Raw genomic sequence first — 72,089 nt, 5'->3', positions numbered from 1 at the left:
CTCGCTACCTGGTCGCCATGGCAACGGCCGATCTCCTGGTAGTTTGTACGGATGTAATATTAAGCTGCATTGTTGAAATTTATTTCCCAGTTTCATTCTTGACAATTACCCCCGTGTGCTGTCTCAATATGGTCTTGCTTTGTGCAGCCACGGCGACATCTGTCTGGTTCACAGTGGTTTTCACCTTCGATCGATTTGTGGCCATTTGTTGTCCGAAGCTGAAAACAAAATATTGCACCGAGAAAACTGCGGCTGTTGTTATCGGGGTGGTGATTGCGCTGGGTTGTTTAATAAACATTCCCTGGTACTTTGTATTTGACCATGAGTATATCATGGAGAACGTACCCCGGGGTTGTGTCTGGAAACTGACCTTTTTTACTTCACCCGCGTGGGCAGCGTTTGATGTCTTTAATCTTACTTTAATCCCTTGTGTCCCATTCGTTCTGATTTTGTTGCTCAATGTTCTCACCGCTAGACACATTTTAATGTCCAGTCGATTCCGTAGGGGACTCCGGGGCCTCAGCAATGGAGAGAATCACAAGGATCCAGAGATGGAGAACCGAAGGAAATCCATCGTTTTGCTGTTCAGTATATCGGGCAGTTTTATTTTGCTATGGACGACCATTGTTGTTTATTCTCTATCTATCCGTACAACCATCATTCAGAATGATGATGGAAATGACATTGAATCTGTGGGATTCATGCTTCAGGTTCTCAATTGCTGCACAAACACATTTATTTATGTGCTGACCCAGGGTAAATTCAGAGAGGAGCTAAAGAATGGGGTAAACTATCCACTGCATTTAATTGCAAAATTATTTAAATAATAGAAATAGCTGATGTCTATCCATACAATGTTTATCGGCCATTGCAATAAAGATCAAAACCTGTTTAATGGATCAATTGATATTGGTGCAACATTTTAAGCAAAGTTGCAAATCGAAGGTTACTGTAATATATTCTCCTTAACAAACTGTGTTATGTAACGTCACATGTATGATTATAATATTAAATGTTTTCCTGTTATTAACTGTGAAAATTAAAATAAATTCTGACTGAACATGCCCAGGTGATTATTAATGTTACACAGGATGATTGATTGGATGGATTTAGGGCCAGTTGGAAGGATGATGCAGCATCGTGTATCATTGGAGCAACTGTTCCCATCAGAAGGGAACCGTCGCACATCATCACCTGAATCATCTGTAACTAACTCAATATAAATGTAACTTTCAATCAACGGGAAATACCCAGATTGTCTCTTCTCAGCTAAATTTACCTCAACGGCTGATGTACTGCCTAAATGGACCTGAAAATCCTTCACCACCACTCAGCGTCACTCCCCCAGTAACCAGCCTGCTTCTCCTCAGAAAACCTTCATTAAATATTGAGACCGGACGTATTCGCACCCCCTCAGCAGTACTTGTCTGTGGGTGACGTCGCTGATGCTGCGACAGCTGAAAGAGCCAAGATAACCAATTCATTTCTGTAGTTAGGGCTACTGCGGGCATCGAAACATAAATTTAAATAATATTAAATTCATGGGTTGCTCGCGGCAATCTGGAAACGTATCGCCCATTTTCCATTTTCTCTCCAATGTAAGGAGGTCCAAGAATGTCATGACCCAGCTCCACAGAGGGTGACCTTGCTAGTGATTGCTATTTCCAGCAAGTTGTTCATGCGGGAATAATTTTACAGACCTTACCAGGCCAGCCAAATAAACTGGACACAAGTATGGCCCGTAAGAGTGCCGTGTAAATAGCATGATTGACAATTGGAGCCACTTTCCTCTCACTGCATCAAACAATATCTGAAATTTACTGTGATACGGCGTTCCACAATATCTTAGACATTTCATTCAGCAGCAATTCTTATTGTCCTAAGATCTGAACACTCTAAGACGCAGTTGAAGGCTCTTGTGACAGATATTCCCTTACCAATATATGATTTCACCCAATCAATGAAAGCGGTATGAAACCACAGTTGGAACATGTATGGTTTTGGATCAGTTTCACTCGAGCAACTTTATTCTAACATGGGAACTAGCCTACAAGCAAAGACAAGGAAAAATTAACCTCAACCCCCATGGGTTCTGCTGTAACTACTCACCCACCAACTAATATTCCTGTACGATAACACCTAATTCTCTCTGAAATTCAACATTTAATATTTTGTCACCAGTTAAATGTATTCTGTTTTTCTATTCTTTATACCAAAGTGAATAACCTCACATTTGCTCACATTTTAGTACATCTGACAATTTATTGTACAAACACGCAAACTGTGTATATCCCTTTGCAGGATCTGTGTATCCCCCTCACAATTGACTTTCCCACCTAGCTTTGCATCGGCATCAAATTGAATACTTTACAATAGGTTCCTTCATGTAAATCATTATTTATGATTGTATATATTTGTGGTCCAAGCACTAACCCTTGCGGCACCCCACTAATAAGAGCCTGCCAACCGCAAAATGACCCGTTTTTCCCTTCTCTCTGTTTTCTGCCCGTTATCCAATCCTCTAACCATGCCAGTGTTTTACACCAACCTAATAAGCCTTTATCTTCCATAACCATTTGTAAGTGGCACCTTGTGGAATGCTTTTTGGAAATCCAAATAATCTACGTCCAGATAAACTGCTTCCTCTTCATCTACCCTTCTAGTTGCATCTCAATATTCTCCAATAAATTTCCTTAACACGATTTCCCTTTCAAAAAACCATGTTGACTCTGCCTAAACATATTATGATTTTCTAAGTGCCCTGTTATCTCATCCTCAATAATGGTAAGCGAAAAAGTTATAAGCGTGATAGTTTTGAACAAATGCATATGGTTCGACTGGATCTGATTAAGCCTGTAAACAGAAAGCTGAATTTTGAGGCATTTGGCTCCCTCAAGTAAAACAGCAACTTTGAGTTGTAAGCATTTTTAAGTGTAATTTGAACGACTATTCAGTTGTACATTCAGGTACAGCAAACAATTAGAAAGGTAAATGGCATGTTTGCCTTTAGTGCAATGGGGTCGAGTACAAGAGTAAGGAATTCTTACTACAATTGTACTACAGGGCTTTTGTGAGACCTCACCTGGAGTACTGCGCACGGGGTTGGTCTATTTAATACAGAAAGGGTATACTTGCCTTCAAGGCAGTGCAATGGCGGTTTAATAGATTGATCCATGCGATGGGAGGAATGTACTAAGGGGAGAGTTCATGTAGATTGGGCCTGAACTCTGTGTGGCAAGATGGATGCGGCGATGCTACTGACGCGGAATTAGGTGAACTTTGTTATAGAGTGACTATTGTGTATAACGCAGAACCTATGATCAGAGAGGTGCTGAGGGTCATTGGCAGCTAACGCCCAATGTAGGGATTGATATTGGTGATTAGGATACAATATTTGTGGCTGCGACTAAAGATGATGCATTTAGCCATGCCAATGTTTGTTTAGAGAAAATTATGGCTCATCCAAAACAGGATTTTGGAAATGTAGTCCGACATCAAAGGGGGGGAGGAGTGGGTGGCGATAGAGGGGACAGAGGATTAAAACTGGTTTCGTCAACGTACATGTAAAAGCTGATCACATATTTGGGAATGAAAGTTTCAATGGGAAGCAGGAGGATGAGGAAGAAGAGAGGGCTGGCATACAGAGAGTTAGAAAATAAACAACAATGGGCGTCCATAATAATATATAACAGCCAGATATACTGAAGAGCAAAACGATGGATTTCCTCCGATTTTCCATTTCTGGGTCTTTGTTCAACTGATTGCAGCGCGTAGAGAGGCAGAGGTAACACGGTAAAGAAAGTAAACACTGCAAGAGACGAATCAATATAGGTAAAGATGCAAAGAGTAAGTGATGTAGATGCTGAAATGGATAGTGAAACAAGAGAGAAAGAAGAATAGAGAGACAGAGCGAGAGAGGGAGAAATTATTGGGCAGACATACTGAGAAGGCAGAAAGAGAAACCGGCAAAAGATAAGATGGAGGAAAATAGAAAGAAAACAATATAATGAGGGAAATTACATGGACGAAAGCCATAAACAGTAAAGGCACATGTATATAAATTAAGAAAGCAGCACACATTCAGCACAACTTAAGAGAAAGATAGGAGTTTGTGAGCAAGAGGAAGCTGCGAGAAATTGTTGTACAAATGGAGACAGAAACTGAGAGAGGTAGAGGAAAGTTAAACAGGAATAATTGTTAACACAGGGGAGTTATCAGCTTACATTCCCACTAATTTCTCCAGCTCTATTATTTTTACTATTACTAAGTTCCTTTAATTCCTCCTTATCACTATACACTTGGTTCCCTCGCATTTCTGGAAAGTTAACTGTGTCCTCTTCCATGAAGACAGAACCAAAGTATTTGTTTAATTGCACGGCCATTTCCTTGTTCTCCATTATAATGACTCCCATTTCTGAATGTAAGTGACGTACATTTGTCTTCACTAATCTATCTCTTTTTACAGACTTGCAGAAGTTTTACAATCCACCTTTATGTTCGTTGCAAGTTTACTCTCATACTATATTTTTCCCCTCTTAATCAATCTCTTGACACATTTTTGCTGAACTCTAAACTGCTTCCAATCCTCAGGCTTGCTAGATTTTCTGGCAACTTTTTATGACTTCACTTTGGATTTAATAGAATCCTTCATATCTTTTGTAAGCCATGGCTGTGCCTCTTTTCCTTTCGTGCTTTTGCACCAGAAAGGAATGTATATCAGCTGCAATGTCACTGTTTTCTGGTTGAGGGTCAGATGTCGTTGTAATGGCATTAATAGAGTAATACATAGAGTTACACAGCACAGAAAGAGGCCCTTCAGCCCATCATGTCCGTGCCGGTCATCAAGCCCTGTCTATAATAATCCCATTTTCCAGCACCTGGTCCATAGCCTTGTATGCTATGGCGTTTCACGTGCTCATCTAAACGTTTCTTGAATGTTTAGAGTTCCTGCATCTACCAGCCTTTCAGGCAGTGATTTCCAGATTTCAACCAACCAGTGGGTGAAAATATTTTTCCTCAAATCCCCTCTGAACCTCCTGCCACTTACCCTAAATCTATGCATGCTGGTTAACGACCACTCTAATAAGGGGGAACGTTGTTTTATATCTACCCTATCTATGCCCCTCATAATTTTGTACACATCAACATGTCCCCCTCAGCCTTCTCTGCTCTAACGAAAACAATGCCAGCCTGTCCAATGTCTCTTCATAGCTGAAGCTCTCCAGTCGAGGTAACATCCTGGTGAATCTCCTCTGCAACCTCTCCAATGCAGTCACATCCTTCCTATAGTGTGGTGACCAGAACTGCACATAGTATTCCAGCTGTGGCCGAACCAGCGTAAAGCTCCTTCATAACCTCCCTGCTCTTATAGTCTATGCCTTGGCTAATGAAGGCAAGTAACCCATATGCCATTTTAAAAATCTTATCTACCTGTCCTGCTGCCTTCAGGGATGCACCATGTACATGCACACCAAAGTCCATCTCATCCTCTGTTCTTCCTAGGGTCCTACCATTCATTGTGTATTCCCATGCCTTATTATTATTCTCAAAATGCATCACCTCACACGTTTCAGCGATAAATTCCATTTGCCACTGTTCTGCCCATCTAACCAACCCGCCTATATTGTCGTGTAGCCTGAGGCTTCCCTCCTCACTATTTACAACTCCACCAATTTTCGTTTCATTTGCGAACTTAATGATCATACCTCCTACCTTCATATCTTAATCATTAATGTACACAACAAATAGCAAAGTACCCAGCGCCAATCCCTGCAGTGCACCACTGGATACAGGCTTCCAGTCGCAAAAACAAACCTTAGACCATCATCGACTGTCTCCTGCCACTAATCCAATTTTGGATGCAATGTGCCAAATCACCCTGGATCCCATGGTCTCTTATCTTCTTGAGCATTCTCCCATGTGGGACATTTTCAACAGCCTTGCTGAAGTTCATGTAGACTACATCAACTACACTACCCTCATTCACACACCTAGTCACACCCTCGATAAATGCAATCAAATTGTTAGACATGATCTCCCCCTGACAAAGCAATGCTGACTATCCTTGATTAACCCTTACCTCTCCAATTGGAGAATAATTCTGTCCCTCAGAATTTTTTCCAGTAATTACCCGACCACTGATGTTGGGCTCACTGGCCTGTAATTCCCTGGTTTATCCATACTAACTTTCTTGAACAATGGTTCTACGTCAGCTGTTCTCCAGTCCTCTGGCACCTCCCCTGTGGCCAGAGAGGTTCTGACCATTTATATCAGACCCCCTGCAATCTCCTCCCTTTACTCACATAGCAGCCTGGAATACATCGCGTCAGGGCCTGGGGATTTATCCACTTTTATGTCTGCTTAAATGGCTAGCACCTCCTCCCTCTGAATACTCATTTGTTCAAGTATATCACAATCCCCCTGCCTAATTTCTATGCCTACATCACCCTTCTCCATAGTGAACACAGATGCAAAATATTCATTTAAAACCACAACTACATCTTCCGGCTCTCTACACAGATTGCCACTTTGGTACCTAATGGGCCCTACTCTTTACCTGGTTATCCTCTTCCATTTAATATACTTATAAAAACACCTTGGGATTTTCCTTTATTTTGCCCGCCAGTGTTTTTTCATGCCCCCTCTTTGCTCTCCTTATTTCTTTTTTAAGTAGGCCCCTGTCTTTTCTATACTCCTCTAGAGCTTCCACTGTTTTTAGTCCTTTCTACCCACCAAAAGCCCCCCTTAATTCCTAATCCATTCTTATATATCGCTTGACAGCCAGGATTCATTTGGCTTTTTGAACCCACCCTTGACCTTTACGGGAACACGTTGGCGTTGTACTCTCCTTATTTCCTTTCTGAAAGACTCCCATTCCTCTGATGTGGATTGTCCTACAAGTAGCTGATATCAGTCCACTTTGGCCAGATCCTGCCTTTTCATATAAAAATCGGCCTTCCCCCAATTTATAATCTTTATTTCCGGTCCATGTTTCTGCTTTTCCATGACTACCTTGAATCTCACCGAATTATGGAAACTGTCACCAAAATGCTCTCCTACTAACACTTCTACCACTTGCCCGGCTACATTCCCTAGATTTAGGTCCAGTTACCGCCCCCTCTCTTTGTGGACTTTCTACATGCTGGCTGAAAAAGCTCTCCTGGATGCACATTAAGAATTCCGCCCCTCTAAGCCTTTCACAGTCAGTCTATCCCAGTTAATATTGGGTAAGCTGAAATCCCCTACTATTATTGCCCTAATATTTCCACACTTCTCTGATATTTGCCTACATATCTGTTCCTCTATCTCCCCCTGATTGTTTGGGGGCCTATAGTACACTCCCAGCAAAGTGCTGGCACCATTCTCGTTTGTATGTTCTACCCATATGGCCACATTAGAGGAACCTGCTAAGATGTCATCCCTCCATACAGCAGTAATTGACTCCTTGATTAATATTGTGACAAGCCCTCCTCTTTTACACACCCCTCTGTCTCGCCAGAAAATTCTATACCCCGGAATATTGAGCTGCCAGTCCTGCCCCTCCCTCAACCATGTCTCTGTGATAGCAACAATTTCCTACCCCCATGGTTGCACCAACACCTTCAATTTAGCTGCCTTACTCGCAAGACTCCTCGCCTTAATACAAATGACACCCAGCCTTGGCATACACCCTTGTGCCATTACATATTTGCTCTGCCTTACAGGATGACTTGTTTTTTCCTCTATATTTGGCTGTGCAGCAACCCCTTCTATAGCTGCACTCCGTATCCCATCCTTCTGTCAAGTTATTTTAAACCACCCCCCCAACAGTACTAGCAAACTTCCCTACAAGGATTTTGGTCCCGTTCCGGTTCAGGAGCATCCCTTCCGACTTGTTCAGGTCCCACCTTCCGCAGAAGCAGACCCAGTGATCAAGGAAACTTAAGCCCTCCCTCCTGCACCAACTCTTTATCCACACATTCATCAGCTCTATCCTCCTATTCCTATACTCACTAGCACTTGGCACCGGGAGAAATCCAGAGATTACAAACTTTGAGGTCCTGCTTTTAATCTGCTACCTAGCTCCCTAAATTCTTATTACAGTACCTCATCCCTCTTTCTACCCATGTCCTTGGTACCAATGTGAACCATGACTTCCGATTTTCACCCTCCCCCGCAAGAATGCCCTACAGCCGTTCAGTGATATCATTGACCCTGGCAGCAGGGAGGCAAAATACCATCCCGGAGTCACGTCTGCAGCCACAGAAATGTTTATCTGTTCCCCATACGTTCGAATGACCTATCAGTATTGCTCACCAATCTTTTTCCTCCCCATCTGTGCAGCTGAGCCACTGCTAGTGCCACGGACTTGGCTCTTGCTGCATTCCCGAAGAACAATCTCCCCCATCAGTATCCAAAGCAGAAAATATGTTGGTGAGGGAGATGGACCCAAGGGACTCCTGCACTACCTTCCTAGTTCTTTTACTCTGTCTGGCGGTCACCCATTCCCTGTCTGCCTGTGCACTGTTTAACTGCGGTGTGACCACCTCGTTAAACATGTTATCCACGAAGATCTCAGCTTTGCGGATGCTCCACAGTGACCCCAGCCACAGCTCCAGATCCGAAAGGCGGATTTCGACTAGCTGCAGCTGGAGACACTTCCTGCACACATGTTCGCCCTGGACACAGAAAGTGTCCCTGACTTCCCACATAGCACAGGAGGAGCACTCCACACTGCCGAGCTGCCCTGCCATGCCCTACTCTTAATTTACTCCATTACTTTCTTTAAATTAAAGAATAATGGGCCAGTAATTCGGCTCCCAACACGTGAGTATGGACGGAGTACCCTCTCGTGGACCCGATGGAAGTGCCAGTTTCTTTCATGCATAGCGCATGCATGGGAAACCGGCATTTCCGGACCTCTGAACGAACGTGTGCACAAGGGAGTCTCTGCGTGCGCTTTGCACTTACGTTTTTTTTTACAGATTTTTCCGTGAGGGCAAGTCTTTAGATTTTAGAAATGTAAAAATCGGGCATAAGGACTGCATTTTAAAAGGTAAGTGGTCCAATAATTAAAGTTAGAATTTTTTTTCCGCAGATTTATTATTTTAGTAGAATTTACAGTAAGGTAAGTGTATTTTTGGACCCGATTTCGTGAAAAAAAATGTTTTCCGAAATTTGAATAATTGTTTAAAATAGTTTTTTAATGTTATTAATAGTTCATTTAATTAGTGGGATTTTTTAAAGTTTATTTTAAGTTTAAGTACTGTTTTGGGCGCCCGGAGTTTTCATGAGTTGGACAGTTCTTACTATCAAACTCATGAATGAACTTTTGCAACCTCCGATTAGTTGCCCAGTACTCACGTGATCCCAGCTGGCTCATCGAACTAACTACGTCACTGGATCACGCTAGCACAGCGCGCCGGGACCTGGACCGGGCCACAGACGCTTCCACACAGGCCGAGGTCTGAAATGTCGGCATGCTAGGTAAGTGTAGGTCGGGGGCTTGCACCCGCTGGAAGCCCCCGACCCTAATTTCTGTGCCATTAATTACACTAGGGACCTTATATTATTTAAACACTACTTATTCTAATCTATAGACCTTACTTTTACTTTAACGACTGGAATGTACATATAGTCACCAGGTCCTACTTAGCAATCAGCTCCTTCCATGGTTGTGAGGTCATTTTAGTGGTTTCGCAGTTGTTGTTTGACTGCTCCTGCTCTCGAGCTCTTTACTTGGTGTAAAGTAAGAACCAATTCCTACAGGGTGAAAAGTTAGGAAAAGCAAAGGCGAAGCAAGGGAACTCCTCCTCCCGCTCCTCACCTAACTCCCTGATTCACTCAACTCGCACGACTCTGTTTAAAACGCAGTCAGTTCAAAATCGCACTGCACAGCCTGTTTTTAGATGTGAATTAACTTAATTGTATAAACAATTTGTTCTAAATTAACCTCATACCTACACAGTCATAAGGACATTTCTGTGGCCGATTATCTCCGTTCGGGAGCATGCGGTTTGAATCCTTAAAGCAATCGTTTCAAACATAGTCATAGAATCATAACGGCACAGATGGAGGTCATTCGGCCCATTGCGTCCTTGCCGGCTGTCTATAGAGAAATCCAGTCAGTGCTATTCCCCCGCTCTTACCCCGTAGCCCTGCAACTTTAATTCCCTCAAGTGCCTATCCAGTCTCCGTTAGAAAAATTTGAGTGTCTCCACTTCCAGCCTCTTCTAACGGCAGCGACTTCCGGATCATCACCACTCGCTCAATCAAAACGTTTTTCCGCACATCCCACCTGTATCTTTTGCCCAAAAGGTTAAATCTGTGTCCCCTAGTCATTGTAACATCAGCTGTTGGGAAGAGCCTTTCCCCGTGTAGCCAAGGCAAACCTGTCATAATCACCTCTATCAAGTCACACCTCAACCTCCTTTGCTGTAATGATAAAAATCCAGCTTCTCCAACCTGTCCTTGTAACTAAGATCCCCCATCACCGTTAAATCTCCTCTGCACCCTCTCAAGTGTCTTCACATCCTTCTGAGAAACATACAAACAAAGAAACATAGAAGATAGGAGCAGGAGTAGGACATACGGCCCCTCGAGCCTGTCCCACCATTTAATGAGATCATGGCTGATCATCCAAATTCAGAATCTGGTCCCAGCTTTCTGTGATATCCCTTGATCCCTTTAGCCTTAAGAAATATATCTAGCTCCTTCTTGAATATATTTAATAATTTGGCCACATCTGCCTTCTCTGGTAGTGAATTCCACAGGTTTACCACTCTCTGGGTGAAGAAATTCCTCCTCATCTCAGTCCTAAATGGCTTACCCCTTATCCTTAGACTGTAAACCCTGGTTCTGGACTCCTGCACCAACGGGAACACCCTTCCTGCATCTCGTCTGTCTAGTCCTGTTAGAATTCTATAAGTTTCAATGGATCCCCCCTTATTATTCGAAACTCCAGCGAATATAAGCCTCATTGACCCAATCTCTATTCATACGTCATTCCTGCCATCCCAGGTATCAGTCTGGTGAATCTTTGCTGCACTCCCTCCATGGCAAGAACATCCTTCCTCAGATAAGGCGACGGAAACTGCACACATTACTCAAGGTGTGGTCTCACCAAGACCCTGTACAACTGCAGTAAGACATCCTTACTCCCTTACTCGAATCCTCTCGCTGTGAAGGCCAACATACCAGTTGCCTTCTTAACCGCCTGCTGCACCTGTATGCTTACCTTCAGCGACTGGTGCACAAGGACACCCAGGTCTCATTGTTCTTCCCCTTTTCCGAATCTGTTGCCTTTCAGATAATAATCTGTCTTCCTGTTCTTGTCACCAATGTTGATAACCTCACATTTACCCACATTGTACTGCATCTGCCATGCATCTGCCCAATCACCCAACCTGTCCATATCATACTGGAGTTTCACTGCATCCTCCTCAAAGCACACTCCCCCACCCAGCTTTGTGTCGTCTGCAAACGTGCAGATATTACAGCTAGTTCCCTCGGCTAGATCATTAATGTATATTGTGAACAGCTGTGGTCCTAGCACCGATCCCTGTGGTACCCGACTAATCACTACCTGCCACTGGGAAAAAGACACGTTTATTCCAACTCTTTGCTTCCTGTCTGTCAACCGGTTCTCTATTCAATTCAATACATTCCCCCCAATGCCATGTGCTTTAAATTAGCAAGCTGATCTCTTATGCGGGACCTTATCGAAAGCCTTCTGTTAGTCCAAATGCACCACATCCACTGGTTCTCCCTTATATATTCTACTGGATACATCCTCAAAAAATTCCAGTAGATTATTCAAGCATGATTAACCCTTTGTAAACCCATGTTGACTTTGTCCGACCCTGTCACTATTTTACAAGTCCTCTGCTATTACATCTTTTATAATGGACTCTAGCATTTTCCCCAATACCGATGTCAGGCTTACCGATCTATAATTCCCCGTTTTCTCGCTACCTCCTTTCTTATAGTGGGGTTAATTTAGCTGCCATCCAATCTATGGGGACTATTCCAGTGCCTATAGAATTTTGGAAGATGACCAGCAATGCATCTACTATTTCTAGGGCCACTTCTGAAAGTAGCCTAGGATGTAGATTATCCAGCCCTGGGGATTTATCGGCCTTCAATGCCGTCAATTTCCCTAACACAATTTCCCTAAAAATACTGATTTCATTGAATTCCACCCTCTCATTCAAACCTATGTTCCCCGACATCTCTGGAAGGTTATTTGTGTCCTCCTTTGTGAAGACAGAACCAAAGTATGTACTTAATTGTTTTGCCATTTCTTTGTTCCCCAGTAAAAAATTCCACTGATTCTGAGTGCAAGGGACCTACGCTTCACTTCACCAATCTTTTGCCCTTCACATATCTATAAAGACTTTTCCAGTACGTTTTGATGTTCCCTGGAAGCTTACTCTCATATTATATTTCCCCCCTATTAATTAATCCCTTTGTCTGCCTCATAACATCGTAGTTTCCTTTATTTAAATTCAGGACTCTAGTCTCTGATTCAACTATTTCACTCTCCACCTTAATGAAGAATTCTATCATATTATGATCGCTCCTCCCCAGGGGGCCGGACACAACACCATTGCTAATTAATCCGTTCCCATTACGTAATACCCAGTCTAAGATGGTCTGATCTCTAGTTGTTTCTGCGACAAATTGGTCCAGGAAACCATCTCGTCCACAGTATTGTTACTAATTTGGTTAGCCCAATCTAAGTGTAGATTAAAGTCACCCATGATAACTGCTGTGCCCTTATTGCACGCTTCTCTAATTTCCCGTTTAATGTCAGCCCCAAACTCAGTATTACTTTTTGGGTGTTTGTATACAACTCCCACTATCTTTTTCTGCCCCTAGGTAAGTGTCAGCTCTAACCCTACGGGTACCACATAATTAGTGCTAATATCCATCCTTGCTATTGTGTTAATTTCCTCTTTTAAATGTGGTGACCACAACTGAACGCAATACTCCCGTTATGGCATAACCAGTGCTTTATAAACGTTCATCATAACTTCAGTACTTTTGTACTCAATACCTTTATTTATGAAGCCCAATATCCCATATGCTTTGCTAACCACACTCCTAATATGTCCTGCCACCTTCAGGGACGTATGCACATTAATTCCCAGGTCCCTCTCTCCCTGCACACTCTTTAAAACTGTGCCATGAAGTGTATATTGCCCCTCCCTGTTATTTCTGCCAAAATGCATCACCTCATACTTCTCTGTATTAAATTCCATCTGCCACTTGTCTTCCCATTTTGCTAGCCTATCTATGTCCTGTTGCAGTCTATTGGTATTTACCCCACTGTTTGTCACCCACCCCTAAGTTTGGTGTCATCAGCAATTTTAGAAATTCTACTCTGTATACAAATATGCAGGTCATTTAAACATTTCAAAAAAGCAGTGGCCCCAACACAGACACTTGCGAAACACCACTGTCTACGATTCTCCAGTCTGCAAGGCAACCATTTACCACAACACGATGTTTTCTGTCCTTAAGCCAATTCCATATCTAACTTGCCTATTCCATGTGGCGCAATGTTGGTACCCAGCCTTCTATGTGGTAATTTGTCAAATGCCTTCCTAAAATCCATGTAGACAACATCCATTGCATTCCCTTCATCAATCCGCCCTGTTACTTTAGCAGAAATTTGAATTGAATTAGTCAAACACGATCTGCCTTTTACAAATTCGTGGTGGCTCTACTTCACTAATTTAAAAGCTCCCAAGTGCCCGTTAATTTTTCCCTTGATTACAGTGCGCTTGCTCGGCACCCCATCCACTAGTTTAAACATCCACTTTTCATGAGGGCAGCAAGTTGTTCCAACATCTGAGGCTCCAGCAGCATTGAATTGGCCCGGAGCTGCTCTTCATCAACCCGGATTCCTCAACATCTCAGCTCACAGCAGCCGCTGGCTGACGGGATCGTGTGTATTCACAATGCAGAGCGAGCAGTCACAGCTCTTGTTCCTGTTTGACTCCCTGTCGTTCTTCCACCTCACTTTCTGTTTCGGACATCGGATTTTGGTCTGGTCACAAAACCTTCACAATTGCTGCTTTGCTGCAGTTTCTTTTAATGTTTACAGGGGAGATGAGCAGAAACTTAACGAAAGGAAGTCGGCAGCAGCATCTGAACAGTTTGCTCCAGATCTCGGTAACACCTCGTAGGGAGCTACAGGGTTACAACGGGATTAGTCTGATTGATAGTGGACTGACTAAAGGGAACTGATGTGAGATAGAGAACGAGGATCCTCAGAAACTGATCCTAGTCAACAAGTGCAATGTACATGCTACATGTGAGGATAAGCATTCAGACTGTCAGTGAAAACTTTTGTTCTCCTTACCTAAGGGAAATTACACGTGCCGTAGGGGGAGTGCAAACACAGGTTCACCAGACTGATTGCTGGGATAGGGGGATTGTACTATTAATATATGTTGAGTAGACTAGGCCTATATTCTCTCGAAACATATACAATTCTTACAGGGCTCGACAGGCTAGATGCAGCGAGAATGTTTCATTTGGCTGCAGTGTATAGAACCAGCGGTCACAGTTTGAGAATAAGGGGACGGCCATTTAAGACTGGGAAGAGGAGAAATTTCTTCACTCAGATGGTGGTGTATCTTTGCAATTAATCACCCCAGGGGACTATGGATGCTCAATCCTTGAGTAAATTCAAGACAGAGATCGATAGAATTATGGATATTAAAGGAATTGATGGAATTGGGATAGTGCAGGAAAGTGGAGTTGGGGTAGAAGATGAACCATGATCTTATTCAATGGAGGAGCAGGCTCGAGGGCCCAAATGGCCTACTCCTGCTCCTATTTCTTATATGTTCTTAGAAGGATAGTTATGGGACAAATAGTGGGCTGTGGGATTAAATTGGATTGTTCTTTCAAAGAGACGGCACTCTCACAACGGAGCCAAATACCCCTGTTGTGATGTAAGATTCTATGATTATATGTTGTTATCTCTTCATAATGATAAAGGCCTCTCTGAGGTCTCCTCTTAGTCTCCTTTTTCCCTGAGGGAGGAGCCCAAGGAGTCCCCATGTCTTCCTGCTCAATGCCCCTTTCACACTTCTGTGCTGAGCCCTGGTTTCTTCTCTTCACCCACAGTTGTATTCGATGCACATATTCAGTACATACTTGGAGCAAAAAAGGAGCTTATTTTAAGTCCAGCAAATGAATGTTGGCATTGAGAAAGTAAGGAACTCAGTCCTTCTATCCTTGATGTCATTAGCTTGGTGCCCCGGACATGTAGCTCAGTGGTATGCGAGCCTAAGTTGCATCTCCAAGCATTTTCTTTAACTACAGTTGCTGAATGTTGCTTTATGAGGGCAGCAGGTTACAACAGCTGAGGCTCCAGAAACATTCACTGGGCCGAAGCTGCTCTTCACCCACAGTCACAGACTGGCCAGATTGTGTGACTCACAATGCTGAGCGAGCAGCCACAGCTCCAGTTCCTGTTTGACGCCCTGTGGTTCTTCCATCTCACTTGCTGATTCAAAGGTCGGATGTCAGCTTGGAAACTAAACCTTGGTCATTGCATTTATGCCACAGACCTGTTTTTGAAATATTCAAAGAGGAGCAGAAACCTTGAGAACAGAAAAGTATTTAAAAGCTGTGAGCCATCAGTATCGCTGGGCAGCTGGCTCTCTGTCAGAGAAAATAGAGATTATATTTTCATAATTACAGTCATAATGTGCTTGGAGAGACTAAAAATTATAACACGTGACCTTGATACATTCAAAGCATGCGCTCTACCACTGAGCTACATCCACACTGACAGCTAAGCACGCAAACCTTGGACAGAGAGAGGAGCGCTGCTGTCCAAGGGCTGCTGTTTGCTTCTTTGAGCGCCTCTCCCACAGACTCATCACCTCCAAACATTTAATTATATCGGAGCAGGAGTTAATCTCAGGCTCCCAGAAACAGCTCAGTTCAATGGGTAGTGCCTGAATATGTGATGGTGTCCACGGTGAGCGAGCAGCCCCTCTTGTTCCTCATTGGCTGCCGGTGATTGGTCCTCCCACTTTCTGAATCACAGTTCAGATTCCAGCCCAATCTTCAGTTCTCACATTTACAAAGCGCTGACCGCTGGTCCACACAACGTTTGTAATTTTATCTTTGGGAGCTAGTGTATCATGAGCGATATAGGTTTACCCACCCGTTAGTGGAGATGTGTGGACGTGAAAGAGGGCGGAAAGTATGTTTTGTGGGGGCTTTAGTAAGGGCAAGGTATTTCCACCCTGTTAAAGTCGAAAGAAAAAATAAAGTCTTCCATTTCACGAACCCAGGAAACACTGTAGAGCAAATGAAGTACGTTTGAGGAGCAATCACTGTTGCAATGTCAGAAATGCGGCATCCAATTTGTGCACAGCAATGTCCCACGAAGTGCAATGCGAGGAACAGTACCTCATCTTCCGATTAGGCACTTTGCAGCCTTCCGGACTCAATATCGAGTTCAACAATTTCAGATCATAACCTCGTCCCCTATTACTTTTTTACTTATAATTTTTTCCACCCGTTTGTTTTGGGTCTTCCTTCCCACCCGCATTTCCTTCTGTTTCTCCCTCTCACCTGGCAGCAGTCTCTTACCTGCTAGTTCACTTCACACCTAATCTCAGCTGTCTTTTGTCTCCACCGGCCTATAACCATCTCGTTTGCTTTCGAATACCTTTTATTGTCTCTTTTACTTCTTTTGTCGATCGCAGTCCTGCCTTCGATCGATTTTATTTTCTTTCCAATTTTGAAAAATGGTTCCGACCCGAAACGTCAACTCAAATTTCTCTCCACGGATGTTGCCTGAACTGCTGAGTTTTTCCAGCATTTTCTGTTGTTATGAGGTGGAGATGATCTGTTTTAATGATGTTGGTTGAGAGACAAACATTGTCCAGAACACAGGGGAGAACTCCCCTGCGCATTATCGAATAGTGCCATTGGATACTTTATGTCTACTTGAGAAAGTAAGTGGGGACTCGGTTTAACGTCTCAGCCATTTTTATCTCCTTATCGGAGCAAGGATATACATGCCTTAGGAGTGGTGCAACGAAGGTTCAATAGATTCATTCCTGAGATCAGGAGGAATAACTTCATTCAGAGGGTTATGAATCATTGGAATTCTCTACCCCAGAGGGCTGTGGATGCTGATTCGTTGAGCATATTCAAGGCTGAGACAGATTGATTTTTGCACTCTAGGTGAGCCAAGGAATATATATCTTCTCAGATATCTCGATCTCAATTTTTTTCTGATTACCTTCCTGTGAAACACCTTGGACCGTTTAAGGAAAGGATATAAATGCAAGTTGTTTTTATTGGACTTTCCAACCTCATGGGACCTTGTAGTAAATAAACAAACACCACTACTGTGTAATTAGACTTCTGCGAAATTGTAATGCCTTTATTCAGATATTGAACGCATGACATTGCTGTACGCTCAAATGCATATGCTATTATAAAGCTATTAAATCATCTTCCATGCCATTAACAGTTATAATTATTTCCTGCAACAAAGCATCACCCGGGCAGAGCGCAGAGAGGAAACTCTGGCAGGGCAGAGGGGAATCGCACAGTTTTAACATAATAAACCCCGTTTTTATCAGTGAAAGGAAAGTCAATCCCATTCCTCAAGGTGCGCGCGATACTCTGCGCCAGATTTAACATTCGGCGCTCTGCTATGGTGAAACTTAGCACCCAGGCAGTAAAAGCAAAAACATATTTTACACCAAATTATTTAGAGCAGAATTGACTTCCTGGAGGAAACTCCAGCAGTAGCGGAGAGGGCAAAGATGTTCATGAAGTTTCCTGATCTATTCTAATTTCCCCAAAGTGAGGTCCGTTCTGTAATGTGCAAGCTTAGTAAGAAGTTTTACTTTACTAAAACACCGCTTCTACCCTCCTGCTGCAAGGTGGTGCCGAGAGTATTGGCGAAATTGATAGCCCCCAATCCGGTGGTTAATCGATTATTCAAATTCATGACTGGGGGCCAAATTTGCATTTTGTGCCCGGCTACACAGAAACAGCGATTCAGTCACAATTATCTCAAGGAACATGGCAAAAAGGATGGAATTTAAACTTGAGTTGTACAAATCCTTGGTCAAACCCGGTCTGGAATACTGCGGTCATTTCTGGGCATCGCTCTTCAGGAAGGATCTATTGGCCTTGGAAGGGGTGCAGCGCAGATTCACCAGAATGTTACCGGGGCTTAGAGAGTTACATTCTGAGGATAGGTTGCATTGATTTGGATTGTTTTCCCTTGAGTACAGGATATTATTGTGTAAATTAATCAAGGTTCTTATAATGTTTACACTATCTGATAGGTTGGCTATAGGTAATCTATTTCTTCTGGTAATGAAATCTATAACAAGGTAATTATAAAATTAGAGGTAGGCCGCTCAGAAGCAAATTCAGCAAGCACATCTTCACGTGAAGTTTTGTAGAAATTTAGAAGTTTACCCGCAGAAAGGCTCTGTGCTGGGGGACAATAGGAGATTTCGAGAGAGGGATTGAAAAGTTTTGTTAGGTCAGCGTATCTAATGATTAGGCACAAACCGGGTAAACCGAGTTGAGGTTCAGACCAACCATGATCTCATTCCATAGAGAAGGCTCGAGGGGCTGAATGGCCGGCTCCTGGTTACCATGTTCTAAAATGTTTGTTTAAATTACGCACAAAGTAAACTAAATACCTGGAGTGGGGTCAGACATTTCTCACAGATTACATTTCTATAGATGGCTTCTTGCAAACACAAAGTCTCGCTGAATAATATTTTAATGGGTGAAATGCTGATGACCATGGCATTGTCCGGTACTGTTGAGATGGATGTGCCTGGTCTTCTAGAGTTTCACTGCTGCATAGAGGACGGAGTCCTCACCGAGGTTTTGGACGTTGTCTCGCTGACTCTGAAAGGAATGGTGCAAATGGTCAGAAATGCAATCGAACAACTACACTCTGGTAACAGTTCAGCGAAATTCTATCAGCTGATGCTTCAAGGCAGAAGCCGAAAAATGTCAAAAGCAGCGTTGTTGGAGTGAGCAGTATTAAACGGGGAATATTGCACTGCTCTAAAGGGTATTAACTGTCTGCTAACGGTTACATTTGCAGATGAAGTTTTCACCTCAGGTAATGCTGTTTGTTTGAAACAAGAAGGGACTCTCGAGCAGAAGCAGGGCAACAGGACATGATGGAAACAGAGAGCGGGAGGAATTTTCTACTTGATCAGAGGTGCTGAAGGGACGATAAGGGTTCGGCCACCGATCACTTTGACATCGATGGAAAGGGACATCAGTAAGGTGTAAAATGGGCGGCGGAATCCAGATCACTGTTTTAGGCCCACTCTAAGCCAAAAGTTCCAGCGCCTATCTCTGACAGCATCGGAAAATGAAGGGACAACTTAACTTTCCAGGTGGGATACAAGGATATTGTGTGTAAGACGTGGAAACCGCATGTTGGTTCAGTGGGTGAAATAGAAAATGGTCTTGTATATGTCAAAATGCTCTGCATATTCCAGACATTAACCAATTGTTAAACTGTAAATGCTGTACACTGCCTAGATTCGCTTGTACAGGAGTGTGTTTGCAGCTGCATTCGTGGTAATTGAACTCTGTAATTTCCCTTCAGTTCCTATAGCGGGCCCAAATCTACACCTCACCCCTCAAATATTATTGTTCTATTGCAAATACATTTGTTCAATCCGCTTAGAAAAATAGAGATCCGTTCATTATTCTGCATTGGACATCATTCTGTCGCCGTTTAAAGACATATTGAAGTGTGATCAAAAACATTTTTGTCCTCATGTATATTAATTACTGGACAAGGCAATTGTGATATTTCAAAAGAAGAAGAACTCTGTTGGAGAAGGCAACAAATATTTGGACACATCGTTCCAGGAGATGGAATGAGCGAGATAAAAGTCCACATCAATGGAAAAATAAAATCCCAGTGCATTTTTAACTTACAGCGTTTACTCTCGGCAATGTTTGCAGGTTAAGAACAGCATCTAAACAAAACAAAACACAATAACAAATGGATTGATGTTTAAATACTTAGAGCATTTCCCTCTTTTATTAAAGAGTTTTATTCCTATGGAGGTTTTGTTTATCATCATATGGATGGGACACCATCTCCACACTCAATAGTGGGAACTAGCTGGCCATTGGCAACTACCAATGGGTATTTGACTATCCACTAGGAAGTGAATGCACCTCCTATGCTGAGTTTCCCTTCTCAATTCCTCGGTTTCTCCAGGAAGTGGATGGGTTGGCTGAGGTTTCTCTCGACATGGGCAGTAGATTTTCAATGTATGACTTGATGTTTCTCGGATTATCGCTGATGCAGCGATAGCTTGCCTAATCTAGAGTTGTCCTGTGATCTCAATGAGTGCTAAACTCTCGATTGTTGAATATTAATGCATTTTTATCCATGATAATAACTTTAGCTATTTGAATAAGGAAACACTTGATTCCGAAATATTTACATCATACAGGCATGTTGCTACCTCTCTACAAAATCTTACTTGCTGTTGTAAAAATGTTGTCATCCTTTTTGTTCAATCTTTTCTCATTATAATAACCTATGTGATCCTTTATTCTGGAAACTTTATATGTAAATGTCTCACACTGTTGTTACACCATCTAACCACGGGTGGCACTACAACGCATTAAACGTTACTGGAGAAGAAGTTCGATGCTCCTCCTAACCCAATGTGTTAGCTTCACATCTTTGAAAGGGTTTTGCTATTTAACATTAAATAACAATAAAACGTGAAGTATTGTACAAAAGGGAAAGATGGCCAACATTGGAATTTAATTACATCTGTGTACCCCGGTCCAGTAATCCACTACCCTACAAGAGCAAAAAGTGGAAGGAGCGCACGTCAACCCATGCAGCCCACCATCCCACCCCTTCAACCACCGTCTGCCCCACCTTTGACAGAGCGTGTAGTCACCTGAGAACTAATTTTTAGTGTGGAAGCAAGTCATCCTCGGTTCCGACTGACACCCTAAGAAGATGACCCTGCAATGCTGCACTTGAAGGCTCTACTTAGCCCGGACTCCACATGCCTATTGCACTGCGAATTCGATGAGCAATACCATACAAATCTTTTGTGCTCTTTATAAATCGCAATTCCGATTGTAATTAGTTGCTTCACATTGCTCATGATAAATTCCTCTGCTTGATTCACTTGTGGAATCAAAATCTGCGACAGAAATTTAGCATACTGTAATTACATCTATCCACCAGTGGTGGCGTGGTGCAGCTTCTCAGCATGTTTGCAAAAACCTGTGATGCTATTACCGACTCCACTTGCTTCAGCAATTGCCATCTATTACACTACTGTACTGTAAATATATAAATTTTTAAAACAATGCATGATCAGATTTCCTATTAGAAACAAATTAGCACAGTGGGTCGGAATAAAAAAGGGGTTTGTTTTACATCTATGTGCCGGGTCCAGCGACCTCTTTCCGACTATCCTCTCTGCATCTGTTGACTACACTCCCTCATCACTCCCTGTCTGAAAAATCACTTTCATTGAATGATGAAAATATATATTCAGAGTTTATTTTGATTCTTGGTCAGATTCACTAAATGATTCAGAATGATTGACAGTATGTGTGATTCACAGTTGGTTTGCTAATACAATAAAATGTCTACAAACGGTTACTAGAAATGTAACAATAATATTGTGTTCATTCCTTTTCGTTAACTGCAAGAAAAGCTAAATGCAAAGGAGAATTTTGGATGTACGAATACAAAACCGAACTTACATGTTAGGGTCTCACTGCTTTGGTCACCAGGAGGCGCTGTGTTCCTTAAAACAACATATATCGTCAATTAATCATTTTATTTTCGATGGCACAGATCATTAAATTCTTGATACAGGTATTGATTGGATTACAGACATGGATCCCATGTTATATGTAGAAGTATCTCTCTGCCCACGTCCTGGAACATGTGTTTATCCAACTGTTCCCAAGCCAGGTTATTCCTTGTTACCCTGGAACTAATGATTAGTTTGACGTCTAGGGTGATTAATGAGGACCTATCTCCTGCTCTCACCATGTGGAGTGGCACCATTACATAGTTTGTGAATATTTTCTCCCGTTGGACAATCTTTTTGGCGAGCAGAATTTCCATTGGGCTAAAAATAAGAATTTGATGAAATCATCACAAACCGATTCGCGATATCGATTCAGTGAGCACAAAGAGGGATTTCATCTCTCATTGAGCTGTTGTTAATATGGGATCCCCAGATGAGAAAGGCTATAGTTTAATGAGATAATGAACAAAAACACATTTAAAGGGATGTAGTGCAGATGCAAACAAAATTACTGAAGTAAGTGAAAACTGCCTGGATTAGTGTTTGAATATGGTTGAGTTTGTGTGATTGTGTGTGTGTTTGAGTGTGTGTGTGTTTTATTATGATTGTGTGTTTGAGTGTGTGTATGTGTGTTTTAATATGTGTGTGTTTGAGTTTGAGTGTATGCTTTATTATGAGCGTGTATCTGTGTCTTTCACTGAACGTATGAGAAAATATATGTGTCCTTGTGTGTGAATATATGTGATTATGTATACCAGTCTGTGTATATGTATATGAATTTGTGAGTGTATGTATGTATATACGTCTAATTGCGTGTTGGAGTGTGTGCGTGACTGTGAGTGGGGGAGTTTCTTTCCAATATGAAAAGGAAGTGAAGTATACAGGGTACAATTATTCCTGAACATCTGCATCTGAGTTTTATCTTGGCCAGGTGTGGTTGTAATTGACAATTCAACAGTCAATGATCTCACCTCATTTCTCTGCTGCTTCTCCACTTCCCTGAGAAGAAAATGTAAGTGTTAGAAATCTGAGCCAAATAATGGTTTACAAAATAGGAATAAGAGTAGAGTCAATGAGCTGAAAAGGTCTTTTGGACACAGAAACCTGTGCCCCAGCACCATAACTGTCCCGACACAACCACCCAATGTTTTATGAAGGAACCCGAAGGGGGTACTTTTAAATTAACCCACCAGTGGGAAACGGTCGAATTCAGGCAGGATTTCCATTGTACACAGCGCCCATCTCCATTGCTGTGTTGCAGATTTTCCTCCTCCATACTCATGTACTACCCTAACCACCTCCACAACATCACCTCTCAGCCATCTCCTTCCAGACTAAGAATACCGAGTTTTTCGATTCATTCGTTACAATGTGACACTGTGGGTTGGAATTCCACTTGACTGGTAAAGGAAAATGGGCGGTATCGCTCACTCTGCATGTTCTACACCCCACAGGACATTCAGTTCCATACATGGGGAATACCATAGGTGGCAAATGCGATATCATCCATCTTGCACGATCAAGTAAGACACATTTGTACCCCAGTAATGCAGTTGCTCAAAATTAGCAGTAGCGTTGAGCCGCCCATTCTACGTTAAAATCTATATTCCATTGAAATCAATGATACTAAATATCGGATGGAGCAAATAACAGGCGGCTATTTAAAATACTCCCGTTATGTGCTTCCACCAAAGACGCATTTCTACCCAGGACCCTTTCTGCTTCGACCCTCGCTATTTCGCCTGTCAGTCTACGATTTCCAAATATTTACAGTCCGAGCTTATGGGTGAAGTGGGAGATGGTTGGAGGAGGTTGTCAGTACTGTGTTCATGGAGAGGCGGCAGTAAGCATGGTCTGCGTGTCTGTAATGAACGGATAATGCATGTTGATTAACCCACCTTTCTTCCAGACGCACACACCCAACAGAACAAAGATGAGAATCAGACCCACAGCAGAGCCGACACCAGCCTCCAGCGCAAAGGATTTATCTAAGTGAGGTAAAGGGACACAGCGTAACCAAGTTAAACAACAGTTTCTACAAAAAATAGATAATCTGCAGCTTAACAGAAGCCACCGATAGGCAGTGGATCCGAAGTGAATTCCAAAGCAGAAAAAATACATAAGAAATTAAAAGGTTGATATAATATCATAGAATTGCACAGAAAAGAATGAGTCCATTTGGCCCATCGTGCCTGTGAAAGAGCTATACAAATAGTATCACACCTCTGCTCATTCCCCACAGCCCTGCATTTTGTTCTCACTTTCAAGTATATGTCCGATTCCCTTTGGAATGTTACTATTTAATCTGCTTCCACCTCACTTTCAGGCAGTGCATTCCAGATTACAACAACTCGCTTGTTTATTTAATAATTTTATCTCACCTCTGTGTTTTGCCAGTGATCTTTAATCTGCGCCCTGTGGTTATCGACCCTACTGCCAGTAGAATCAGTTTCTCCTTATCTGCTCTAGCGTAAACCCTCATAATTTTGAACCATTCTATTACATCTCCCCTTAACATTCTCTGCTCTAAGGAGAACGACCTCAGATTCCATTGTCTCTTCACATAAAATGGCATAGCATTTCCAACACTCACGATACTTAATGTTAGCGGTTCCTTGGATTTTCACTGTTTCGATAACGTGCCTCAGATGTTCAAAGTCGTTCTCTCCTCCTCTGTTTTTTATAATAAATGACCCGCATTAAATCAGTGCTGCAATATCAGCGAATCAGTAATAAAGTCGGCGGGGGTTTGGCATGCAGTTGACGTCACAATGCATTGGGAGAACATGACTGTTCTTGTGACTGGAAACCTGTGGCCAGTGGGGTACCACAGGGATCGGTGCTGGGTCCCTTGCTGTTTGTGGTCTACATTAATGACTTGGATATGAATGTAAAGGGTATGATCAGTAAATTCGCGGATGATACTAAAATTGGTAGGGTGGTAAATAGCGAGGAGGGTAGCCTCAGTCTGCAGAACGATATAGATGGGTTGGTCAGATGGGCGGAACAGTGGCAAATGAAATTTAACCCGGAAAAGTGCGAGGTGATGCACTTTGGGGGGTCTAACAAGGCAAGGGAATACACAATGAATGGTAAGACCCTAGGCAAGACGGAGGGTCAGAGGGATCTGGGTGTGCAGGTACACAGATCCCTGAAGGCGGCGGAACAGGTGGATAAGGTGGTAAAAAAGGCATATGGGATACTTGCCTTCATTAGCCGAGGCATAGAATATAAGAGCAAGGAGGTTATGATGGAGCTGTATAAAACACTGGTTAGGCCACAGCTGGAATACTGTGTGCAGTTCTGGTCGCCACACTACAGGAAAGATGTGATCGTGTTAGAGAGGGTGCAGAGGAGGTTCACCAGGATGTTACCAGGGCTGGAGCGCTTCAGCTATGAAGAGAGACTGGGCAGATTGGGTTTGTTTTCCTTGGAGCAGAGGAGGCTGAGGGGGGACATGATTGAGGTGTACAAAATTGTGAGGGGCATAGATAGGATGGATGCTGAGGAGCTTTTCCCCTTAGTAGAGGGGTCAATAACTAGGGGGCATAGATTCAAGGTAAAGGGAGGGAGGTTTAGAGGGGATTTGAGAAAGAACTTTTTCACCCAGAGGGTGGTTGGAGTCTGGAACTCACTGCCTGAAAGGGTTGTGGAGGCAGAAACCCTCACAACATTTAAGAAGCATTTGGATGAGCATTTGAAATGCCATAGCATACAAGGCTACGGGCCAAATGCTGGAATATGGGATTAGATTAGACAGGGCTTGATGGCCGGCATGGACACGATGGGCCGAAGGGCCTCTATCTGTGCTGTATTACTCTATGACTCTATGACTCTATGACTCTATGACGCAGCACGAAGCTGATTCTCATTGTTCGATTGATTAGTTGCCTCGTTCATTCTTTGATTCTTTCATTGGATATTAACCGTGTTCTGGGACAAACCGACTGTTCCCAGCTGGCTGCAAAAATATAACAGATTGCACGTAAATTAGTCAGTTTCATTCTGTAAGTTTCATTCTGGTCATTGGGTCAAAACTGCGCATGCGAGGAGAGAATGAGTTGAGCTAATTTTTTAGGTGCGGACCTTTGTCACAACATCCTGCTCTCTCCACAGACGCCGACTGAACTGTTGTATATTTCAAACAGCAGATTGTTTGTTTTGCTTATTGCTTACCAGGTTAAAATGACCTTTTGTTAAAGTCGGTAACGTGAATATTTTTTTTTCTTAGCTTCCCTAGGGTTAATCTTGCACTATTATAGAATCGATGAGGAACTACAGGAGAAAGCGAGTGAATCAAACTTTTAATCGGAGTTGGAGAAGTAAAACCATCCAATGGTTAGCGCTTTAGTTCTGCCATCAGTCACGCAGTAAGTAGCAAACACTTAATGGAATAAGAGTCAAAGGGTATTCAAGCACTGGTGTAAAAGTGGGCAATGTCACATCGCCCACCTGTTCAGTCCTGTATGACGGGGTGTAAAGTGGGCAGCCTATGAGTCAACATCCAATAAGAATTTTAACATATTGATGTCATTTACATGCCAGTTTTAATCCTTAAACAGAACAACTGATGCAGACTAACTATGATGCAAGCACCCCTTGTGCTGGGGTCCGATAAATACAGTGACTCTGTGAATCTCACTCACCTCCTACAGTTATATGTACAGGGTCACTCAGAGCCGATGTTAGCCGCCTTCCGCTCACATCCGCTTTGTACAGGCAGGTGTAACTTCCTCCATCGGAATGACCTATATTCCTGATGGTGAAGGTGAAAGAATTACACCCTGCAGCAGCATGCTGGACATCCGTGTGATTCGTTTCTCCATGTCTGTATAAGTAAAATGTGATGCCAGGAAGCTCCCGTGGGCTTGTACAGTTAAAGGTGACTTCTCCACCCTTCACAAGAACATTGGAATCCATTGATATATTTGGTTTGGGTAGACCTGTAATTCGAAAGGAACAAGTAGTGACCATCGATTCAAAATGCAATGTAGACTTATTCTTGAGAACCAAAATATGAATGAGCTGGGCTTGTGTACACAGGGGATAACTGAAACGTTTGGAGAAGACAAGACAGTCGATAATATAGTGAGCAGTGAGGATGATATCAACACACATCAAGGGGACATGATTCTGCTATTCCCATTTACACTTCCTCTAGACCCAGCTTTTGTTTCTTTACTGGTCCCATACCATCTCCTTTTGCATTGTACAATCAGACCTACTGTAATTTAATCTTTCCTGCCTTCCAACCTAACACAGACCTTTCAATTTGATCTTTCCTCCCTTCCCCATTTCACTGCCTCTGCATTTGCTTAAAATGTTTTATAACTCTAAGTTTTCCAGTTCTGAGGAAAGATCATCGATGTGAAACGTTAACACTGTTTCTCTCTCTACAGAGGCTGCCTGGCCTGCTGAGTATTTACAGCATGTTCTGTTTTTATTTCAGGATTACATAGAGAGACTGGTGAAATTGAGAGAAACATGGCAGATGAAATCTAATGCAGATAAGTGTGAAGTGACACAATTTCGTAGAAAGAATTAAGAGGGAATGATTAAACGAAATTGTACAATTTCAAACGTGGTGCAGGAACAGAGGGACCTGTGGTGCACATGCACAAGTCTTTGAATGTGGCGGGATAGGCTGAGGTTACATTTAAAGAAAAGCTGTATCAAACAGAGGCTTAGACTACAAAGTCAAAGAAGATATGCTAAAGCTGTAGGAATCACTGGTTAGACGCCATGTAGGAATACTGTGTCCCAGAATAGGGCACTACACTTTAGGAAGGATGTCAATGCCTTACAGGTGGTGTAGAGGAGATTTACCAGAATGGTTCCAGGGAAGATGGATTTCAGTTATATTGAGAGACTGGAGAAGCTGTGATTGACTCGTCAGAGCAGAGAAGGTTGAGTAGAGATTTAATAGAGGTGATCAAAATCATGAAGCGTTTAGATAGATTAAATAAGAAGAACGTTTTTCCAGTGACAGCAAGGTAGGTAACCAGGGGACGCAGGTCTGATTGTACAAATCAAACTTCCTCTCCACCTTCTCTGCTCTAAGGAGAACTACCCCAGCTTCTCTACTCTATCCACGTAACTGAGGTCCGTCCTCCCTGGAATCGTCCTCGTAAATCTTCTCTGCCCTTCTCTAAGGCCTTCCAACCCTTCCTAGAGTGCGGTGCCCAGAATTAGACCCAATGCTCCAGTTGAGGCCGAACAAGTGTTTTATAAATGTTTATTATGACATCCTTGCTTTTGTACTTTATGCTGCTATTTAAGAAGTTCAGGATCCAGTATGCTTGTATAACCGTTTTGTCAACCTGCCCTGCCACCTTCAACAATGTGTGCACAAATACCTCCAGGTTTCTCTGGTTACACATACACTTTAGCGTTGTAGCATTTAGTTTTTATTGTCTCTCCTCGTTCTTCGTACCAAATATATCATGTCACACTCTTCCACGTTGATATATTTCGTATTGTTACTGCATCTGTGGTAAATGAATGTAAAGAACAACAGAAATGGATTTCTGCATGTTCTTGTGCCATGAAAGGCTGGTAACTCAATAACGATTGTGACGTGTTTAATTGAAATGTTCGTATCGGCAATTGAGATTCGACAAAAAGGGAATTGATGGTTTCAAAAAGAAAATAAATCAGTTGGGGATCTTGTTCCAAAATCTGTGCTTATCGCTGAAACTACCATCTTTGATACCAGGAGAAGATATTTTCCTTTGAAATTCACATTTCTGCTAACTTAGTCGAGCCATAACCTGAATAAAAAGAGTGAACAACTCCCATAAACTGTGTGGATTTACATTTCACATCAGGCAGTGCAGAGTTGCTGGGCTGTAGGATGTGGGCTTCGCTGGCAAGGCTGGCATTTAGTGCCCGAACCCAGTAGCCCTTGAGAAGATGATGGTCAGTCTTCTTCTTTAACCCATTTATGCTCCCACAATGCTGTTCGGTATGGACTTCCAAGATTTTGAGCGAGCGACGATGAAGGAACGCCAAATATATTTCCAAGTCAGGATGGTGTGTGACTTGGAGGTGGAACTAGGAGATTATGCTGTTCAGATGCTACGACTGCCATCGTCCTTTTTTATGATGGAAGTCGAGGGTTTTCGAGGTGCAGACGAAATCCATTGAGGGATATGAAACCTTAAATGTACTTAAGTTAAAATATTTTGCGTATCAGGATGTTTTTGTAAATCTCATTCCACTGTTTCGGTTATCTGACTGAGAATCTGTAATCTGACAAGGCCACCCACACTGGTGGTGCCTCGTGAGGTGACCATACATTCAGTGGAGTTAAAACTTTGGCAGGAAGAAGCCGTTTGACGTTAAACATTCCACTGTGGTAGTTCCAGACATTTAGTGAGTAAAATTGGAAATCAGGGTCAGATTTTGCGTGATTTTAAGAGATAGCCGGCCGCCCCCTGTCAGAATGTGATGTCTTCACATCGCTAAATATCCAGTCTCTCAGCTCCATCAAACAGCATTCCCTCAGTACTCAGTCACAGGGACAATGGTAAACTAGCACGATATTAGATTCCATTTAAGTCAATGGAGGGTATAATTGGGCGGAGAGTAAAATGGAAGGTCGATCCCTATCCGCCTCTTTTCCACCTGGAGGATGTGGTTAAAGTTGCCCTCCAAGTGTCGCCATGGACTGTGAGCTCATGTTTTTCGTCGGGATTGAATGCACAACATTCAGACGCAATGGAGTATAAATTCGTCTTGTACAGTAGCCTAAAGCAGGCGATAGCTCAACATCAGCACGTTTTACACATCGCCGGATTTCCATTTCAATTGCCTGCAATGGAATCAGAAATCTGTCGGGTGTGAATCGGGCGGCTGTTTCGCTTTCGCCTGTTTTACGCTAATTCCCGTGAGGAATGTCACAGTATCTCCAGTAATGCCCTTTGCGGTGAGCAGGTGCACAGCGAGTGATTGCAGGGCATGTTACATGAATCCTGTCAAGAGTTGAGGAATCAGATTAAAACCTAGCCCCACTATGTATGAAAGGAGGGAGAGAGGAAACGAGGAACTACAGGCCAGTTAGCCTGACATCAGTAGTAGGGAAATAGTTCGAATCTGTTATTGAGGAAATGGTAATAGGTCACTCAGAAAATACAAATAGCATTGACAGAGTCAACACGGATTTATGAAAGTGAAATCATGTATGACAAATCTGGTGGAGTTTTTTGAAGTTGTAAATGGCAGAATTGATAAGGGGGAATCAGTGGAGGTGGTGTATTTGAATTTTCAGAAGGCATTCGATAAGGTGCCAAACACGAGGTTACTAAACAGAATTAGGGCTCATGGGATTGGGGATAATATATTTGCATGTATTGAGGATTGGTTAACGGACAGAAAACAGAGAGTTGCAATAAAAGATTCATTTTCGGGTTGGCAGGCTGTAACAAGTGGGGTTATGTAAGGATCTTTGCTTGGGCCTCAGCTTTTCACAATCTACATCAATGATTTGGATTAGGGGACCAATTGTAATATATTCAAGTTTGCTGATGATACAGAGCTGGTGCAACTTAAGGTGTGAGGAGAATGCAAGAAGGCTTCCAGGTGATATAGACAGGCAAAGTGAGTGGGCAGGGACAGGGCAAATGGAACAGAATATGGAGAAGTGTGAGTCTAGATCCAAGGTCCACAGTCTCAGGTTAAGGTTTCGGCCATTTAGGAATGAGATGAGGAGAAATTTTTACACTGACTGGATGATAAATCTTTGGAATTCAGTACCCCATAGGGCTGTGAAGGCTCAGTCGTTGAGTATATTCAAGACAGAGGTAGATAGATTTTTGAATATTAAGGGAATCAAGGGATATGTGGATAGTGCAGGACAGTGGAGATGCTGTAGAAGATTGCGAATGATCCTATTGAATGGCAGAGCAAGCTTGAAGGGCCAAATGGCCTTTCCTGCTCCTGTGTCTTATATCCTTATGTTCTTAAAACCAATTCTGTTTTATTCCTCTCTCCAAATATTAAACCATTAATTCAGTTACAGTGATAGAAGCATGATTTTATAAACATACCAAGAGTGCTGGAAAAATACTAAAATCCTCTGCTCCCTGTCACTCACCTGCTACAGTGATCATCACAGACTCACTGCGCTGAGTTTCTAACGACCTTCCATTGACGAAGGTCCCATATTTGCACTGGTACCGCCCTCCTTGGTCAGTACTGTTAACCGGGATTGTTAAAATGTTGTCCTTTCTGACCATTTGATCAGATTGCAGGTATTGATTATCTTTGTATAAGTAGAACGATTTGCCTCGATAAACTCCGGTCACGTTGCAGGTAATGGTGATCGCCTCTCCTACTACATACACCCCACTCGGTTGATCAAGTGATATCATTGGTGTAGTTAGCGGATCTGTGGTAAAATAAATATAAAGTACAGTTAGAAATGGATCTGCGGATTTCCACGTGCAGTGCAAGGTTGGGAACTCATTGATGATTGTGCAGTGTTGAAGCACAGTTTCCCATCGGATACAGAGATTCCACAATAGGGGAGTTCGGGAATTGATTATAAAAAAAGATTGACTTGCATTTCTCTAGCGCCATGCATAACCATGGGACGTCCCAAAGCAGTTTACAGCCAATTTAGTAATCTTGAAGTGTATTCGCTGTTGTTATGTGGGAAATCAAATGGTGGTGCCAAAGAACCAAAATCCGCTCAAGTTCTCGGTCCAAAGTCCGGTTTCAGGCCAGAGATTTTACTCGGGGATGCGAGCGGAACAAGGAAATGGTTGCTTTGAAATGCCCAGTGCTGTTACTTTAGCAAGGTGAAGATGAGATCAGAGAGAGTGAAAGTCTTCATTATTCCCATAGCAGCGACTGGTACCACTGCAAGTATGATACCCCCGCCAACAGAATGCAGTGAGCAACCAATCTAAGCGAGGCTTTGAGTGTCACACTTTTGAAATAATTTAGCCGTTTTTGCGAGCACACAATTATTTTTATATATACCATTGTGGTTGTCGCTGGCATGTCCAGCAACTACTGTCAATCCCTAGTTTCCCCTCCAGAAGGTGTGGGTGGCCTTCTAATTGAACTTTAGTGAGGCCGGTGTGGTCAAAGTGCACAACAATGTAATGAATTGTAAGGGTTGGACGTACCAACGATGAAGGAACAGCAATATATGTCCAAGTCAGGATGGTGTGTGACTTGGAGGGGAACTTTGAGGCGGTGATGTTCCCATGTGCCTGCTGCCCTTGTCCTTCTAGGAGGAATAGAACGCTGGTTTGGGAGGAGCAGCCGCAGAAGCCTTGGTGACTTGCTGCAGTGCATATTGTAGATGGGAAACACTGCAGCGACTTTGCGCCGGTGGTGGACAGAGTGAATGTTTAATGTGCTGCATGGTTTGCCAATCAAGTGAGCTGCGTTGTCTTGGATTGTGTCACGCTTCCTGATTTGCAGCTGCTCTCACCCAGAGATGTGGAGAGTATTCAATCACACTCTGGAGTTGTGCAAGGAGATGGTGGAAAGGCTTTGTGGAGTCAGGAGGTGAGACACTCGCCGCAGAATTCCCTGCCTCAGACCTGCTCTAGTAGCCACTGTGTTTATTTGAAGGTGAATTTGGAGTGGATGATGTTCCCATGCACCTGCTGCCCTTGTTCTTCTGGCTGGTGGAGGTCCCGTGTAAGTGAAATGCTGACGAAATGCAATGAAGAGAGAGATATGGAAACCCACAAAGTAATTCGATTAAAATATCACACATAATAGGATCATTTTGAAAGTCTTGGCACGCAGATACTGTTCTCTGACAGAGAAACCTGTAATCTGTTATGGCCAGCCCATCTGGAAAGCTTCTTGAGCTGACACTACACTCAGTGGAGTTAAATCCCACACGCTGTGCTTTCATTGTGGCAATAAAATTTAAAGTTTAAACATGAAGTGGGACATTTTTTTGGAGGCGGATCCTTGAACATAGTGTTTATGATTCGATTTTATACACATAATTAAATGGAAAGCTTTATCAGACAGGGCTGAAAACGGGCGGCCGAATCGCTAGCGCCCGTTTTGAGCTACCGCCCGTGACGAATTTCATCGCCTTATCTCCAGTAATGCCCTTTGTCGGTAATGGATTCACATCAATTGAACACAGGTCCAGAATTACATGAATCCTTTCGAGAATTGATCAATAGGTTCAAAACCCATTCGGGTTCTTCCTCTATCCTAATATTAAAACATTCATGTTGTTCCAATGATTAAAGCATGAATTTATAAAAATTCCAAGAGCTTGATAAAATCATACAAAATCCATTGATCCCTGTCACTCACCTGCTACAGTGACCGTCACAGACTCGCTACGATGAGATTCTAACCGTCTTCCCTTGACAGAGGTTTTATAGTGGCACTGGTACCGCCCTCCCTGGCCTTTATTGGTAACTGGGATTTTTCCAATGTTGTCCTTTCTGATATTTTGATAGGACTGCAGATATTGATTATCTTTGTAAAAGTAGAACAATTTATCTCGATAATCTTCAGTCAAGGTGCATGAAACGGTGACCGTCTCTCCTACTACATACACCCCACTCGGTTGATCAAGAGTTATCACTGGTGTTGTTAGCAGAGCTGTGGTGAAATAAACAGAAAGTACAATTAGAAATGCATCTGGGGATTTTCATGTAAAGCGCAAGGTTGGGATCCCAATGCTGATATATATCCAAGTCAGGCTGATTTGTGACTTGGAGGTGAACTTGGAGGTGGTGGTGTTCCCATGCGCCTCCTGCACTTATCCTTCTAGGTGGGAGAGGTTGCAGGTTTGGGAGGTGCTGCCGAAGAAGTCTTGGTGACTTGCTGCAGTGCAACTTGTAGATGGTAAACACTGCAGCCACTTTGTGCCGGTGGTGGATAGAGTGACTGTTTAAAGTGCTGCATAATTTGCCAATCAAGTGACCTGCTTTGTCTTGGATTGTGTCACGCTTCCTGAGTTGCAGCTGCTCTCATCCAGAGATGTGGAGAGTATTCAATCCCACTCTTGACTTGTGCAAAGAGATGATGGAAAGGCTTTGTGGAGTCAGGAGGTGAGACACTCGCCACAGAACTCCCTGCCTCCGACCAGCTCTAGTAGTCACAGTGTTTATGTGGAGGTGAATTTGGAGTGGATGTTGCTCCCATGAGTCTGCTGCCCTTGTCGTTCTGGCTGGTGAAGGTCCCGTGGAATTGAAATACTATCGAAATGCAATGCAGGGAGAGAGATGGAAACCCACGAGATAATTAAATTAAAATATCGTGCATATCAAGATCTTATTGAAAATCTCAGCACGCAGATTCTCCTGTAAGCTTGCAGAGCTTCTTGAGATGACAGTACACTCAGTGGGGTTAAATCCCTGGCGCCGTGCTGTCATTGTGGCACTAATCGTTGATTGTTCGAACCTCTAGTGATAAACATTTTCTTAGGCGGATCCTTGAATCAGGCGGCCGCAAGTTGATTTTGTACACATAATTAAATGGAAAACATAATCAGGCGGGTCATAAAATGAGCGGCAAATCGCTATCGCCCATGTAATGCTATCGCAGGCCATATGTTTCATTCTCCTATATTGTCATTATGTGAGAGACAAGCAGTGATATCCGATTGTATTACAGTGAAAAAATTGATTCTTACCCATTACCGTTACCTCCACGGTATCACTTCGGTCTGAGGTTATCTGCCGCTCTGACATTGTTCCCTTATACACACAGGAGTAATCTTCTGACCCAGTCCCCATGCTGTCCGTGATGTCAAAGATGATCGCGGATTCCCATGAATTGGCTTTGACCATTTTGATTGGATTATTTTGCCCTCCTCTGTACAAATAGAACATGCTCCCTGAATATGGAGATCGGGCTCTACAGGTAACTCTGACCATCTCCCCTCTCACAAATATTTGATCCAGAAGGTTAAGTGATATTAATGGTTTGTGAGGATGAGCTGTGAGGATAACAAGAAATCAATATCCCGCCGGGCGTGAACGGTTCTGCAATCCGCTTTTCACCCCAGACTATTATACTCTCCTTGAAGTCAAATGAAAGTAATTTCCGAAAGGTTGTGACCCAATCAGCCGACCCGATTTTACGTTGTACTGAAGTAAATTAATGGTAAAATCGGGCGGAGAGTAAATCGTGAAACCGGCCCGAAACAAGCTCTTTCCCGCTTGGTGGATTTGCTCACAATTGCCCACCATGAGCTGTAAGCTGTGAGCTGGATATAGCCAGGACAATGTAAATGACCACCGGCCAGTTTTCTGCTGAGCGAGTAGGTTTAATATCACACAAAATGGAATCGGATAGCGTAAAAACGTGCAGCCGATTCACTTTCGTCTTTTTTGCTCCTCCACCCGAGACAAATTTCAGGTGCAATATCTCAGTATTGCTGTTAATAACCGTAGTTGCACAGCGGTGTATTCAGGGCCATTGTTACATGGATCCTGTCAAGCTTTGAGCAATGAGATCAAAGGCCATTCGCTTTTATTCCTTTCTCCTAACGTTAAACATTTCATTTTGGTATTGTGAATAAAACATGGATTTTTGAAAATACCAAGCATGTTGCATAGACATATTAATAAACTCTGCCCCCTGTTACTCACCTACTATTGTCAGCGTAATAGCCTCACTCAGCGGGGAAAATAATTGCCTTCCATTGAAGGAGATTCCATATTGGCATTGGTACCGCCCTCTTTGGTTACGCTGTGTAATCAGGAATGTTGCAATTTTGCCCTTTGTTATGATTGGGCTAGAGGGCAGCATTGGGCCATCTCTGTCAAAGTAGAAGGCTTTATTGCGATAATCTCCGGTCACAGTGCAGGTAATGGTGACCCTCTCTCCTACTACATACACCCCACTCGGTTGTTCAAGAGACATCACTGGCTTTGTTAGCGGATCTGAGGTAAAATTAACGGAAAGCACAATTAGAAATAGATCTGCGGTTGTTCATGTCATTTGTTCACTCAAAAGTGATTGTGCTACGTTGGAGGGAAGTCCATTCATTGGGGACTGAGATTCCACAAAAGTGGAGTTCGGGACCTGATTAAAAGCAAGAGAAGATTACTCCTGTGTGTATAAGGAAACAATGTCAGAGCGGCAGATAACCTCAGACCGAAGTGATACCGTGGAGGTAACGGTAATGGGTAAGAATCAATTTTTTCACTGTAATACAATCGGATATCACTGCTTGTCTCTCACATAATGACAATATAGGAGAATGAAACATATGGCCTGCGGTAGCATTACATGGGCGATAGCGATTTGCCGCTCATTTTATGACCCGCCTGATTATGTTTTCCATTTAATTATGTGTACAAAATCAAATTGCGGCCGCCTGATTCAAGGATCCGCCTAAGAAAATGTTTATCACTAGAGGTTCGAACAATCAACGATTAGTGCCACAATGACAGCACGGCGCCAGGGATTTAACCCCACTGAGTGTACTGTCATCTCAAGAAGCTCTGCAAGCTGACAGGAGAATCTGCGTGCTGAGATTTTCAATAATATCTTGATATGCACGATATTTTAATCTAATTATCTCGTGGGTTTCCATCTCTCTCCCTGCATTGCATTTCGATAGTATTTCAATTCCACGGGACCTTCACCAGCCAGAACGACAAGGGCAGCAGACTCATGGGAGCAACATCCACTCCAAATTCACCTCCACATAAACACTGTGACTACTAGAGCTGGTCGGAGGCAGGGAATTCTGTGGCGAGTGTCTCACCTCCTGACTCCACAAAGCCTTTCCACCATCTCTTTGCACAAGTCAAGAGTGGGATTGAATACTCTCCACATCTCTGGATGAGAGCAGCTGCAACTCAGGAAGCGTGACACAATCCAAGACAAAGCAGGTCACTTGATTGGCAAATTATGCAGCACTTTAAACAGTCACTCTATCCACCACCGGCACAAAGTGGCTGCAGTGTTTACCATCTACAAGTTGCACTGCAGCAAGTCACCAAGACTTCTTCGGCAGCACCTCCCAAACCTGCAACCTCTCCCACCTAGAAGGATAAGTGCAGGAGGCGCATGGGAACACCACCACCTCCAAGTTCACCTCCAAGTCACAAATCAGCCTAACTTGGATATATATCGCTGTTCTTTCATCGTCGGTAGGTAAAAAATTTGAACTCATGACATTGTTTTGCACTTTGACCACACCGGCCTCGCTAAGGTTCAATTAGAAAACCACCCACACCTTCTGAAGGGGAAACTAGGATTGACAGTAGTTGTTGGCCACGCCAGTGACAACCACAACGGTAAAGATAACAATAATTGCGTGCTCACAAAAACGGCTTAATTATTTGAAATGAGTGACTATCAAAGCCTCGCTGATTTTGGTTGCTCTCTGCCTTCCGTTGGCGGAGGTATCTTACTTCTACTGCTGCCGGTCGCTGTTAAGGGAATAATGGAGACTTTTACTCTCTCTGATCTCATCTTCACTTGGGCTAAATTAGCAGCAGTGGGCTTTTCAAAGGAACCTTTTTGTTTTTTCGCTTGTACCCCAGAGTAAAATCTCCGGCCTAAAACCGAACTTTGGAGAGTGAACTGAAGCTGATGTAGGTTCTTTCGCACCGCCATTTGATTTCCTACATTACAACAGCGAAAATACTTTAAAATTACTAAATTGGCTGTAAATTGCTTTGGGACGTTCCAAGATCATGAAAGGCGCTAGAAAAATGCAAGTCTTTTTTTCTTCATAATCGAATCCCCAACTCTCCTTTTGTGGAATCTCTGTATCCGATGTGAAACTGTGCTTCAGCACCGCACAATCATCATTGAGATCCCAACCTTGCACTTTACATGAAAATCCCCAGATGCATTTCCAATTGTACTTTCTGTTTATTTCACCACAGCTCCGCTAACAACACCAGTGATAACTCTTGATCAACCGAGTGGGGTGTATGTAGTAGGAGAGACGGTCACCGTTTCATGCACCTTGACTGAAGATTATCGAGATAAATTTTTCTACTTTTACAAAGATAATCAATATCTGCAATCCTATCAAAATATCAGAAAGGACAACATTGGAAAAATCCCAGTTACCAGTAAAGGCCAGGGAGGGCGGTACCAGTGCCACTATAAAACCTCTGTCAAGGGAAGACGGTTAGAATCTCATCGTAGCGAGTCTGTGACGGTCACTGTAGCAGGTGAGTGACAGGGATCAATGGATTTTGTATGATTTTATCAAGCTCTTGGAATTTTTATAAAATCATGCTTTAATCATTGGAACAACATGAATGTTTTAATATTAGGATAGAGGAAGAAACCGAAAGGGTTTTGAACCTATTGATCAATTCTCGAAAGGATTCATGTAATTCTGGACCTCTGTTCAATTGATGTGAATCCATTACCGACAAAGGGCATTACTGGAGATAAGGCGATGAAATTCGTCACGGGCGGTAGCTCAAAACGGGCGCTAGCGATTCGGCCGCCCGTTTTCAGCCCTGCCTGATAAAGCTTTCCATTTAATTATGTGTATAAAATCGAATCATAAATACTATGTTCAAGGATCCACCTCCAAAAAAATGTCCCACTTCATGTTTAAACTTTAAATTTTATTGCCACAATGAAAGCACAGCGTGTGGGATTTAACTCCACTGAGTGTAGTGTCAGCTCAAGAAGCTTTCCAGATGGGCTGGCCATAACAGATTACAGGTTTCTCTGTCCGAGAACAGAATCTGCGTGCCAAGACTTTCAAAATGATCCTATTATGTGTGATATTTTAATCGAATTACTTTGTTGGTTTCCATATCTCTCTCTTCATTGCATTTCGTCAGCATTTCACTTACACGGGAACTCCACCAGCCAGAAGGACAAGGGCAGCAGGTGCATGGGAACAACATCCACTCCAAATTCACCTTCAAATAAACACAGTGGCTACTAGAGCAGGTCTGAGGCAGGGAATTCTGCGGCGAGTGTCTCACCTCCTGACTCCACAAAGCCTTTCCACCATCTCCATGCACAACTCCAGAGTGTGATTGAATACTCTCCACATCTCTGGGTGAGAGCAGCTGCAAATCAGGAAGCGTGACACAATCCAAGACAACGCAGCTCACTTGATTGGCAAATCATGCAGCACATTAAACATTCACTCTGTCCACCACCGGCGCAAAGTCGCTGCAGTGTTTCCCATCTACAATATGCACTGCAGCAAGTCACCAAGGCTTCTGCGGCTGCTCCTCCCAAACCAGCGTTCTATTCCTCCTAGAAGGACAAGGGCAGCAGGTACATGGGAACATCACCGCCTCAAAGTTCCCCTCCAAGTCACACACCATCCTGACTTGGACATATATTGCTGTTCCTTCATCGTTGGTACGTCCAACCCTTACAATTCATTACATTGTTGTGCACTTTGACCACACTGGCCTCACTAAGGTTCAATTAGAAGGCCACCCACACCTTCTGGAGGGGAAACTAGGGATTGACAGTAGTTGCTGGACATGCCAGCGACAACCACAATGGTATATATAAAAATAATTGTGTGCTTGCAAAAACGGCTAAATTATTTCAAAAGTGTGACACTCAAAGCCTCGCTTAGATTGGTTGCTCACTGCCTTCTGTTGGCGGGGGTATCATACTTGCAGTGGTACCAGTCGCTGCTATGGGAATAATGAAGACTTTCACTCTCTCTGATCTCATCTTCACCTTGCTAAAGTAACAGCACTGGGCATTTCAAAGCAACCATTTCCTTGTTCCGCTCGCATCCCCGAGTAAAATCTCTGGCCTGAAACCGGACTTTGGACCGAGAACTTGAGCGGATTTTGGTTCTTTGGCACCACCATTTGATTTCCCACATAACAACAGCGAATACACTTCAAGATTACTAAATTGGCTGTAAACTGCTTTGGGACGTCCAATGGTTATGCATGGCGCTAGAGAAATGCAAGTCAATCTTTTTTTTATAATCAATTCCCGAACTCCCCTATTGCGGAATCTCTGTATCCGATGGGAAACTGTGCTTCAACACCGCACAATCATCAATGAGTTCCCAACCTTGCACTGCACGTGGAAATCCGCAGATCCATTTCTAACTGTACTTTATATTTATTTTACCACAGATCCGCTAACTACACCAATGATATCACTTGATCAACCGAGTGGGGTGTATGTAGTAGGAGAGGCGATCACCATTACCTGCAATGTGACCGGAGATTATCGAGGCAAACATTCTACTTATACAAAGATAATCAATACCTGCAATCTGATCAAATGATCAGAAAGGACAACATTTTAACAATCCCGGTTAACAGTACTGACCAAGGAGGGCGATTCCAGTGCAAATATGGGACCTTCGTCAATAGAAGGTGGTTAGAAACTCAGCGCAGTGAGTCTGTGATGGTCACTGTAGCAGGTGAGTGACAGGGAGCAGAGGATTTTAGTATTTTTCCAGCACTCTTGGTATGTTTATAAAATCATGCTTCTATCACTGTAACTGAATTAATGGTTTAATATTTGGAGAGAGGAATAAAACAGAATTGGTTTTAAGAACATAAGGATATAAGACACAGGAGCAGGAAAGGCCATTTGGCCCTTCAAGCTTGCTCTGCCATTCAGTAGGATCATTCGCAATCTTCTACGGCATCTCCACTGTCCTGCACTATCCACATATCCCTTGATTCCCTTAATATTCAAAAATCTATCTACCTCTGTCTTGAATATACTCAACGACTGAGCCTTCACAGCCCTATGGGGTGCTGAATTCCAAAGATTTATCATCCAGTCAGTGTAAAAATTTCTCCTCATCTCATTCCTAAATGGCCGAAACCTTAACCTGAGACTGTGGACCTTGGATCTAGACTCACACTTCTCCACATTCTGTTCCATTTGCCCTGTCCCTGCCCACTCACTTTGCCTGTCTATATCACCTGGAAGCCTTCTTGCATTCTCCTCACACCTTAAGTTGCACCAGCTCTGTATCATCAGCAAACTTGAATATATTACAATTGGTCCCCTAATCCAAACCATTGATGTAGATTGTGAAAAGCTGAGGCCCAAGCAAAGATCCTTACATAACCCCACTTGTTACAGCCTGCCAACCCGAAAATGAATCTTTTATTGCAACTCTCTGTTTTCTGTCCGTTAACCAATCCTCAATACATGCAAATATATTATCCCCAATCCCATGAGCCCTAATTCTGTTTAGTAACCTCGTGTTTGGCACCTTATCGAATGCCTTCTGAAAATTCAAATACACCACCTCCACTGATTCCCCCTTATCAATTCTGCCATTTACAACTTCAAAAAACTCCACCAGATTTGTCATACATGATTTCACTTTCATAAATCCGTGTTGACTCTGTCAATGCTATTTGTATTTTCTGAGTGACCTATTACCATTTCCTCAATAACAGATTCGAACTATTTCCCTACTACTGATGTCAGGCTAACTGGCCTGTAGTTCCTCGTTTCCTCTCTCCCTCCTTTCATACATAGTGGGGCTAGGTTTTAATCTGATTCCTCAACTCTTGACAGGATTCATGTAACATGCCCTGCAATCACTCGCTGTGCACCTGCTCACCGCAAAGGGCATTACTGGAGATACTGTGACATTCCTCACGGGAATTAGCGTAAAACAGGCGAAAGCGAAACAGCCGCCCGATTCACACCCGACAGATTTCTGATTCCATTGCAGGCAATTGAAATGGAAATCCGGCGATGTGTAAAACGTGCTGATGTTGAGCTATCGCCTGCTTTAGGATACTGTACAAGACGAATTTATACTCCATTGCGTCTGAATGTTGTGCATTCAATCCCGACGAAAAACATGAGCTCACAGTCCATGGCGACACTTGGAGGGTAACTTTAACCACACCCTCCAGGTGGAAAAGAGGCGGATAGGGATCGACCTTCCATTTTACTCTCCGCCCAATTATACCCTCCATTGCCTTAAATGGAATCTAATATCGTGCTAGTTTACCATTGTCCCTGTGACTGAGTACTGAGGGAATGCTGTTTGATGGAGCTGAGAGATTGGATATTTAGCGATGTGAAGACAACACATTCTGACAGGGGGCGGCCGGCTATCTCTTAAAATCACGCAAAATCTGACCCTGATTTCCAATTTTACTCACTAAATGTCTGGAACTACCACAGTGGAATGTTTAACGTCAAATGGCTTCTTCCTGCCAAAGTTTTAACTCCACTGAATGTATGGTCACCTCAGGAGGCACCGCCAGTGTGGGTGGCCTTGTCAGATTACAGATTCTCAGTCAGATAACCGAAACAGCGGAATGAGATTTACAAAAACATCCTGATACGCAAAATATTTTAACTTAAGTACATTTAAGGTTTCATATCACTCAATGGATTTCGTCTGCACCTCGAAATCCCTCGACTTCCATCATAAAAAAGGACGATGGCAGTCGTAGCATCTGAACAGCAAAGTCTCCTAGTTCCACCTCCAAGTCACACACCATCCTGACTTGGAAATATATTTGGCGTTCCTTCATCGTCGCTCGCTCAAAATCTTGGAAGTCCATACCGAACAGCATTGTGGGAGCATAAATGGGTTAAAGAAGAAGACTGACCATCATCTTCTCAAGGGCTACTGGGTTCGGGCACTAAATGCCAGCCTTGCCAGCGAAGCCCACATCCTACAGCCGAGCAACTCTGCACTGCCTGATGTGAAATGTAAATCCACACAGTTTATGGGAGTTGTTCACTCTTTTTATTCAGGTTATGGCTCGACTAAGTTAGCAGAAATGTGAATTTCAAAGGAAAATATCTTCTCCTGGTATCAAAGATGGTAATTTCAGCGATAAGCCCAGATTTTGGAACAAGATCCCCAACTGATTTATTTTCTTTTTGAAACCATCAGTTCCCTTTTTGTCGAATCTCAATTGCCGATACGAACATTTCAATTAAACACGTCACAATCGTTATTGAGTTACCAGCCTTTCATGGCACAAGAACATGCAGAAATCCATTTCTGTTGTTCTTTACATTCATTTACCACAGATGCAGTAACAATACGAAATATATCAACGTGGAAGAGTGTGACATGATATATTTGGTACGAAGAACGAGGAGAGACAATAAAAACTAAAAGCTACAACGCTAAAGTGTATGTGTAACCAGAGAAACCTGGAGGTATTTGTGCACACATTGTTGAAGGTGGCAGGGCAGGTTGACAAAACGGTTATACAAGCATACGGGATCCTGAACTTCTTAAATAGCAGCATAAAGTACAAAAGCAAGGATGTCATAATAAACATTTATAAAACACTTGTTCGGCCTCAACTGGAGCATTGGGTCTAATTCTGGGCACCGCACTCTAGGAAGGGTTGGAAGGCCTTAGAGAAGGGCAGAGAAGATTTACGAGGACGATTCCAGGGAGGACGGACCTCAGTTACGTGGATAGAGTAGAGAAGCTGGGGTAGTTCTCCTTAGAGCAGAGAAGGTGGAGAGGAAGTTTGATTTGTACAATCAGACCTGCGTCGCCTGGTTACCTACCTTGCTGTCACTGGAAAAACGTTCTCCTTATTTAATCTATCTAAACGCTTCATGATTTTGATCACCTCTATTAAATCTCTACTCAACCTTCTCTGCTCTGACGAGTCAATCACAGCTTCTCCAGTCTCTCAATATAACTGAAATCCCTCTTCCCTGGAACCATTCTGGTAAATCTCCTCCACACCATCTGTAAGGCATTGACATCCTTCCTAAAGTGTAGTGCCCTATTCTGGGACACAGTATTCCTACATGGCGTCTAACCAGTGATTCCTACAGCTTTAGCATATCTTCTTTGACTTTGTAGTCTGAGCCTCTGTTTGATACAGCTTTTCTTTAAATGTAACCTCAGCCTATCCCGCCACATTCAAAGACTTGTGCATGTGCACCCCAGGTCCCTCTGTTCCTGCACCACGTTTGAAATTGTACAATTTCGTTTAAACATTCCCTCTTAATTCTTTCTACGAAATTGTGTCACTTCACACTTATCTGCATTAGATTTCATCTGCCATGTTTCTCTCAATTTCACCAGTCTCTCTATGTAATCCTGAAATAAAAACAGAACATGCTGTAAATACTCAGCAGGCCAGGCAGCCTCTGTAGAGAGAGAAACAGTGTTAACGTTTCACATCGATGATCTTTCCTCAGAACTGGAAAACTTAGAGTTATAAAACATTTTAAGCAAATGCAGAGGCAGTGAAATGGGGAAGGGAGGAAAGATCAAATGGGAAGGTCTGTGTTAGGTTGGAAGGCAGGAAAGATTAAATTACAGTAGGTCTGATTGTACAATGCAAAAGGAGATGGTATGGGACCAGTAAAGAAACAAAAGCTGGGTCTAGAGGAAGTGTAAATGGGAATAGCAGAATCATGTCCCCTTGATGTGTGTTGATATCATCCTCACTGCTCACTATATTTTCGACTGTCTTGTCTTCTCCAAACGTTTCAGTTATCCCCTGTGTACACAAGCCCAGCTCATTCATATTTTGGTTCTCAAGAATAAGGCTATATTGCATTTTGAATCGATGGTCACTACTTGTTCCTTTCGAATTACAGGTCTACCCAAACCAAATATATCAATGGATTCCAATGTTCTTGTGAAGGGTGGAGAAGTCACCTTTAACTGTACAAGCCCATGGGAGCTTGCTGGCATCACATTTTACTTCTACAGATATGGAGAAACGAATCACTCGGATGTCCAGCATGCTGCTGCAGGGTGTAATTCTCTCACCTTCACCATCAGGATTATAGGTCATTCCGATGGAGGAAGTTACACCTGCCTGTACAAAGCGGATGTGAGCGGAAGGCGGCTAACATCGGCTCTGAGTGACCCTGTACATATAACTGTAGGAGGTGAGTGAGATTCACAGAGTCACTGTATTTATCGGACCCCAGCACAAGGGGTGCTTGCATCATAGTTAGTCTGCATCAGTTGTTCTGTTTAAGGATTAATACTGGCATGTAAATGACATCAATATGTTAAAATTCTTATTGGATGTTGACTCATAGGCTGCCCACTTTACACCCCGTCATACAGGACTGAACAGGTGGGCGATGTGACATTGCCCACTTTTACACCAGTGCTTGAATACCCTTTGACTCTTATTCCATTAAGTGTTTGCTACTTACTGCGTGACTGATGGCAGAACTAAAGCACTAACCATTGGATGGTTTTACTTCTCCAACTCCGATTAAAAGTTTGATTCACTCGCTTTCTCCTGTAGTTCCTCATCGATTCTATAATAGTGCAAGATTAACCCTAGGGAAGCTGAGAAAAAAAAATATTCACGTTACCGACTTTAACAAAAGGTCATTTTAACCTGGTAAGCAATAAGCAAAACAAACAATCTGCTGTTTGAAATATACAACAGTTCAGTCGGCGTCTGTGGAGAGAGCAGGATGTTGTGACAAAGGTCCGCGCCTAAAAAATTAGCTCAACTCATTCTCTCCTCGCATGCGCAGTTTTGACCCAATGACCAGAATGAAACTTACAGAATGAAACTGACTAATTTACGTGCAATCTGTTATATTTTTGCCGCCAGCTGGGAACAGTCACTTTGTCCCAGAAAACGGTTAATATCCAATGAAAGAATCAAAGAATGAACGAGGCAACTAATCAATCGAACAATGAGAATCAGCTTCGTGCTGCGTCATGTTCTCCCAATGCATTGTGACGTCAACTGCATGCCAAACCCCCGCCGACTTTATTACTGATTCGCTGATATTGCAGCACTGATTTAATGCGGGTCATTTATTATAAAAAACAGAGGAGGAGAGAACGACTTTGAACATCTGAGGCACGTTTTCGAAACAGTGATAATCCAAGGAACCGCTAACATTAAGTATCGCGAGTGTTGGAAATGCTATGCCATTTTATGTGAAGAGACAAGGGAATCTGAGGTCCTTCTCCTTAGAGCAGAGAATGTTAAGGGGAGATGTAATTGAATGGTTCAAAATTATGAGGGTTTACGATAGAGCAGATAAGGAGAAACTGATTCTACTGGCAGTAGGGTCGATAACCACAGGGCACAGATTAAAGATCACTGGCAAAACACAGAGGTGAGATAAAATTATTAAATAAACAAGTGAGTTGTTGTAATCTGGAATGCACTGCCTGAAAGTGAGGTGGAAGCAGATTAAATAGTAACATTCCTAAGGGAATCGGATATATACTTGAAAGTGAGAACAAAATGCAGGGCTGTGGGGAATGAGCAGAGGTGTGATACTATTTGTATAGCTCTTTCACAGGCACGATGGGCCAAATGGACTCATTCTTTTCTGTGCAATTCTATGATATTATATCAACCTTTTAATTTCTTATGTATTTTTTCTGTTTTGGAATTCACTCTGGATCCACTGCCTATCGGTGGCTTCTGTTAAGCTGCAGATTATCTATTTTTTGTAGAAACTGTTGTTTAACTTGGTTACGCTGTGTCCCTTTACCTCACTTAGATAAATCCTTTGCGCTGGAGGCTGGTGTTGGCTCTGCTGTGGGTCTGATTCTCATCTTTGTTCTGTTGGCTGTGTGCTTCTGGAAGAAAGGTGGGTTAATCAACATGCATTATCCGTTCATTACAGACACGCAGACCATGCTTACTGCCGCCTCTCCATGAGCACAGTACTGACAACCTCCTCCAACCATCTCCCACTTCACCCATAAGCTCGGACTGTAAATATTTGGAAATCGTAGACTGACAGGCGAAATAGCGAGGGTCGAAGCAGAAAGGGTCCTGGGTAGAAATGCGTCTTTGGTGGAAGCACATAACGGGAGTATTTTAAATAGCCGCCTGTTATTTGCTCCATCCGATATTTAGTATCATTGATTTCAATAGAATATAGATTTTAACGTAGAATGGGCGGCTCAACGCTACTGCTAATTTTGAGCAACTGCATTACTGGGGTACAAATGTGTCTTACTTGATCGTGCAAGATGGATGATATTGCATTTGCCACCTATGGTATTCCCCATGTATGGAACTGAATGTCCTGTGGGGTGTAGAACATGCAGAGTGAGCGATACCGCCCATTTTCCTTTACCAGTCAAGTGGAATTCCAACCCACAGTGTCACATTGTAACGAATGAATCGAAAAACTCGGTATTCTTAGTCTGGAAGGAGACGGCTGAGAGGTGATGTTGTGGAGGTGGTTAGGGTAGTACATGAGTATGGAGGAGGAAAATCTGCAACACAGCATGGAATGAAATTATAGTTTAGCGGAGCAGGAAATGGGCGCTGTGTACAATGGAAATCCTGCCTGAATTCGACCGTTTCCCACCGGTGGGTTAATTTAAAAGTACCCCCTTCGGGTTCCTTCATAAAACATTGGTTGGTTGTGTCGGGACAGCTATGGTGCTGGGGCACAGGTTTCTGTGTCCAAAAGACCTTTTCAGCTCATTGACTCTACTCTTATTCCTATTTTGTAAACCATTATTTGGCTCAGATTTCTAACACTTACATTTTCTTCTCAGGGAAGTGGCGAAGCAGCAGAGAAATGAGGTGAGATCATTGACTGTTGAATTGTCAATTACAACCACACCTGGCCAAGATAAAACTCAGATGCAGATGTTCAGGAATAATTGTACCCTGTATACTTCACTTCCTTTTCATATTAGAAAGAAACTCCCCCACTCACACTCACGCACACACTCCAACACGTGTGTATATACATACATACACTCACAAATTCATATACATATACACAGACTGGTATACATAATCACATATATTCACACACAAGGACACATATATTTTCTCATACGTTCAGTGAAAGACACAGATACATGCTCATAATAAAGCATACACTCAAACTTAAACACACACATATTAAAACACACATACACACACTCAAACACACAATCATAATAAAACACACACACACTCAAACACACACACAATCACACACACTCAAACACACACACAATCACACAAACTCAACCATATTCAAACACTAATCCAGGCAGTTTTCACTTACTTCAGTAATTTTGTTTGCATCTGCACGACATCCCTTTAAATGTGTTTTTGTTCATTATCTCATTAAACTATAGCCTTTCTCATCTGGGGATCCCATATTAACGACAGCTCAATGAGAGATGAAATCCCTCTTTGTGCTCACTGAATCGATATCGCGAATCGGTTTGTGATGATTTCATCAAATTCTTATTTTTAGCCCAATGGAAATTCTGCTCGCCAAAGAGATTGTCCAACGGGAGGAAATATTCACAAACTATGTAATGGTGCCGCTCCACATGGTGAGAGCAGGAGATAGGTCCTCATTAATCACCCTAGACGTCAAACTAATCATTAGTTCCAGGGTAACAAGGAATAACCTGGCCTGGGAACAGTTGGATAAACACATGTTCCAGGACGTGGGCAGAGAGATACTTCTACATATAACATGGGATCCATGTCTGAAATCCAATCAATACCTGTATCAAGAATTTAATGATCTGTGCCATCGAAAATAAAATGATTAATTGACGATATATGTTGTTTTAAGGAACACAGCGCCTCCTGGTGACCAAAGCAGTGAGACCCTAACATGTAAGTTCAGTTTTGTATTCCTACATCCAAAATTCTCCTTTGCATTTAGCTTTTCTTGCAGTTAACGAAAAGGAATGAACACAATATTATTGTTACATTTCTAGTAACCGTTTGTAGACATTTTATTGTATTAGCAAACCAACTGTGAATCACATAAACTGTCAATCATTCTGAATCATTCAGTGAATCTGACCAAGAATCAAAATAAACTCTGAATATATATTTTCATCATTCAATGAAAGTGATTTTTCAGACAGGGAATGATGAGGGAGTGTAGTCAACAGATGCAGAGAGGATAGTCGGAAAGAGGTCGCTGGACCCGGCACATAGATGTAAAACAAACCCCTTTTTTATTCCGACCCACTGTGCTAATTTGTTTCTAATAGGAAATCTGATAATGCATTGTTTTAAACATTTATATATTTACAGTACAGTAGTGTAATAGGTGGCAATTGCTGAAGCAAGTGGAGTCGGTAAAAGCATCACAGGTTTTTGCAAACATGCTGAGAAGCTGCACCACGCCACCACTGGTGGATAGATGTAATTACAGTACGCCAAATTTCTGTCGCAGATTTTGATTCTACAAGTGAATCAAGCAGAGGAGTTTATCATGAGCAATGTGAAGCAACTAATTACAATCGGAAGTGCGATTTATAAAGAGCACAAAAGATTTGTATGGTATTGCTCATCGAATTCGCAGTGCAATAGGCATGTGGAGTCCGGGCTAAGTAGAGTCTTCAAGTGCAGCATTGCAGGGTCATCTTCTTAGGGTGTCAGTCGGAACCGAGGATGACTTGCTTCCACACTAAAAATTAGTTCTCAGGTGACTACACGCTCTGCCAAAGGTGGGGCAGACGGTAGTTGAAGGGGTGGGTTGGTGGGCTGCATGGGTTGACGTGCGCTCCTTCCACTTTTTGCTCTTGTAGGGTAGTGGATTACTGGACCGGGGTAGACAGATGTAATTACATTCCAATGTTGGCCGTCTTTCCCTTTCGTACAATACTTCACGTTTTATTGTTATTTAATGTTAAATAGCAAAACCCTTTCAAAGATGTGAAGCTAACACATTGGGTTAGGAGGAGCATCGAACTTCTTCTCCAGTAACGTTTAATGCGTTGTAGTGCCACCCGTGGTTAGATGGTGTAACAACAGTGTGAGACATTTACATATAAAGTTTCCAGAATAAAGGATCACATAGGTTATTATAATGAGCAAAGATTGAACAAAAAGGTTGACAACATTTTTACAACAGCAAGTAAGATTTTGTAGAGAGGTAGCAACATGCCTGTATGATGTAAATATTTCGGAATCAAGTGTTTCCTTATTCAAATAGCTAAAGTTATTATCATGGATAAAAATGCATTAATATTCAACAATCGAGAGTTTAGCACTCATTGAGATCACAGGACAACTCTAGATTAGGCAAGCTATCGCTGCATCAGCGATAATCCGAGAAACATCAAGTCATACAGTGAAAATCTACTGCCCATGTCGAGAGAAACCTCAGCCAACCCATCCACTTCCTGGAGAAACCGAGGAATTGAGAAGGGAAGCTCAGCATAGGAGGTGCATTCACTTCCTAGTGGATAGTCAAATACCCATTGGTAGTTGTCAATGGCCAGCTAGTTCCCACTATTGAGTGTGGAGATGGTGTCCCATCCATATGATGATAAACAAAACCTCCATAGGAATAAAACTCTTTAATAAAAGAGGGAAATGCTCTAAGTATTTAAACATCAATCCATTTGCTATTGTGTTTTGTTTTGTTTAGATGCTGTTCTTAACCTGCAAACATTGCCGAGAGTAAACGCTGTAAGTTAAAAATGCACTGGGATTTTATTTTTCCATTGATGTGGACTTTTATCTCGCTCATTCCATCTCCTGGAACGATGTGTCCAAATATTTGTTGCCTTCTCCAACAGAGTTCTTCTTCTTTTGAAATATCACAATTGCCTTGTCCAGTAATTAATATACATGAGGACAAAAATGTTTTTGATCACACTTCAATATGTCTTTAAACGGCGACAGAATGATGTCCAATGCAGAATAATGAACGGATCTCTATTTTTCTAAGCAGATTGAACAAATGTATTTGCAATAGAACAATAATATTTGAGGGGTGAGGTGTAGATTTGGGCCCGCTATAGGAACTGAAGGGAAATTACAGAGTTCAATTACCACGAATGCAGCTGCAAACACACTCCTGTACAAGCGAATCTAGGCAGTGTACAGCATTTACAGTTTAACAATTGGTTAATGTCTGGAATATGCAGAGCATTTTGACATAAACAAGACCATATTCTATTTCACCCACTGAACCAACATGCGGTTTCCACCTCTTACACACAACATCCTAGTATCCCACCTGGAAAGTTAAGTTGTCCCTTCATTTTCCGATGCTGTCAGAGATAGGCGCTGGAACTTTTGGCTTAGAGTGGGCCTAAAACAGTGATCTGGATTCAGCCGCCCATTTTACACCTTACTGATGTCCCTTTCCATCGATGTCAAAGTGATCGGTGGCCGAACCCTTATCGTCCCTTCAGCACCTCTGATCAAGTAGAAAATTCCTCCCGCTCTCTGTTTCCATCATGTCCTGTTGCCCTGCTGCTGCTCGAGAGTCCCTTCTTGTTTTAAACAAACAGCATTACCTGAGGTGAAAACTTCATCTGCAAATGTAACCGTTAGCAGACAGTTAATACCCTTTAGAGCAGTGCAATATTCCCCGTTTAATACTGCTCACTCCAACAACGCTGCTTTTGACATTTTTCGGCTTCTGCCTTGGAGCATCAGCTGATAGAATTTCGCTGAACTGTTACCAGAGTGTAGTTGTTCGATTGCATTTCTGACCATTTGCACCATTCCTTTCAGAGTCAGCGAGACACCGTCCAAAACCTCGGTGAGGACTCCGTCCTCTATGCAGCAGTGAAGCTCTAGAAGACCAGGCACATCCATCTCAACAGTACCGGACAATGCCATGGTCATCAGCATTTCACCCATTAAAATATTATTCAGCGAGACTTTGTGTTTGCAAGAAGCCATCTATAGAAATGTAATCTGTGAGAAATGTCTGACCCCACTCCAGGTATTTAGTTTACTTTGTGCGTAATTTAAACAAACATTTTAGAACATGGTAACCAGGAGCCGGCCATTCAGCCCCTCGAGCCTTCTCTATGGAATGAGATCATGGTTGGTCTGAACGTCAACTCGGTTTACCCGGTTTGTGCCAATCATTTGATACGCTGACCTAACAAAACTTTTCAATCCCTCTCTCGAAATCTCCTATTGTCCCCCAGCACAGAGCCTTTCTGCGGTTAAACTTCTAAATTTCCACAAAACTTCGCGTGAAGATGTGCTTCCTGAATTTGCTTCTGAGCGGCCTACCTCTAATTTTATAATTACCTTGTTATAGATTTCATTACCAGAAGAAATAGATTACCTATAGCCAACCTATCAGATAGTGTAAACATTTTAAGAACCTTGATTAATTTACACAATAATCTCCTGTACTCAAGGGAAAACAATCCAAGTCAATGCAACCTATCCTCAGAATGCAACTCTCTAAGCCCCGGTAACATTCTGGTGAATCTGCGCTGCACCCCTTCCAAGGCCAATAGATCCTTCCTGAAGAGCGATGCCCAGAAATGACCGCAGTATTCCAGACCGGGTCTGACCAAGGATTTGTACAACTCAAGTTTAAATTCCATCCTTTTTGCCATGTTCCTTGAGATAATTGTGACTGAATCGCTGTTTCTGTGTAGCCGGGCACAAAATGCAAACTTGGCCCCCAGTCCATGAATTTGAATAATCGATTAACCACCGGATTGGGGGCTATCAATTTCGCCAATACTCTCGGCACCACCTTGCAGCAGGAGGGTGGAAGCGGTGTTTTAGTAAAGTAAAACTTCTTACTAAGCTTGCACATTACAGAACGGACCTCACTTTGGGGAAATTAGAATAGATCAGGAAACTTCATGAACATCTTTGCCCTCTCCGCTACTGCTGGAGTTTCCTCCAGGAAGTCAATTCTGCTCTAAATAATTTGGTGTAAAATATGTTTTTGCTTTTACTGCCTGGGTGCTAAGTTTCACCATAGCAGAGCGCCGAATGTTAAATCTGGCGCAGAGTATCGCGCGCACCTTGAGGAATGGGATTGACTTTCCTTTCACTGATAAAAACGGGGTTTATTATGTTAAAACTGTGCGATTCCCCTCTGCCCTGCCAGAGTTTCCTCTCTGCGCTCTGCCCGGGTGATGCTTTGTTGCAGGAAATAATTATAACTGTTAATGGCATGGAAGATGATTTAATAGCTTTATAATAGCATATGCATTTGAGCGTACAGCAATGTCATGCGTTCAATATCTGAATAAAGGCATTACAATTTCGCAGAAGTCTAATTACACAGTAGTGGTGTTTGTTTATTTACTACAAGGTCCCATGAGGTTTGAAAGTCCAATAAAAACAATTTGCATTTATATCCTTTCCTTAAACGGTCCAAGGTGTTTCACAGGAAGGTAATCAGAAAAAAATTGAGATCGAGGTATCTGAGAAGATATATATTCCTTGGCTCACCTAGAGTGCAAAAATCAATCTGTCTCAGCCTTGAATATGCTCAACGAATCAGCATCCACAGCCCTCTGGGGTAGAGAAGTCCAATGATTCATAACCCTCTGAATGAAGTTATTCCTCCTGATCTCAGGAATGAATCTATTGAACCTTCGTTGCACCACTCCTAAGGCATGTATATCCTTGCTCCGATAAGGAGATAAAAATGGCTGAGACGTTAAACCGAGTCCCCGCTTACTTTCTCAAGTAGACATAAAGTATCCAATGGCACTATTCGATAATGCGCAGGGGCGTTCTCCCCTGTGTTCTGGACAATGTTTGTCTCTCAATCAACATCACCAAAACAAATCATCTCCACCTCATAACAATAGAAAATGCTGGAAAAACTCAGCAGTTCAGGCAGCATCCGTGGAGAGAAATTTGAGTTGACGTTTCGGGTCGGAACCATTTTTCAAAATTGGAAAGAAAATAAAATCGATCGAAGGCAGCACTGCGATCGACAAAAGAAGTAAAAGAGACAATAAAAGGTATTCGAAAGCAAACGAGATGGTTATAGGCCGGTGGAGACAAAAGACAGCTGAGATTAGGTGTGAAGTGAGCTAGCAGGCAAGAGACAGCTGCCAGGTGAGAGGGAGAAACAGAAGGAAATGCGGGTGGGAAGGAAGACCCAAAACAAACGGGTGAAAAAAATTTTAAGTAAAAAAGTAATAGGGGACGAGGTTATGATCTGAAATTGTTGAACTCGATATTGAGTCCGGAAGGCTGCAAAGTGCCTAATCGGAAGATGATGTACTGTTCCTCGCATTGCACTTCGTGGGACATTGCTGTGCACAAATTGGATGCCGCATTTCTGACATTGCAACAATGATTGCTCCTCAAACGTACTTCATTTGCTCTACAGTGTTTCCTGAGTTCGTGAAATGGAAGACTTTATTTTTTCTTTCGACTTTAACAGGGTGGAAATACCTTGCCCTTACTAAAGCCCCCACAAAACATACTTTCCGCCCTCTTTCACGTCCACACATCTCCACTAACGGGCGGGTAAACCTATATCACTCATGATACACTAGCTCCCAAAGATAAAATTACAAACGTTGTGTGGACCAGCGGTCAGCGCTTTGTAAAAGTGAGAACTGAAGATTGGGCTGAAATCTGAACTGTGATTCAGAAAGTGGGAGGACCAATCATCGGCAGCCAATGAGGAACAAGAGGGGCTGCTCGCTCACCGTGGACACCATCACATATTCAGGCACTACCCATTGAACTGAGCTGTTTCTGGGAGCCTGAGATTAACTCCTGCTCCGATATAATTAAATGTTTGGAGGTGATGAGTCTGTGGGAGAGGCGCTCAAAGAAGCAAACAGCAGCCCTTGGACAGCAGCGCTCCTCTCTCTGTCCAAGGTTTGCGTGCTTAGCTGTCAGTGTGGATGTAGCTCAGTGGTAGAGCGCATGCTTTGAATGTATCAAGGTCACGTGTTATAATTTTTAGTCTCTCCAAGCACATTATGACTGTAATTATGAAAATATAATCTCTATTTTCTCTGACAGAGAGCCAGCTGCCCAGCGATACTGATGGCTCACAGCTTTTAAATACTTTTCTGTTCTCAAGGTTTCTGCTCCTCTTTGAATATTTCAAAAACAGGTCTGTGGCAAAGATGCAATGACCAAGGTTTAGTTTCCAAGCTGACATCCGATCTTTGAATCAGCAAGTGAGATGGAAGAACCACAGGGCGTCAAACAGGAACTGGAGCTGTGGCTGCTCGCTCAGCATTGTGACGTCACACAATCTGGCCAGTCTGTGACTGTGGGTGAAGAGCAGCTTCGGCCCACTGAATGTTTCTGGAGCCTCAGCTGTTGTAACCTGCTGCCCTGATAAAGCAACATTCAGCAACTGTGGTTAAAGAAAATGCTTGGAGATGCAACTTAGGCTCGCATACCACTGAGCTACATGTCCGGGGCACCAAGCTAATGACATCAAGGATAGAAGGACTGAGTTCCTTACTTTCTCAATGCCAACATTCATTTGCTGGACTTAAAATAAGCTCCTTTTTTGCTCCAAGTATGTACTGAATATGTGCATCTAATACAACTGTGGGTGAAGAGAAGAAACCAGGGCTCAGCACAGAAGTGTGAAAGGGGCATTGAGCAGGAAGACATGGGGACTCCTTGGGCTCCTCCCTCAGGGAAAAAGGAGACTAAGAGGAGACCTCAGAGAGGCCTTTATCATTATGAAGAGATAACAACATATAATCATAGAATCTTACATCACAACAGGGGCATTTGGCTCCGTTGTGAGAGTGCCGTCTCTTTGAAAGAACAATCCAATTTAATCCCACAGCCCACTATTTGTCCCATAACTATCCTTCTAAGAACATATAAGAAATAGGAGCAGGAGTAGGACATTTGGACCCTCGAGCCTGCTCCTCCATTGAATAAGGTCATGGTTCATCTTCTACCCCAAATCCACTTTCCTGCACTATCCCAATTCCATCAATTCCTTTAATATCCAAAATTCTATCGATCTCTGTCTTGAATTTACTCAAGGATTGAGCATCCACAGTCCCCTGGGGTGATTAATTGCAAAGATACACCACCGTCTGAGTGAAGAAATTTCTCCTCTTCCCAGTCTTAAATGGCCATCCCCTTATTCTCAAACTGTGACCGCTGGTTCTATACACTATTGCCAAATGAAACATTCTCGCTGCATCTAGCCTGTCGAGCCCTGTAAGAATTGTATATGTTTCGAGAGAATATAGGCCTAATCTACTCAAGATATATTAATAGTACAATCCCCCTATCCCAGCAATCAGTCTGGTGAACCTGTGTTTGCACTCCCTCTAAGGCACGTGTATTTTCCCTTAGTTAAGGAGAACAAAAGTTTTCAGTGACAGTCTGAATGCTTATCCTCACATATAGCATGTACATTGCACTTGTTGACTAGGATCAGTTTCTGAGGATCCTCGTTCTCTATCTCACATCAGTTCCCTTTAGTCAGTCCACTATCAATCAGACTAATCCCGTTGTAACCCTATAGCTCCCTACGAGGTGTTACCGAGATCTGGAGCAAACTGTTCAGATGCTGCTGCCGACTTCCTTTCGTTAAGTTTCTGCTCATCTCCCCTGTAAACATTAAAAGAAACTGCAGCAAAGCAGCAATTGTGAAGGTTTTGTGACCAGACCAAAATCCGATGTCCGAAACAGAAAGTGAGGTGGAAGAACGACAGGGAGTCAAACAGGAACAAGAGCTGTGACTGCTCGCTCTGCATTGTGAATACACACGATCCCGTCAGCCAGCGGCTGCTGTGAGCTGAGATGTTGAGGAGTCCGGGTTGATGAAGAGCAGCTCCGGACCAATTCAATGCTGCTGGAGCCTCAGATGTTGGAACAACTTGCTGCCCTCATGAAAAGTGGATGTTTAAACTAGTGGATGGGGTGCCGAGCAAGTGCACTGTAATCAAGGGAAAAATTAACGGGCACTTGGGAGTTTAAATTAGTGAAGTAGAGCCACCACGAATTTGTAAAAGGCAGATCGTGTTTGACTAATTCAATTCAAATTTCTGCTAAAATAACAGGGCGGATTGATGAAGGGAATGCAATGGATGTTGTCTACATGGATTTTAGGAAGGCATTTGACAAATTACCACATAGAAGGCTGGGTACCAACATTGCGCCTCATGGAATAGGCAAGTTAGATATGGAATTGGCTTAAGGACAGAAAACATCATGTTGTGGTAAATGGTTGCCTTGCAGACTGGAGAATCGTAGACAGTGGTGTTTCGCAAGTGTCTGTGTTGGGGCCACTGCTTTTTTGAAATGTTTAAATGACCTGCATATTTGTATACAGAGTAGAATTTCTAAAATTGCTGATGACACCAAACTTGGGGGTGGGTGACAAACAGTGGGGATGATACCAATAGACTGCAACAGGACATAGATAGGCTAGCAAAATGGGAAGACAAGTGGCAGATGGAATTTAATACAGAGAAGTATGAGGTGATGCATTTTGGCAGAAATAACAGGGAGGTGCAATATACACTTCATAGCACAGTTTTAAAGAGTGTGCTGGGAGAGAGGGACCTGGGAATTAATGTGCATACGTCCCTGAAGGTGGCAGGACATATTAGGAGTGTGGTTAGCAAAGCATATGGGATATTGGGCTTCATAAATAAAGGTATTGAGTGCAAAAGTACTGAAGTTATGATGAACGTTTATAAAGCACTGGTTATGCCATAACGGGAGTATTGCGTTCAGTTGTGGTCACCACATTTAAAAGAGGAGATTAACACAATAGCAAGGATGGATATTAGCACTAATTATGTGGTACCTGTAGGGTTAGAGCTGACACTTACCAAGGGGCAGAAAAAGATAGTGGGAGTTGTATACAAACACCCAAAAAGTAATACTGAGTTTGGGGCTGACATTAAACGGGAAATTAGAGAAGCGTGCAATAAGGGCACAACATTTATCATGGGTGACTTTAATCTACACTTAGATTGGGCTAACCAAATTAGTAACAATACTGTGGACGAGGAAATAGTAGACTGTATACGGGATGGTTTCCTGGACCAATTTGTCGAGGAAACAACTAGAGATCAGACCATCTTAGACTGGGTATTACGTAATGAGAACGGATTAATTAGCAATGGTGTTGTGTCCGGCCCCCTGGGGAGGAGCGATCATAATATGATAGAATTCTTCATTAAGGTGGAGAGTGAAATAATTGAATCAGAGACTAGAGTCCTGAATTTAAATAAAGGAAACTACGATGTTATGAGGCAGACAAAGGGATTAATTAATAGGGGGAAAATATAATATGAGAGTAAGCTTGCAGGGAACATCAAAACATACTGGAAAAGTCTTTATAGATATGCGAAGGGGAAAAGATTGGTGAAGTCAAGCGTAGGTCCCTTGCACTCAGAATCAGTGGAATTTATACTGGGGAACAAAGAAATGCAAAACAATTAAATACATACTTTGGTTCTGTCTTCACAAAGGAGGACACAAATAACCTTCCAGAGATGTCGGGGAACATAGGTTTGAATGAGAGGGTGGAATTCAATGAAATCAGTATTTTTAGGGAAATTGTGTTCGGGAAATTGACGGCATTTAAGGCCGATAAATCCCCAGGGCTGGATAATCTACATCCTAGGCTACTTACAGAAGTGGCCCTAGAAATAGTAGATGCATTGCTGGTCATCTTCCAAAATTCTATAGACACTGGAATAGTTCCCATAGATTGGATGGCAGCTAAATCAAACCCACTATAAGAAAGGTGGTAGCGAGAAAACGGGGAATTATAGATCAGTAAGCCTGACATCGGTATTGGGGAAAATGCTAGAGTCCATTATAAAAGATGTAATAGCAGAGCACTTGTAAAATAGTGACAGGATCGGACAAAGTCAACATGGGTTTACAAAAGGTTAATCATGCTTGAATAATCTACTGGAATTTTTTGAGGATGTATCTAGTAGAATATATAAGGGAGAACCAGTGGATGTGGTGCATTTGGACTAACAGAAGGCTTTCGATAAGGTCCCGCATAAGAGATCAGCTTGCTAATTTAAAGCACATGGCATTGGGGGGAATGTATTGAATTGAATAGAGAACCGGTTGACAGACAGGAAGCAAAGAGTTGGAATAAACGGGTCTTTTTCCCAGTGGCAGGCAGTGATTAGTCCGGTACCACAGGGATCGGTGCTAGGACCACAGCTGTTCACAATATACATTAATGATCTAGCCGAGGGAACTAGCTGTAATATCTGCACGTTTGCAGACGACACAAAGCTGGGTGGGGGAGTGTGCTTTGAGGAGGATGCAGTGAAACTCCAATATGATATGGACAGGTTGGGTGATTGGGCAGATGCATGGCAGATGCAGTACAATGTGGGTAAATGTGAGGTTGTCAACATTGGTGACAAAAACAGGAAGACAGACTATTATCTGAAAGGCAACAGATTCGGAAAAGGGGAAGTACAAGGAGACCTGGGTGTCCTTGTGCACCAGTCGCTGAAGGTAAGCATGCAGGTGCAGCAGGCGGTTAAGAAGGCAACTGGTATGTTGGCCTTCACAGCGAGAGGATTCGAGTAAAGGAGTAACGATGTCTTGCTGCAGTTGTACAGGGCCTTGGTGAGACCACACCTTGAGTAATGTGTGCAGTTTCCGTCGCCTTATCTGAGGAAGGATGTTCTTGCCATGGAGGGAGTGCAGCAAAGATTGAATGGGCTGAAGACTGGCATCTGTGATGCTGGGGACCTAAGTAGGAGGCCGAGTTGGATCATCCACTCAGCACTTCTGGCTGAAGAGAGTTGCAAATGCTTCAGCCTTGTCTTTTGCACTCACGTGCTGTGCTCCACCATCATTGAGGATGGGGATATTTTTGGAGCCTCCTCCTCCTGTTAACTGTTTAATTGTCCACCACCACTCACGACTGGATGTGGTAAGACTGTGGAGCTTTGACTTGTTCCGAAGGTTGTGAGATCGCTTAGCTCTTTCTATCGCATGTTGCTTCTGTTGTTGGGCATGCAGGTAGTCCAGTGTTGTAGCCTCACCAGGTTGCAACCTCATTTTTCGGTGTGCCTGGTGATTTTCCCGGCATGCTCTCCTGCACTCTTCGTTAAACCAGGGTTGATCTCCCGGCTTGATGGTAATGGTAGAGTGAGGGATATTCCGGGCCATGAGGTTACAGATTGTGGTTGACTACAATTCTGCTGCTGCTGATGGCCAACAGCGCCTCATGGATGCCCAGTTTTGAGTTGCCGGATCTGTTCGAAATCTGTCCCATTTAGCACGGTGGTAGTGCCACACAACACGGTGGAGGGTATCTTCAACATGATGACGGGGCTTCGTCTCCACAAGGAGTGTGCGGTGGTCACTTCCATCAATGTTGTCATGGACAGATGCATCTGCAACAGGTTGATTGGTGAGGACGAGTTCAAGTAGCTTTTTCCCTCTTGTTGGTTCCCTCACCACCTGTCGCAGACCCAGTCTGGCAGCTATATCCGTTAGGATTCGGCCAGCTCAGTCAGTTGAGGTGCTACCGAGCCACTCTTGGTGATGGACTTTGAAGTCCCCCACCCAGAGGATATTTTGTGCCCTTGCCACTCTCAGACCTTCTTCCAATTGGTTTTCAACATGAAGGAGTACTGATTCATCAGCTGAGGGAGGGTGTTAGGTGGTAATTAGCAGGAGGTTTCCTTGCCCATGTTTGAATTGATGCCATGAGACCTCATGGGGTCCTGAGTCAATGTTGCGGTCTCCCAGGGCTACTCCCTCCCGACTGTATACCACTGTGCCACCACCTCTGGTGGGTCTGTCCTGCCAGTGGGACAGGGCATACCCAGCGATGGTGAAGGTGGTGTCTGGGACATTGGTTTTAAGGTAAAATTCGGTAATTATGACTATGTCAGGCTGTTTGCTTGACTAGTCTGTGGGACAGCTCTCCCAATTTTGGCACAAGCCCCCAGATGTTGGTAAGGAGGACTTTGCAGGGTCGACAGGGCTGGGTTTGCCGTTGTTATTGTCGTTTCCGGTGCCGAAGTCGATGCCGGGTGGTCCAACCGGTTTTATTCTTATTCTTTTTTGTAGCAGTTGTTTACAGCTGAGTGGCTTGCTAGGCCATTTCAGAGGGCATTAAGAGTCAACCACATTGCTGTGGGTGTGGAGTCACATGTGGGCCAGACCAGGTAAGGACGGCAGATTTCCTTCCCTAAAGGACATTACTGAACCAGATGGGTTTTTGCAACAATCGACAATGGTATCATGGTCGCCATTACTAAGTCTAACATTTTAATTCCAGAATTAAATTTAAATTCCTCCAGCTGCCGTGGTGGGATTTGAACCCATATGCCTCAAAGCATTTGATCGAGTTTCATGGCTTCCAAATCTAGTGACATAACCACGACGCCACCGATATTTCATCGCAATGCTATATATTTCATTGCAAATTACTACGATATTGTTTAGTGCTATTCCATTCTGATGTCCTATTGCAATGCTAATGACTGTTATATTGAAAAATGATATTCCACTAAAATTTTCTATTGCATTGCAAATGACTGCGATATTATTAATTGGCATTCCATTGCCATGTCCTATTGCACTGCAAATGAATATTATATTGCAAATTGATATTCCATCGCAATGCTCTATTTCATTACAAATTACTACGGTATTGTTAAGTGGTATTCCATTCTAATGTCCTATTGCATTGCTGATGACTTTTATATTGCAAAATGATATCCCATTGCAATGTTCTATTGCACTGCAAATGACTATTATATTGCTAAGTGATATTCCATTAAAATGTGCTGTTGAATTGCAATGCTGATTTTATTGAAAAATCGATATTGCATTGTAATGTTCTCTTGCACTGCAAATGACTATTATGTTGCAAAGTGATATTCCACTGCTATGTTCCATTGCATTACAAATGACTACGATATTTTTAAGTGGTATTCCATTGTAATGTGCTATTTCATTGCTAATGACTGCTATACTTCAAAATGATATTCCATTGCAATGTTCTATTGCATTGCAAATTACTATATTATTCCAAAATGATATTCCATTGCAATGTGCTATTGCATTTTAAGTGACAATTATATTGCTAAGTGATATTCCATTGCAATATGCTACTGCATTGCAAATGACTACGATATATTAAGTTGTATTCCATTGTAATGTCCTATTCCATTGCTAATGACTGTTATATTGCAAAATGATATTCCATTGCAATGTTCTACTGCACTACAAATGACTTTATATTCAAAATTAATATTCCATTGCATTGTGCCATTGCTTTTCAAATGATTATTACATTGCTAAGTGATATTCCATTGCAATATGCTTTTGCATTTCAAATGACATTTAAATTGCAAAGAGATATACCATTGCAATGTTCTATTGCATTTCAAATGACGGTTAAATTGCAAAGCGATATTCCATTGCAGTAATCTATTGCATTGCAAATTACTATGATATTGCAAAGTGATATTCCATTGCTATGTCCTATTGCTTTTCAAATGACAGTTGTATTGCAAAATCTTATTACATTCCAATGTGCTATTGCATTGCAAATGACTATTATATAGCAAAGATATATTCCATCATAATATACTATTGCATTGCAAATGACGTTTATATTGCAAAGCAATATTCCATTACAATGTTCAATTGCATTGCAAATGACTACGATATATTAATTGCCCAGAAATTCGGGTCAGAGGCTTCCCGCGGGTGCAAGCCCCCGATGTGCACTTACCTTGTGTGCCGGCTGTTGAGCTGCGGGTCCCCATGGAATTCCGATCCTGGGCCTGGTCCAGCAGCCAGTGCGCAGGGCTTGCGTATCCCAGGGTCGCAGTTAGTTCGATGCATCCCCTGGGATCACGTGGGCCATGGGCAACCAATCGGAGCAGGTAATGCTTCATTCATAATCTGACAGGAAGAACTGTCAAGACTTATAAATACTATGCCGCCAAAATAGCACTAAACATTCAAATACATTTTTAAAAAACATCTCATTTTTTAAATAAACTATAAATTACATGAAATAACTATTTTAAACAATAATTTAAATTTTTGAAAAAAGTAATTTTATATTCTAACGGAGCTAAATATAAACTTACCTTCCGTTAAAGTATTTAAAAATAATAAACCTGTGGAAAAAGGTTTAATTATAATTTTTCATCACTTACCTTTTAAAAAGCAGGCCGTATGCCACTTTTTACATTTTTAAATCCTGTAGGTTTTCGACCCAGGGAAAACGAGTAAAAAAACGTAAGTTTGATGCGCACGCGCAGCCTCCCCCGCGCACGCATTCGACCTCTGAACCCCTTCCTTCAGAGGAATGGAAGTGCCGGTTTCCCGCGCATGCTCAGTGCATGCAGGAAACTGGCACTTCCATCGGGCCTACGGGTGAGTACCCCGTGCGTACTCACTCGTGGAGACCCGAATTTCTGGGCCATTAAGTGGTATTCCATTGTAATGTCCTATTGCATTGCTAATGACTGTTATATTTCAAAATGATATTCCATTGCAATGTTCTATTGCATTGCAAATGACTATGATATTCCATTGCAATTTGCAATTGCATTTCAAATGACTATTACATTGCTAAGTGATATTCCATTGCAATGTGCTTTTACATTGCTAATGACGATTATATTACAAAGCGATATTCCATTGCAATGTGCTATTGCATTGCACATGACGATTATATTGCAAAGAGATATCCCATTACATTCTTCTATTGCATTGCATATGACTATCATAATGCAAAGAGATATTCTATTGCAATATTCTATTGCATTGCAAATGACTATTACATTGCAAAATGATATTCCATTGCTATATGCTATAGCATTGCAAATGATTACGATATCTTAAAGTGGTATTCCATTGTAATATTCTATTGCTTTGCTAATGATTGTTATATTGCAGTGTGATATTCAATTGCATTGTGCTTTAGCATTGTAAATGACTATTATATTGCAATGTGTTATTCCATTGCAAGGTTCTACTGCATTGCAAATTACTATTATATTCCAAAATGATATTCCATTGCAATGTGACTATTATAAGAACATAAGAAGAACATAAGAAAAAGGAGCAGGAGTAGGCCAATCGGCCCCTCGAGCCTGCTCCGCCTTTCAATAAGATCATGGCTGATCTGATCCTAACCGCCAATCCACTATCACAGAAACATCTCCTGAATCTAACAGAATTAGACACACGAATTAGGATCCAGATCAGGCTACACAGCCCATGGGCCCGCTCCGCTACCCACAGGGCCATGACCGATCCGAACCTAGACTCATGTCCAAATTCCTGCCCGCTCCCCGTAACCCTTAATTCCCTTTGCTTCTAGGAAACTGTCTATTTCTGTTTTAAATTTATGTAATGATGTAGCTTCTACAGCTTTTTGGGGCAGCATATTCCATGGACTTACCACCCTCTGAGTGAAGTAGTTCCTCCTCATCTCAGTTTTGAAAGAGCAGCCCCTTATTCTAAGACTATGCCCCCTAGTTCTAGTTTCACCCATCATCGGGAACATCCTCCCCGCATCCACCCGATCCAACCCCGTCACAATCTTATATGTTTCAATAAGATCGCTTCTCATTCTTCTGAACTCCAATGAGTAGAGTCCCAATCTACTCAACCTCTCCTCATATGTCCATCCCCTCATCCCCGGGATTAACCGAGTGAACCTTCTTTGTACTGACTCGAGTGCAAGTATGTCCTTTCTTAAGTATGGACACCAAAACTGTACGCAGTATTCCAGGTGCGGTCTCACCAATACCTTGTACAACTGAAGCAATACCTCCCTATTTTTATATTCTATCCCCCTAGCAATGAAAGCCAACATTCCATTGGCCTTCTTAATCACTTGCTGTACCTGCATACTAACCTTTTGAGTTTCGTGCACCAGGACCCCCAGATCCCTTTGTACTTCAGTACTTTCAGTTTCTTGCCATTAAGATAATAACTTGCTCTACGATTTTTCCTGCCAAAGTGCAAAACCTCACACTTTCCAGCATTGTATTCCATCTGCCAAATCTCTGCCCACTTACTTAGCCTGCCTATGTCCCCTTGCAGGTTTTTTATGTCCTCCTCACTCACTACTTTCACTCCCATCTTAGTATCATCTGCAAATTTTATATGTTACACTCGGTCCCCTCCTCCAAATCGTTATATTAGATTGTAAAGAGTTGGGGACCCAGCACTGGCCCCTGCAGAACACCACTAGTTACTGATTGCCAGTCTGAGAATGAACCATTTATCCCAACTCTCTGCCTTCTGTTAGATAGCCAATCCTCTATCCATGCCAGAATATTACCCCCAATCCCGTGATTTTTTATCTTAAGCAATAATCTTTTGTGTGGCACCTTGTCAAATGCCTTTTGGAAGACTAAATACACTACGTCCACTGGTTCCCCTTTATCCACCCTATACGTTACTTCCTCAAAGAACTCCAGCAAATTTGTCAAACATGACTTCCCCTTCGTAAAGCCATGCTGACTTTGTCCAATTAAATTATGATTATCCAAATGTCCTGTTACTGTCTCCTTAATAATGGACTCCAAAATTTTACCTACCACAAATGTTAGGCTAACCGGTCTATAAATTCCAGCCTTCTGTCTACTGCCCTTTTTAAATAAGGGCGTTACATTAGCAGTTTTCCAGTCTGACGGGACCTTTGCCGAGTCCAGGGAGTTTTGGAAAATTATTACCAATGCATCCACAATCCCTACTGCCACTTCCCTCAAGACCCTAGGATGTAAGCCATCAGGTCCAGGTGATTTATCCGCCTTGAGTCCCATTATTTTACCGAGTACCACTTCCTTAGTGATTTTGATCGTGTTTAGCTCCTCCCCCCCTGTAGTCCCCTGTTTGTCCAGTGTTGGGATATTCTTAGTGTCTTCTACTGTAAAGACTGATATAAAATATTCATTCAGTGTTTTTGCCATCTCCATATTTCCCACCATTAATTTCCCGGTCTCATCCTCTAAGGGACCAACATTTACTTTAGCCACCCTTTTTCTTTTTATATAACTATAAAAACTCTTATTATCTGTTATTATATTTTTTGCTAATTTACTTTCATTATCTATATTCCCTTTCTTAATCCATCTTTTTGTTATTTCTTGCTGTCTTTTAAAGTTTTCCCAATCCTCTATCCTCCCACTAGATTTGGTTACCTTATATGCCCTTGTTTTTAGTCGAATACTATCCTTAATTTCATTACTTAGCCACGGATGGCTGTCTTTTCTTTTACTCCCTTTTCTTCTCAGTGGAATATATATTTTTTGGAAGTTGTAAAATAACTCCTTAAATGTACACCACTGATCATGTATCGTCTTACCCTTTAATCTATTTTCCCAATCCACTCGACTCAACTCCGCTCTCATACCTTCATAATCTCCTTTATTCAAGCTTAACACGCTTGTTTGAGATCCATCCTTTTCACCCTCTATTTGAATATGGAATTCAACCATGTTATGGTCACTCATTCCAAGGGGATCCTTTACTAGGACATTTTTATTTAATCCTGTCTCGTTACACAGGACCAGATCTAAGGTTGCCTGCCCCCTGGTCGGTTCAGTTACATACTGCTCAAGAAACCCATCCCTAATACACTCAATGAACTCATCCTCAAGGCAGCCCTGCCCAATTTGATTTGTCCAATTAATATGATAGTTAAAATACCCCATAATTATAAATGTTCCCCTATTACAAGCCTCAACTTTTTCCTGATTGATACTCCGTCCAACAGAGTTGCAAATGTTCGAAGGCCTATAGACTACGCCCACTAGTGTTTTTTTTCCCTTATTATTCCTTACCTCCACCCAAACTGTTTCATTATCCTGATCTTTTGACCCAATATCATTTCTGTGTATTACAGTGATTCCTTCCTTTATTAACATAGCCACCCCACCTCCCCTCCCTTCCTGCCTGTCCTTCCTGATCGTTAAATAACCTGGTATGTTTAGTTCCCAGGCATTGCCACCTGCAGCCATTTTTCTGTAATGGCCACAAGATCATACCCATATGTAGTTATTTGTGCCATTAACTCGTCTATTTTGTTACGAATGCTACGTGCATTCAGATAGAGAACTTTCAAATATGTTTTGTGACACTTAGTTCCTGCTTTTGCCCTTTTTATTACCTTACCTTTTACTCCATACCTTCTGCCCCTTCCTGACACGCTCTGGTTTTTAATTTCCCCACTACTACCTAAGTCTATGACCTTCTCTGTTGTCATTTTTATTATTTGCTCTCTAGGAACCTCCCCCCCACTAGTTAGTTTAAAGCCCTCTCTACAGCCGTAGTTGTATGATCCGCCAGGACTCTAGTCCCAGCACTGGCCAAGTGAAGCCCATCCCAATGGAACAGTTCCCTCCTGCCCCAGTACTAGTGCCAGTGTCCCAGGAAGCAAAACCCATTTCTCCCACACCAGTCTTTGAGCCACGCATTTAAATCTCTAATTTTATTTGTCCTAGCCAAATTCGCTCGTGGCTCAGGTAATAAGAGATTATTACCCTTGTGGTTCTGCTTTTTAATTTGGCCCCTAGCTGCTGAAGCTCCCTCAGCAGAACCTCCTTCCTTTTCCTATCTATGTCGTTGGTATCAACATGGACCACGACAACTGGATCCTCCCCCTCCCACTCAAAGTTTCTCTCCAGTCCAGAGGAGATGTCCTTAACCCTGGCACCGGGCATTCAACACAGCCTTCGGGACTCTCGCTCTCGGCTGCAAAGAACTCAATATACAGCAAAGATATATTACATCCTAATATTCTATTGCATTGCAACTTATGATTATATTGCAAAGTGATATTCCATTACAATGTGATATTGCATTGCAAATGACTATTACATTATAACGGGAATTTCCATTGCAATATTCTATTGCATTGAAATAGACTATTATATTCCAAAATGAAATTCCATTTCAACGTTCTATTGCTTTTCAAATGACAATTATATTGCTAAGTGGTATTCCATTGCAATATTCTATTGCATTGCATATGACGGTTATATTGCAAAGCAATATTCCATTGCAATGTGCTATTGCATTGCAAATGATGATCATATTGTGTAGCGATAATCCATTACAATGTGCTATTGCATTGCAGATGACTATGATATTGCCAACAGATATTCCATTCCAATATTTTTTGCATTGCAAATGACTATTGTATTGCAAAATGAAATTCCATTGCAACGTGCTATTGCATTGCAAATGATTACGATATCTTAAAATGGTATTGCATTGTAATCACAGAAACCCCACAATGCAAATAGAGGCCATTTCGGCCCATCAAGCCATATCCCACCCGATTCCCGTAACCCCTACACCAACACATATCCCCGTATATTTTAATCTCCCTAACACTAATAGTCAATTTATCATGGCCAATCAACCTAATCCACACATCTTTGGACTGTGGGAAGAAACCGGAGCACCCGGAGATACCCCACACAAACATGGGGAGAATGTGCAAACTTCACACAGACAGTCACCCGAGGCAGGATTCGAACCCGCGTCCCTGGCGCTGTGAGGCAACAGGGCTAACCACTATGCCACTTTGCTGTCCTATTGCATTGCTAATGATTCTTATATTACAGTGTGATATTTCATTCCAAGGTTCTATTGCATTGCAAATGACTATTATATACTGGGGATACTCTCAGGACTCTCGGGAGCTGCAAGCCTACATTTCGTTGTACTGCACTTGTGCACTAACAATGACAATAAAATGACAATAAAAGTTGATTTGATTTTGATTTGATTTGATTTGAAAATGATATTCCATTGTAACGTGGTATTGCATTGCAAATGACTTTTATGTAGCAAATATATATTCCGTCCTAATAATCTATTGCCTTGCAAATTAGGATTATATTGCAAAGTGATATTCCATTACAATGTGCTATTGCATTGCAAATGATTATTATTTTATAACGGGATTTTCCATTGCAATGTTCTACTGCTTGCCAATGACTTTATTTTCCAAAATGATATTCCATTGCAATGTGCTATTGCATTTCAAATGAAAATTATATTGCTAACTGATATTCCATTGCAATGTGCTATTGCATTGCAAATGACTATCATTTTGTTAAGTGGTATTCCATTGTAATGTCCTATTGCATTGCAAATGATTGTTATATTGCAAAATAATAGTCCATTGCAATGTACTACTGCATTGAAAATGACTAGTGTATTGCAAAGTGATAAACTATCGCAATGAAATATTGCATTACAAATGACTACGATATTTTTATGTGGTGTGTATGTACCTTTAAGAGAAGAACTGATTTATACTGCAATACCGGCAGTGACCACACCTGTATAAAAAGCCATAGCAGGCTTCTGTACGTCAGTCTTAAGTTTACCCTCTGTTCAGTAAATACCTGTTTCATTGTTCTCCTGCAGTCCGTGTATTATTGATACTCGGACACTACAAGTGGTGTTCCATTGTAATGTCCTATTTCATTGCAAATGATTGTTATATTGCAAAATGCTAGTCCATTCTAATGTCCTGTTGCATTGATAATGACAGTTATAGTAAATTGATTATCCATTTCAATGTTCTATTGCATTACAAATGACTACGATATTGTTAAGTGGTGTTCCATTGTAATGTGCTATTTCATTGCTAATGACTATTATATTGCAAAATGATTTTCCATTGCAATGTTTCATTGCACGGCAAATGACTATTATATTCCATTGCAAAGTGCTGTTGCATTGCAAATGATGATTTTATTGAAAAGCGATATTCCATTGCAATGTTCTATTGCATTGCAAATGACTACAATATTTTTGAGTGGTATTCCATTGTAATAACCTACTGCATTCCTAATGATTGTTGTATTGTAAAATGAGATTCCATTACAAGGTTCTGTTGCATGGTAAATTACAATTATATTGCAAAGTGATATGCCAGTGCAATGTGCTATTGCATTGCAAATGTCTATCATATTGCAAAGTTAATTTCCATCTCTATGTTCTATTGCATTGCAAATGTCTATTACAATAAAATTGATGTTCCATTGTAATGTCTTGCTGCATTGCAAAGGATTACGTGATTGTTATGTGACGAACATAGAGCAAAGTCAGATTCCATTGCAAAGGCAGACTCCACTCCAAAGCACTATTATATTGCCAAGGGATATACAATTGCATTGTTCTGTTGCATCGCAAATGACAATAATATTCAAAATGATGTTTCATTGCAATATTCTGTTGCATTGCAAGCGACTATTATATTGCAAGGTGATATTACATTGCTTTCTGCTATTGCACCTCAAATGAATAATATATTACGAAGGAATATTCCATTGCAAAGTGCAATTTCATTGCAAATGACTATTGTAATGCAAAGCCTGCTTCCATTGCAAAGGAAGTTTCCACTACAAAGCACTATTATATTGCAAAATGATATTCCATTGCAATGTTCTATTGCATTGCAAATGACTACGATATTGTTAAGTTTTATTCCATTGTAATGTCCTATTGCATTGCGAATGACCGTCATATTGCAAAATGATATTCCATTGCAATGTTCTGTACCACTGCAAATGACTTTTATATTGCAAAGTGATATTCCATTGCAATGTGCTATTGCGTTGCAAATAATGATTCTATGGCTGAAATAAAGAATAGATTTGCCTTTCTAATCTAGGCTTTATTAACTTAAAAATCCGGTAGCACATCTTCAACACCCACTCCCAACTAAAGGCTGGAAAGAACTGAATTTAAGATGGCCACCACAAATCACATGACATCAACTACCAATGAGATTACAGCATATATCTCAAGGCAGGAAGCAAACAACCAATCACAATACTTCTTACTAAACATAAAGAATAATCATCACATTCACCACTCCTTTTAAAAAATACTCCAACCTAAATAACCTTTACAATTTATAATTAATTATTTACAACTAAAACTATGCACAGACAAAATAAAACTATTCAACATGACACAATACTAAGTGAGCAACAACAAATAATAACATTGCACATAAGTATTAAGTATCTCTCAACTAAAACAATATAATATAATATTTCAACAATTTTAAAACATTACTATCAATTTAAAAGTCCATTTTCAATTGGTCGACCGGATATCTTGTTCGTGTCGACCTTCTTAACCTTGGTGAAATTCCTTGCCCTCCCACACCATGAGACACAGAAGTATCTCCTGCAGGAAGGCTATCCATATCCCGATTTTCAACGGTTTCCGGATTAGAAATCCCATCAGGAGGTAAACTGGGACGGTCATGAACATCCATCGAGGGCTGACTAATAGAAGTATAATTATCTGCAGTCGGATTGGAAATATTCGTAGTATCTGTAACAGCATCCACATTATCTGAATCATGACTATTGTTAATATCCTCAGAAGAGGGCTGGCCACCACAAGGAGCCAAGTCTTCAATTGAAACGGTACTTTCTTTCCCATCTTGGAATCGAATATGAGCATATTGGGAATTTGCCTCCAACAGCTCCACCTCCTCCACTAAAGGATCATATTTTGACAATCTAACATGGCATCGAAGCAGCACAGGTCCCTGCATATTAAGCCATGAAGGTACCGAATATCCTGTAGTAGATCTCTGCGGATAGTTAAAGAGCCTTTCATGGGGGGTCACATTAGTAGCCATTGAAAGCAATGATCTAATGGAATGCAGGGCGTCAGGCAGTACCATTTCCCACTGTGTATTCTTAAGGTTCCGGGATGTCAAAGCCAACATAACTGCCTTCCAGATCACCCCATTGTATCATTCGCACTGTCCATTACCCTGGGGATTATACGGGGTAGTTCTGCTAGTAGAAATTCACCGACTCTGGAGGAATTCCTTCAACTGGGAAGACATAAAAGAACTTCACTGATCCGAATGGATATACGCAGGCATCCCAAAGATGACAAAAAGTTGAGTCAGACATTTGATAACTGTAGCAGCTGATACATCTGCGCAAGGAAAAGCAAAAGGGAACCTTGAAAACTCATCCACAACAGTAAATATATATCGGTTTTGAGTAGTTGAAGGAAGAGGCCCCTTGAAATCGACGCTCAAACGTTCAAAAGGAGAAGTAGCCTTTATAAGATGAGCTTGTTGAGGCTTAAAGAAATTCGGTTTACACTGAGCACAGATAGAACATGATGAAGTCATCCGCTTGACGTCTTCAACTGAAAAGGGCAAATTCTTACTGCGTACGAAGTGTATCATCCTCGTAACCCCAGGATGGCATAAGGCATTGTGAAGATTAATAAGCGTATCTCCGTGAATCACAGAACAATAAGCCCTCGACAGCGCATCAGCAGCAACATTATCCTTCCCCGGATGATAAACTATATCAAAATGGTAACATGCCAACTCAATCCTCCACCTCATTATTTTATCATTCTTAATCTTTCCAAAATGTTTGACATCAAACATAAAGGACACAGACTTTTGATCAGTTACCAACGTAAAATGTCGCACCGATAAATAATGTCTCCATTTACGCAGTGCTTCTACTATTGCATACGCCTCTTTCTCCAATGAAGAATGCCTTTTTTCACTATTGTTCAAGGTACGTGAGAAAAAGGCCACAGGTCTTCCCTTTTGGTTCAGAGTGTGGTAAACCACTGTTTGTATTCCACTGTGTACATGCCTGGATATGCCGCGGCTGACTCCTCCCACAAGTCCTAATATAAAGGTGACTGCTCC

The 72,089-nt window shown here is 42.2% G+C and overlaps 2 protein-coding genes and 1 long non-coding RNA gene across 3 annotated transcripts; 2 read left to right on the top strand and 1 right to left on the bottom strand.

Moving 5' to 3' along the window:
• Positions 1-17,377: 17,377 nt before the first annotated feature.
• LOC147087414 (leukocyte immunoglobulin-like receptor subfamily A member 6) lies at positions 17,378-35,813 on the bottom strand. The gene is made up of 9 exons (XM_085977754.1): positions 35,774-35,813; positions 35,414-35,707; positions 33,123-33,416; positions 26,471-26,767; positions 23,723-23,812; positions 22,796-22,823; positions 21,772-21,815; positions 19,960-20,000; positions 17,378-18,903 (listed from the first exon to the last, which is right to left on the bottom strand). The coding sequence occupies exons 1-9, from the start codon at positions 35,811-35,813 to the stop codon at positions 18,838-18,840; spliced, it is 1,194 nt and encodes a 397-aa protein (XP_085833880.1). The 3' UTR covers positions 17,378-18,837.
• An 82-nt stretch (positions 35,814-35,895) lies between these two features.
• Positions 35,896-46,375, top strand: LOC147087413 (leukocyte immunoglobulin-like receptor subfamily B member 3). The gene is given in 6 exon segments (XM_085977753.1): positions 35,896-35,953; positions 37,670-37,963; positions 39,875-39,973; positions 39,976-40,167; positions 44,319-44,615; positions 46,215-46,375. Coding segments are annotated over 6 exon segments (1,101 nt in total).
• A 1,601-nt stretch (positions 46,376-47,976) lies between these two features.
• Positions 47,977-51,606, top strand: LOC147087412 (uncharacterized). Its single transcript, XR_015075435.1, has 3 exons — positions 47,977-48,301; positions 50,073-50,113; positions 51,170-51,606. It is a non-coding gene; the product is annotated as an uncharacterized LOC147087412 (long non-coding RNA).
• Positions 51,607-72,089: the final 20,483 nt, after the last annotated feature.

This window comes from Somniosus microcephalus, unplaced genomic scaffold (assembly GCF_052327205.1).
Source record: "Somniosus microcephalus isolate GS21.2 unplaced genomic scaffold, FLI_Smic_1.0 unresolved_chr5, whole genome shotgun sequence".
Lineage (NCBI taxonomy): Eukaryota > Metazoa > Chordata > Chondrichthyes > Squaliformes > Somniosidae > Somniosus > Somniosus microcephalus.
This window is presented reverse-complemented; position numbering and strand designations above follow the sequence as displayed.

Excerpts from the sequence above, each read along its gene's own strand:
- LOC147087414 (XM_085977754.1), bottom strand. The coding sequence starts at position 35,813 with ATGAATGGACTTCCCTCCAACGTAGCACAATCACTTTTGA. Across the intron at positions 22,824-23,722 it reads TGTGTGCGTCTGGAAGAAAG|GGAAGTGGAGAAGCAGCAGA; the intron begins GTGGGTTAATCA and ends TTTTCTTCTCAG. Across the intron at positions 18,904-19,959 it reads CATTGCCGAGAGTAAACGCT|AGTCAGCGAGACAACGTCCA; the intron begins GTAAGTTAAAAA and ends CATTCCTTTCAG.